The sequence below is a fragment of the Pinus tabuliformis genome, chromosome 9 (genome assembly GCF_031772625.1).
Source record: "Pinus tabuliformis cultivar Carrire ecotype Pingquan chromosome 9, CPIR1, whole genome shotgun sequence".
Lineage (NCBI taxonomy): Eukaryota > Viridiplantae > Streptophyta > Pinopsida > Pinales > Pinaceae > Pinus > Pinus tabuliformis.
In genome coordinates this window covers 1,652,546,905-1,652,618,993 of record NC_142307.1, presented here as the reverse complement: position 1 = coordinate 1,652,618,993, position 72,089 = coordinate 1,652,546,905, and the positions used below count along the sequence as shown (strand labels likewise).

The window sequence follows — 72,089 nt, the reverse complement described above, 5'->3', positions numbered from 1 at the left end:
GCCTATTCTAGAGCCATTACCCCTCCCTGCATCTATCTTAGTTCGAAAGCCAATTCGAGATCGAGCAGCAATTTCACCTGCCAACTGGCACGGATTCATTTATAGATCGAGTGTAAGTTCCAGTCCCTATAGCAGTTTCAGCACCACGGGAAGAAGCAAGGGAAGCCTCTTTAGGTAATAATAAGTCTATGGAAGAAGCAGTGGTTAGACACCCGATTGAAGTTCAAGCAGCAGTTCGAGATGTAATAGTGAAAGCTCCAATCATAGCCTGTAGCATCCTTTATTTCCTGTTCGAGTGTCAATTTTAGATCCTTCTGTGTCTCACTTATATATTGCTCTCCATGCCTTTTGACAAGGGAATGATGATAGTAGCTAAAGATCACTGTACACAGTATCATGAGGAATTGGACGGAAGCGAACGTTGAAAGATATAGTGAATAGTGGGGGCCTCTCTATGAAAGTGCGTCATGATCGAGAATAAGATCCGTTCAGTGCAGATCCCGATGTGGATTCAGTTGACTAAGTAACAGTCCCGGTCCTTTTAGTAAAAGATTGATATTCATAGCCTTTTTCTATTGAATTAGTGCCAAGTCTATATAGTGACCCAACATCTCTGCCATATAGATGGCTATAACATAACCACCAGATGCAAAGGCATCTCAAGCAGGGGTACCATCACCAGTATAAGAGAGCAGCATCGGTAGCAATGGTTTCAATAGTAGAGTAAACAGCGGCAAAGGCACCATAAACCGCCGGAGGAGAGGTGGGGGCAGAGGTGGTTAGATAGCCTATTTCTCCACCAATAGCTCTTATACCTTGGTCAGCATAGGCAAAGGTGGGCACCACAATAGATCGAGATCCAGATTCAATTGCATATCTGTATCCAATTCTCGATCCAATTCCAATTGTAGTTCCAGAAGAAGATGGATATCAAGCTCGTTCCCCATATCCTGTAGGGATCCCCCAGCTTCCCTTCACTCGGGTCCATATCCTAGAGTAGAACCTCCAGTTGCATATCCAATTCTAGACAGAGATTGAGTATAGCCGGCGTCTTGAGGTAATAATAAGTCTATGCCTGCGACACTCCTTTCATTTTGAGAGCCAGCCAGAAAGTGGGTGGAGTTTGCCTAGTTAAAGGAGCAAATTTATAACCATATTGAATAGATCCATTAATGAATTAATAAGGGTAGATTCCTCTGCGACCGCTACCTCCATCTCTTTTGTTGCTATTGGCTAAACAATTGATGTCACAAGCTATGTTCCCACCTTTGCTTCTGATAATGGTGATGAACTTGGATCTGCTCAATATGCATCTAAAGAATTAACTCCAACAGGCTCTGTATCTCCATCCATCTGGGGAACCCCTATGACGACGCCTTCGCTCACTTTGCTGGGCAAATAAGTGGGACCGAATCTACATCCAAGTATTCATAATCGTTGAAGACTGGTTATCCTAATTTTTTCTTTATAACTGAAATAGGCAGCTCTGTTGGTCTCGATATTGACCTAATTAGGTAACCTAGCTAAGAGATGTTGCGGGCTTCACTAGTGAAACCTCTGTTTCCCAGCCAGAGGAAATATAGATCATAGCTATAGAGGCGGGATATGATCCAATTTTAGATCTGGCGGTTTATCTTGTTGACTAATAACCCAGGAACACAGCCCATTCCAGTTCCCTTCGCCCTGCTCCCAATCCATTACCAGAGCAAGAAATAGTTCTAAAGCCAGTTATATATCTATTAGAAGATCTAGTCCTGGAGCCCACTAGAGAGGCAGTTGATCCCATTAACCCAGAGTCAGCTCAATATCCATATGCAATTGTAGTTGCTGATTATTCCTATCAATCGTCAGATCCATCAAGCAACTTTACACATCTCACGCAGAACAGACACAGATCTAAACCACAACACATTCCTCGGTCTCTTCGGTCGCTTTATTGACATACTTTTTTCTGGTTCATAGGTATTTGTTACCGACATAGGTAGATTTTCACCACCCAATCGCATAAAAACGAGCTGAAAAACTGACCATTTGGACTTTACCACCCGGCGAACTGAAGAAAACCTACCAACCCCAAGTAAGCGAACAACCTGAAGCTAGCAAATAGATTGTGAATAACAGATGCAATCCACATTCCGATCTCGATGCTGATTCAACAATTTCCTACCCTAACCTCGTCAGTCAATTGCACCTCTTGCAACAACAATGGAGAAACAAATCCAATCGAAACGAAGAAGCAAATCCTGAATGCTATGCCGATACTGATCAAATCCACAAATCTTGATACTAGTCTCCGAACCTTACCTAGCTTCATAAATATTTGTGCCATCGAGCCAATTAAAAGGGCAAGGGTAGAGGGAGAAAAGGCAAGTTGACCTAGTCGATAAAGCAGTCGACTCAGTAGATCCTATAGACCCACCCATAGACATAAAGCAAGCTAGGCCAAAAATCTTGCCATCTAAGTAACACACCAGCTTAAGCAAGGAGCCAGTAACATTGCTTCTACCAATCCCAACATCATAGGTTAACGATTACCTATCTGTAGGTGGTATCATTTGTAATACCTAAGGTAGGTTACGAGCATTGAGCATTTGAATAAGCAAACCATTAGCACTTGGGTCATTTTATAAAGCCAACCAGACGCATATAAGGGCATTGAACTCGATAACCCAAATGCATATTGGGTCGTTTATAAAGCCAACCAGATGCACCTTGATAAGGCATGGAGCATTTGACTAGATAAGCTAGACGCAGTAATGGGTGTTTGAATTTCATTTTGGATTGGGGAATAAAAGCTTTCACCATTGCTCCATCTGAAACCGTCTCTGCCTCTCCTGTCTCTCCGCCTGCAGGTGGTGTCCCCATCCCTGATGCTACCTTCCCCCCTCCTTCTATTCTCTCTGGCTATCTATGTGACACACGATACAAGATGGATGGTTAGCAAGGTCTTTAGCATGGGAATAAGGTATTTATGATCCCTTGTATCTATTGGTTATAATGTCGAGTAGCTATCCCTTCCCTTGCTATTCGGTACTGAGAAGTAGCTATTACTAGTTGTTCATTTTACGCTTAATTTAGAAACTCTCTGCTAGGTAGCTCTTGCTTTTGTTGCCATTCTACTCGCTAGCTTCTGTTGGTAGCATTGCTAGATGGCTGTCTGTTCTGATCCATGGAACCCTAGGCAATATGGTTGAACGAGTGAATGCAGTGCATAATCTTGTATATAATTGAGAGCCTGTAGCTTCCCTTTGTATGGTTCATGATTGAGAGCTTGCTATTTGAAAGCTAGCACTAGTCACAGGTCATCCAGAGCAAAAGTAGGGGTAGGCAAGCTTTCTCGATAGCTTGAGTGATGGTGGTAGGGTTAATCAGTATCAGTTCATCAGTGGTAGGTTTTATTTCTTGGCAGGTTAGTTAGCTATTGATGGTTCAGGCTTGGTAACAACATCTCATCCCTATTAGATTAGGTTGGGTCACAGCTTATCAACCCAACAGCTAGCGATAGAAGGAGTCATTGGGTCATTTCCTCTTTCCATAATTCCTCTCCCCTTGGGGATTGGGGTGGGTGGGTTGGAGATCTCAGTGGTTGTTTGCCCTACTGTTTCAAAGCCTCCATCTTCTGTCTTCTGTAGCTATTGCCTCCATCCTCCCTATTATGTGGTGCATAGGCTTAAACGCACTAAAGATAGTTAGTCATCTATATGAACAATCCATTATCTAGGAATCACATCTTTGGTTCTATTTAGAAAATAGAGAAATTCACAAGCTCCTAACCTAATAGGCATGCTTACACCCTAGGTAGGATGGGTTGGGGATCAAGGAAGAATATTGCTAAACACCCAATCCAGGCAGGCTTAAAGCATATTGATTAAGGTAGGTCTCTATCCATTCTATCGAATAGGGAATCCAGATTGGAAGGAAAGCTTTCATTCGTTCTCTAGAAGTAGCGTCCTATAGTAGGAGGGAAGTTTCTTCCCGCTAGTTAGGGAGTTAGGGATAAGTAGTATATTAGGTCAATTAGGCCTCAGAGAGAGGCAGACTGACTAACATAGTATAACGTATAATATATATATCTATATATAAACACTACACTAGAGTATAGTATATCTAGATCTAGTGTAAAGGATAGCCCTAACTCACTGAGGAGATCTTAGAAAATGTGCCTTTGCCACATATGCGAATAAGAGATCGGATATGCAGAACAGAGGGCCTTCTTACCCCATACCAACAAGCCTAACCAGCTATCTATCGGAACGATGTCATTATATATCTTGTCTAACCTATTTAGTCTATCTCTTGACCTGGACTTGAAATCTATTGAAGACGCTCTACTTATTACACTAATGGAGACAAGCCCTTTCCATACACTATTGATTAGTATGGTTTAGAATGGTTATAGATTGATTCCATGGGAAATTTGAAATGATTACTAGCCATCGAATGGTGGGAAATGAGAGTATGGTGGTTGTACGAGTATAGCATTAGAGGGAGCTCCGTCCATACCAATGATGGAGTCAAAAGCAGATACTCATGATTGATCTCCACTTGCCAACTGTGGGAACTTATCAATCTAACCTTTTCAAAACATCAAGCGATAAAGCTCCTGGGAATGATACTAGCAAAGAAAGGTAAGCTCCTGGGAACCATAGTGATTACGCCCTCACACTTGAGCACTAGTTCTTTTCTTATCCCCCCTAGCTCACATGGAGTATGTTATGCCTTCCAATAGAGATTAGTTAGTACCCACGAAGATATATGTTTTCCAAATGATTGATAGAGATACTGAATAGAAGGTTTGGCAAGATCTCCCATTGGCAATAGAGCTTTCTTATCCAGGAGTAATGGCTGATTTATAACATATATAAACAAATGGATGACTATTATTCCTATTTCCATTACTGATTAGAAATCACTTATAGAGTTGAGCGTAAGTGAAGCTAGTCCAGTCCCTGAGATTTAGCGAAGAAGTAAGAGGTTGTATCCATTCTTTGAAAGAGCTTACTTAGCAGAGTGTCAGCAATCCCCTGAGCGTAAGCTAAGAGGCTAGAGATAAGTCTCAGTCCATTCTTTCAAAAAGAAATAGAAAAAGAAACTTGACTTAACTGAGCTATAGCGAAGAGGGCTAGGTAAGTTTATTTGTGTCCCCCCTTGCAGGTTCTCCCAGTCCCGTTCCAATTAGTGGAACTTTCTGGGATAGGTTAATAAATGAGATTTATCACTTAACAGTGTCTCGCCTAGTTCTTTTCCATGGCCTCATCTTCCACGCCATCCTACTCAATGTCATCATGTTCGACTGACAGAACATGCTACTCCCGCCTTATCACTTGGATCAGTATCGAACAATCCGTTCGTAGTCCCACCCCTCTCCTCTCTGCCAAGGTGGGAGTGCAAATAGGCGAAGCCATAAAATCTAGGCCTTCCAGCCTGCCAGCTTGTATTCAATGATAATGGTACTCAATGGCCGGTACTCAATATAGGAGACTCAATCCACTCTATGTTGGGTATACATGATTTTAGTCAATGCCCATTTTCGATCCAGATGTCTTCCATGACTTCTCGGTACTCAATGCTGATAATACATGCTGCCAATTGATTACAGGTGGTGATCCACTCAATGCTGCTTCTATTCGATGTTGGCACTCTATACGTTGTTGATGCAAGCGATCCCAAGGGGTGATGATCCCAAGCAGGTGTTGATGCCGGTCATAGCTTGGTGGGAGGGGATACTGGGCTAGACTGGATACTCATTGACCCTAGAAGCTCTAGTCAGGGAAGCTCTAGTTGGTTCATTTATGATACTCTGGTCAGGGAAGAGTCGGTTCATGAAGTTATAGCCTGTGACAATTACTACGTTCCCTTTAGCAAGACAGGAAGGAAGGAGGCGATGCACTTTATGCTGGTAGTTGGGCCACTCGATGAATAGTTTTGATTCACGTGATGCCACTAGCCGAGCCAAGAGATGATCCACAGCATGGAGGTTCGTCCAAGTACCACTAGCCAATACTGGGGGAAAAAGATGATAGATATTACATGGGAACACTAGATCTAGATATAATATACTCCAAAAGCCATTGATTCTAGAGTTGATGCATTCAATGGCTTCTGGTCAATTTGTGAAACGATTGGTGATGTTTACCTTACAATGCCACCTGTTTTGGAGAAGTCAATGAGCCAATTGGTGTATAATAATGTATATAATGCAAAACGAGAAAAGAAACCATCTGCCAACCAATAGTGCAGACCCTTCATTCATAGCTCATGTACCGATCAGCTCTCAATCTAAAGGTTAGATCATACCCTATAGGCCCCCACCATTCAATTCATCTTCAGTCACCCAGTACACCTCACCTAGGAAGAAAGAAAAAGGGTAGGCACTGGAGGGATAGGTATAAGAGATGCCCATTGGGCAGATTGATTGATGGATCAATACTGTTGTGGAGTCCGGAACATAGTGGGTGGATGCCGTTACACTAGCGGCCACAGGACATGTATGAAGAGATGGCCTTTCACTGGATGGATTGATTTGATTTGATCCATGCACAGTTGGAGGAGTCCCCGGTAGTTGGTGGGTGTAGTTACAAGACAGGTATGAAGAGATGCACTTGACTTGTGAGCCAACTTATTTTCTTTTCTAAATTGATTAGTCTTCTTAGATAGGTGCACCACAAAACAACGAATGATGAGGAATAGTAAGGAAACCTCACCAGGAGAACTAGACCAGAAGACCTAGAATAGCACGCCTAGAACAAAGCACCCATACCTCCAACCTAAAACCCTACAAAAAAGATATTAATCCAGGCTATTAATCAAACTATACCTCGAACCTCGATATCACTTAACGAAACTCCCAGTTACTCAATTTTATTGATAATGCATTACTTATGATGCACCTGTCAGGGAGGATCACGTGACTGACACAGAGTTCTAGTCTCTGGTACTGACAATATGCGAGGTGAGCTTGGTGATGTTTCGAAATGTTATTGATTGATAGCCCACATCCTTCGAGAGAGGGCCCCCTTCACTCATACCCGACAGATAATATATGGCCTTGGGAACACCTATATAGATAGATCTCCTTTCTATCACTTGCCCTCGATAACTTGATGGACTTCATGCTGCTAACTCCCCTAGTACCCCTGAGGGAAGGGAAATGAGAGCAGAGCCCCAGGGAACCTAGGAAACGGAGAGGGAGTAGAAGCTGGATACCTTGGACTTCATTACTGAATAGATACATAAGGAAAGGGAAGGGGTCTCTACGGCTGATCAAAGGTTGATAAGTCAAACTAGAAATAATGGAAAGACGATATTACCTACAAACCACAAAGTGATCGAGTTTACTAATGAAAAATCAACGATTACAGCATGCCCTGCTACTTCACCTTCAGCCAGCTCCCAAATGACCCTTCTATCAACTTTTTCTCTATATAAACTACCGGCTCCTCAACAATCGAGCATTGTACCTATGCAAGGAAGGAATTACGGCTAGTCCTTGAGTCCCTCTCCCAGTGGTTCTTCAAGTTCCTCTCCCGGTGGTCGAGAAATGGCGGCCTTTTAGTCGAGCGTTCGTTACCTCACCCTACTGAGGGCATCTTCTCTTTTGGGGCCCCTCCCCCTTCTTTTGTCGAGAGAGTGGGTTTGTAATGCTACCCCATACCCCAAAAGAGAGTTTCTCGTCTCCTCCCATGTTACCTCGCCCTTCCTATTTTATATCTATATTAGGTTTCTTTATAATCTATTAGCGCGCCCATACGCAGGGGAAGCTACGTAACCCCTCTATAAGTCTTTTAGCTTGACTTTAGTCATTTGTTATTAGGTATAGGAAGATGAAACTATTTAGTATTTTGGAGGTAGGTTTTATGTCGTCCTTAGTTAGAGTAGGAATAAGGTATGAAGTTGCTTGTCCACATCAGGCAAGGGTGCGTTAGCACACTCAACTACTAACGAGAGGTACATTGAAATCAATCAAAAAGTGTTTTCACCATGTAAAGCCAAAAGAAGTAGGTGCACTAACATCGAAGGTAACCGTTTTACTCCCATTGGTAGGGATCTTGCTCCCTCCCTATTCTGGCACTAACCCGATCATCAACTAATACATTGGTTCACCTAACCCAGCCCAGGAACAAAGACACTGACTGATTGATCCACACCTTGCTTTATTCCCTCACAGATCAATCCTCACCTAGCACTCATAAATACGTCTATCCGCTAGTAGTACTGACCAATGAACTGGTTTATCCAATCCATGCACTGTATCTATATGCACGGAGGGCTTCAACTACTACTATCTATATAAGCTTTCTATATATCTATATATGTGTATACCAATTACTAATCCACATGCCAGTGGAGATTACAGGTTGGAACGATGACCTGCCTTCACTTGCTTTGCTCCTGGTTCTGGCACTCGAATTGGCTCTGTGACCGCCTATCAATCTAGATCTTAATCTTTCGAAACAGGCACTACATCTGGGTCATCCGAAACTTACTTTCTTACGATCATCCAGAACTGGACGTAGATATAAAGACTCAGAATCTTCATATCGTGAAAACTAATAACCACTACTAGGACATCCAACCACCTTAATGAGCGTGTTAGGTCAACAGCTTCAGAACCTAGAACAGCTTGTGCTACTTACTTGACAGAATCTACTACTTAAACTAATTGCGTAATCAACTGGATCCACTAACTCAACTATTGTTTTCTGACTGCTCCCTCCACCTTAGCATCTATCTCTGATGCTTATTCAACTGCAACTGCCTTTGACTTTAATGTGACCTCTACCCCCCACCTATACCTCTGTTGTGCTTGTCTCTGTCTCTGCTACTTTACCCTAGCTACTTCACTAGCCACCTCAGTTTACCTATAGCTGCAACAACCAGATACAGGGAAATGCATGGATCATTACAACCATACAAGTGATACTCATCGTGGTACAGAAATCAACCTTGTCATGAAGCTATTTATCATTTTGGTGAAGTTATTGGTAATCTTGGCAAACACCTTGTGAATATCTCTTAGTACAGGACCTAGTGATCATTATTGTTAGAATCAACCTCATTGTCCGCACAAGTTAGATTCCATCATACAAGTCAAACCCATCGTTACGAAGAGAATGATACACTGATCAACGTGAGCAATGCTATTACAACCACCTAAGCACTTATCATTCTGGTACGATTCATCAGGTACAACCGGCCACCTATGCTTCTCGATCTTAGCAATCCTTGGCAATAATCCACCTTGTGAATCTCATTGTGAATCTCATTAGTCAAAGTCATCGTTACGAAGAAAGCGATACTCATGCCATATCATTACATTACGGAGCATGAAGAATAAGTTAAGGAAGCTGCAACTTTGAAGATGTGACCTACATGTGATGAATAGGATTTGAACCTTGTTGTGATTTTAGAGTATTAGGACCTATGAGACAAATTCTAGTAGCGTTGTTAGGTATTCGGTATCTTGCTTTTATTCGATTGTGAATTACAGATGGACTAAACCCCTTTGGAGCGTTTCCAAGAATCGAAGTTATAGGCATAGCTCATGTAGCAGATGGAACGAGTGATAACATGACGATGACAGCGCTTCTGTTTCACTAAAGGTACTGGATCTAGCCCCTACGAGGTTTATCTGAGCATGACTTGGGAGTGGGGTGTGGCGAATCAAGCTTCTCTAAAAGCGCACTAGATAACGGAGCTGCTTCCTCAATGGGTAAGTTGTAGTTCGAGCAGATTTAGTTCATGATGCATTTGACCGATCCAGCACCATCAGTAACAGTAGCAAAATCATAGCCTGCAGCTCCAGTTTCATATCCATATGTAGTTCTAGAACCAGTGGATTAAGCAGCGTCCGAACCGAGGACAAGGGACGGAGTCACTCACTATTCGTATGGTGAGGGTTTCATCAACACTAGTTTACCCTATCCCAATATCATATCTCGCGCCTACAAAAGCGAAGGTGGCAGTGTTTGTATAGGCAGGGGTGAATGCAGAAGTTACCGTTTCACCATATCACCCAACATCCTTGCCTTGCCCGACCTTTTGTCGAGCGACTAATCGTTCCTTCCTCAATGGTGGCTCGGAGTGAGAGGATATGATCGATGGTTTTGTACTCCTGCCGCTAGTTTGAATATGTTTCTTATCAAGTGATTTGGATCAAGATGGAGGAATGTGGCATATAGCTTAGAGAAAGGTATGGCCCACCATGATTGTTTGATAATGATTTATATTCATGTTGGCTATTTGTGAATTGGGTGAATAGTGTGACCATGCCTATGGGAAACCAGAGCAAACAACATGGTTTGACAAAGCAATGATAAAATCAATAAGTGTGGGTATACCTTTTTTGAAAATCTCATCACTCCTCATCATCTATTGCTTTGCTGGTGTTCACCTCCTACCTCATGTATGTCCATATAAAAGAATAAGTAGTAAGGCGGATGGGGGCATGATTCAAATAAGAGGTTACCCAGGCACATCATAGAGGGCAGTTGTATGATTTAACATGGAATGGGGGTTGAGATCATTTTAGGGGAATTAGCCTATATTGAAGTCTTATTTGATATAGGAATATACAATGATTGTGATGTAGAAGACCATGATAGGATTGACTAAGGGTGGGGTAGGTAGTGGGATCATGGAGAATATTGGGATAGAGTTGTCTATGATGGGTTTCACAATCATCATCATACCACTGATTCATAGGGTTGGATTCGTGATGCGTGGAGCTGGTACTAGTAACATGAGGGTAAGACTTTAGGACCACATGAAAATGGAAAAATGAGACATGAACATATTTGATTTGGAGGAGAAAGAATTTAGGGGCGATAAACCAGATAGGGGAGGATGCATTTGTCAGAGGCAAGATACAAAGCCATCCAGGTCTGTCTCATTGAACAACATTTGGTGCGAGGGGAGGATAGGGAGGAGAAGGGGAGTAGCCCACAGAAAACGATAAGAGATAGTGCCAATGGGATCAAGGTGATATCTAATATAAGAGAATAGAATTGGATTCATGTCCAAAAAGGACCACCAAATTAGGTCAATGGGATTGCTGAGTACAATGATTACATTACAAAGCAGGAGCACTAAAACCTATCAAAAGCAAAATACAGAAAGTCAAGTATGCATCAATGTTAGATCTTGAAAATCCTCACCATATGAATAGTGAATGACTTTGTCCCTATACTTTGACACATATGCCATTGCATCATCACCATTTTTATTAGCCTCTTGTCTCTTGGAGAAGAGGGTAGATACAAAGCTATTGAAAGGACTTGGTTTCTCCTCAAACAAGTAGCCCCTTAGGGGTATAATCCTGTAACCCAAGTCGTGGGAAAATTTCAACTCTTCGGTATAATACACACCTACGAATTTACCTGTTGGAAAGAGTAAAGTATTATGATGATCCCTATAGGGTAAGAAAGGTCAAGTAATGGTACGAGGACACACTACATAAGCCTCAATAAAGCCATACAAGTTGGACAATTCCTGGCCTTCCAAATCACCATGCCAGATAGGTACTCCACCCAGCATATGAAATGTTTTCATGATATATGGATATAAGGAGTTCACATCATAGTAGTACAAATTCTTCCCATATGGGATATACACACCCACATGGCCACCATAGTACCCATGCTGAGTAAATGTGTCTTCATTCCGACTTGGTATATGGATAGGCCAACTCTTTAGATCGTAATAGCTCATACGAAAAATGATAAGAGCTAGCCTTGACAATGTCAAGCAAGTGGTGATATCTACTTTGTATTGAGTCCAATAAATCTCTTGAGCTTTCCGCATAACCCCACCTAACAGACGAATATCCTGTTCAAGATAAGATACCAATTGGTTTCTAAGATTCTTAAGATTTGACACTTGCACCTTGTCATGTGGGATGGAGCCTTTAGGACCTAATTGAGGACATAAAGTTTTAGCCAATGTATCCAGACTACTTGGGAGCAGAGCTAATGAATCTCTTAAACGTAACACCACTTTATTACCCCGAGACACCACTAACTCGTAAAGCCTAAGGTTCCTCATAAGTGGTTTGATGGTGTACCTATCCCCACGAGAAGCATAATATTTCATTAACAGAATACCATTGAATCGTGAGAAGTTATGGAAGTAAACAGTGCGAATCTTCCTTTTCTCAGCAACCAAAGCTAAATGCTCTAGAAATTGTGACAACATGTGATGACTTCTTTCTTCAAATTCTGGTATGAAAAATGCATAATCCTCACTGAATTTTGTTTCAATTGAATAATTCGGTTCACCTGGCTTAACCACCAAGAAACCCGCCGCGTAAGGGACATGAACATTCTGGATGAGAATAGTCTCCATATCGGCTACAATGAAAGGCTACCTGTCCTTACGCCTAGCCAGGAGTGCCATTACATGATTGGGATAACGACGCTCCCCAACACTCATATATTTCACTGCTTGTGGTTCACCACCACCTATGCCGGAATGAATTAATTCCCTAATTTTGGTATCAATTTCCTCGTTTCTCAGAGGGGACTCTTTTTCAAGCCTACCAACATAATACACTCGAAGGAATAACCCTGATAGAACCTCTTTGTAATAATCCTCTACTTTTTTCTTTGCTAATTTCAAAATCTACTCATATATGCCCATACTAGGAATAGCTTTACCATTAGAATCATTTAATGAAATAGCGTTCCCAATGTTATAGGAAACATCTCCTGTTGGGATTTTCATGACATAACCTATCATAAATTTCCCATAGGATAACCCAGGATGGTAAGTGTACTAATTAATACTTTTCCCCTGGTATATTATACCCTTAATACAGATGGTGAACCTAGGGTGAAAGATGTGACTCCTTAGGAGGTCCTAGCACACTATGGGATAGATCCAAGGACTTTAGGGGTGTCCTTAGCTATTAGAGATATAGAGCTAGCTACTTTTTGGATAGATAGGATGTAGATGTCCACCATGGTATAGGGTATGTCAGGATATCAATCTTAAGGGAGTAGGTCTCGACTCTTTGAGTTAGCTCACCAAGGAGAGGGGTCCAAATTATTACCTTCCATTTTGAGAGCTAGAAGCAGCAAGCCCTCACTTGCCTCTCTAGAGGCAAGGGGCAACACCTAAGTGAGCAAAATCACTGGTTCACATTCTTTTCTTTCAAGTGCCTATGTTTGGTGTTTCATACCCAACAATACTAGTAGCAAAGGGAGCATCCGAGTAAGCATCTAAGCAAACAGCACCCATAGTAGAACTATATCTATACCCAATGGGAGAGGAGCAAGCACCGGGGACAAGGATGGCAGCAATAGCATATGGAGCAAGGACAGTAGTTGGTTCAACAGTCGGTATAGCACCAAAAGCATTAGTAGATTTAGAAGTGAGTTCATATCCACCAGCAGCATCTCCAGTAGCATAAGAATCAATTGGATAGCCACTAGCATCTTTCCTAGCATCCCATCTTGTTAGAGCTTACTTTCCACTAGCATCAGCTTACTTTCTACTAGCATCCCCTCTTCCTATCCCAGTTCCTACTTCCCTTCGTCCAATTAATGGTTGGATCTTAATTATCAATGAAAGGAAGGTGGGAAGGAGGTGGTTTGTACCAAACCTTGTTGACTCGGTTCATAAGCTGGAGGCCAGGGTGGGAATTAGATACGGGCCACCCACTACCCACACCCACCACCCAATAGTATTTTCAATCAATATTGGATTGAATTCCTGACCAACCAAAATCTTAGAGGAAAAGGAATAGCAGGAGGAGCCCACAAGAAACTCCCTGAAATAGATATGAAATGTGCAACAAGCTTTAGTAGTTACCCACAGGGGAAGTGTTATAGACATTTTTGGGCATTGCAACCCCAAGCATGAAATGTCCATAAACCAAGGGCTCCCAAATCCCTAAAAGTGTTGTTCTAACCCCTAAAGGAACAAGGTGAACTGATTACAGCTTCTCCCAGAAGTTCTCCATGAAAAACTACTCAAAACTGGTCAAAACAAGATCATTTCAGTTGCTCCATAGGCAAAGTGCATTGCATCTCACCTCATTACACTATGAGGGTGTGTTGCACTTCGAAAATCCCTTCTATGAGGTGCGATGGGCGAGAAGTGACAAATGGCAGTGTCAATCAGCGAGGTGGAGAGGCATGGAATCTTCCAGAAACTTCTCATGTGACACTTGCCTCTCTGAATTCGACCAAGGATGAGTAAGAGATCATCAATCTCCAAGTGGAAGCAAGAACTATCAGAGGGAAGAAACTAATCAAATCACAAGCTAACTCATCTCCCTTACAGTATCTATATATGGATCCCTCATCCCAGAGATCCAGAGGGCTGGAATTTTGCATATTGTAAGGAATTGTTGTTGGTTTCATGAGACAACATCATAGTGTTGGGTGATCTAAGATTTGTATGAGGTGAAGAAGGGCTTACTTGCTGAGAGGATGATGCTGGATCAGAACAACTGGTTGTAACTCCCTTGGCTCTTTCTTGTTTATCAATAAAAGATATTCAAGTTTCCCTCCATACTCTTGTGTCATTTATGTTTTATGCACTTGTATGGTCAATTTACATTTGACCCTAGATTGTTTATGATTATAGATCCATGTCCTTGTATAGTGTTATGCTACTATGATCCTACAGGTACTTTGTGAAGCTGGGCGTACAAGGGAGCAAGTAGCGAAAGACTATCAAGAGAGAGAGGAATCGAACTAGGAGATCAGCGCAAGACAGAGGTTGGTCTTCTTTGTTCTTCTCTCATCTATACTTCATAAAGGAAAAACGAAAGTAGCTTTACTTTGTTTGTTTCTAAGGTAGCTACCACACCTTAGTGGGATAAGTAGTTCTGTGTAGACACTTTTCCCTGTAACAAAATGGCGACTCTGCTGGGGGCGAGTTAGGTTGTTTGTTTATCTTCCTTGTTGTTTATTTTATAAACTTATAGATGGAGCCTGAAGTCGAACCAGGTAGCTTTCGAACTGCATTTGCTATGCAAATGCAAAGTAGATAAATGCCGCTTCAGTCAATCTCTGGGATTTGTTTATGACTTAAACAACTGATTCACAAACTCTCTAATTTCCCTTGTGGTAGCTCTTAGAACCTCCTTAGAGATACCCCTGATTGTTGCATTACTGATTACCGTTTTCTCAGCCGAAACCCATGAACTAAACTGCAAACTGTAACCCGGAACCCAAACAAAGTATCGTCTCTGGCCCAGTGCAGGTACTGTTCTGTGAATCTGAAATTCAGTGCACTTCCCGAGCGTAGTAGGTGCGCTGCATTTCAAGTTCACTGTGCTACAGGTACGCTGATCAGACTAGGCATGGTTCAGTTTTGGTTTCTGTGATTCATTCTTGTCAGTTCTATTCATGAATTTTGTTGCCCGTAATCAGTATATCTCTGTTTGAAACCCCTTTTCCTTGCTGTTATTCCGCCTCCGTTGTTCAAAATAACTGTAAATGTTTTTGTGTATTTGTTGAGTCATTTTCAATTCTCCTTTGCAAAAAGTAACGTAATTGTACTATCGTCCTTTGATTTGAAAGTGTCGCAAGTGTCATTTTCAGTCGTAGGAAAGAGCTTGGTTGCTATTGATAGTCGATTACCCCGTTACTATTGTATTTGGTCTAAATTTGTAGTTTTTCTAGTGTTGAAAGCAAGTATTCATTTCCAAATTGTAAAATGTTGTGATTGTCTCCATTTTTCGTTTTGAAAAGAAAACTTATTAGTAATTGTCACTTGAAAAGTAATTCAGATTTGTGCATTAGCTTTCTTTTTACCATTCACATACTAAGAAAGCCGAAAACAAATACATGCATGTGCATTTGCATTTAGACTGTTTGATTGGTTTGATTTAAGACAGTGCATTTAGTGTGTTCTCTTTGCTCTTTGTGAAAGAATACTATCTCTCTTTCCTTAGTAGCTAGGATTTTCATTGCACAAAGAAGATAAAAGACTGTTTATCATCTTAGATTGCATTTTAGGAATTGTGTATATACATCACGCGGTGAACCTGAAAGGCAAATTTCTTAAGCAAGATCAACTATAAAATAAATTTAATGAATCTAACAACGCTTTGGAACCTAACGCAAAACATCTAGAAGTCTAGGCTAGAGACGTATTGCGGCGTCGTAAAGCCTGGTAACTTTTGTTCTCACTGATGGTTGGGTGATTCCTCTAGTTTGAGACGATAAGTGCCAGTATGGACTTGTGCTCCCACGTACCGTCAAGTATATTTTGGAAGACCACAATAGGCTTAATCCTTTATCCATAGGAAGCCGTGTCTGTCGCCCTATTGATCGCAATGCACTGAACACAACATTCGGGAAGATTGACTGCCGTACTGTAGAAAGTATTCTGCAGTTTTGCAATTGGTTTGGTAATCCCTCCACCTAGATTTCCAGAGCAGTCCCTTTCATTCCTTTTCAGACTCCTTAACGGAAAAGGTCCATCTGAGCACTTGGCACTTCAAGGTCATTAAAAATCGAAGGCGACTAGAGTCATCTTTTCTTTTTTCTCAACTCTTTAAAATTGAAAAAACAAGTTGTGTCAAAGCATCTAAAATTTATTTTAAACGAAATAATAATCACCCTTTCCTACGTTGATCTTAGGTTGAGAAAATGGAGTCCACCAACGAAGGAATTCCCCTTGGAGGAAATCCTAGTCCCTTCTCCTCTTGGGGAGATGTTGGTGCACCCCATATGGCCACATTGTCGCTTCCAGGATTAACAATCGGCTTTCCTGTATGGCTCTTCTCAACCTCTGTTGTTCAAAACACTGCAATTCCTGAACAATCGAGTCAGCAACTAGATGAATCCAGAGTTACCCACCAACCTTCTACTTCCTCCAATTCTTCCTCTTTGCTTGATGGGGTTGGTAAAGCCAAAATCAAGTACCTGAGAAGAAGAAGGAAAAGAAGAAGAAAGAGAAGAAGAAGAAGGAGCCAAAAGCGAAAGGGGGCAACCAAGCATCATCTAGCGAAAGTCCACACACTGCACCGACCAGGCCTAAATCGCCATGTGTCATTTGTAAAGGATACCACTATCATAGAGATTGTCCCTGCATCCCTCGGATCTTAAGGGACTGGTCTCCTCGTTTGCACAACCCGGTGTCGTCAACCTCTGATGATCATGTTGAAAGCACACCGTCGACTAGTGAGAGTGAAGCCCCAGGACAAAAAGGAAAATATAGATTTCCTTGTAAACTGTGCGAAGGCGATCATGCCATCCATCGTTGTCCCTTCTTAGATGAGGCTAAAAGAGTTTTGGACGATCGTCCGGTTTCACCGTTACGATTTCCTCCTGGATATAAAAAACTCTTGCCGAGTCCGTCACTAGTTGAAAATCTAGCTGACCCGCCCAGGTGGTCGACCGAAGCATCTATCATTGAAGACAAACCATCTGAACCCATACCAGACAAAAGTCAAAAGGTTGAGGCGACAGTTGACCCAGTCTTGCCTTCAGAGGTTCTGTCTTCAGATGATACAGTCATAGAAGAGAATAAGGATGACACCGTCCAAATTCTTTTCGTAAGCACAGACTTCGATGAAAATGGGGGAAATTTACCCATTCCTTTACCACAGGAAGGAAATTCTTCTGAGTCATACTGGCCGTCTATTCAGTCCCACCTCCAAGCAACCTAGTTGTTTTCTTCGACTGGAATCAACTAGGCAGACCCTGTTTACCGGCTAGTGTACCATTCCGAATTATTGCTCAAATATATAGAATGGTTATGGGTGGTACCATCATAGATGAAGGGGCTTCTGTGAGTATCATTTCCTCAACTGCTTGGAAAGCGCTTGGTTCGCCATCGCTTTTGCCTGAGATGAGAAATCTAAAAGGCTTTGACAAAGGAACTAGTCGACCATTAAGGATCCTTCCCAATGTGCCCATAACATTGCTCTCATCACTCTTTAGAGTAATGTGTTTTCCGCACGAAGGAAGAATGGTCAAGCTCATAGACCAGCTTTCATTTCCCGGATCACACAGAGAAAATAATCATATGCCATTCCTGAATGGTATTTTCACACAAGGAATGTCTCATCAATCTCCAATCCGTCCACTTGATGAGTGCGAGTAATTCGGGGGACATGATTGAAACCCAGGGGACATGCACCCTGGTCTACTTCAGTAGGAAAACTTCGGGTATAGGGTAGGTTTCCGCGAGAGATATATGACTGGACTGTACTCCCATCCATGATTGGAAGAGGGGGTTAGAATGGAATAAGATTCTCTCGTCAAAGTTATGTGAGTGGATTTTCTCACCTTTGTCTATTTCGGTAGACATCACCGAAGAAGTGTTTTGTTTGCGTTGTGAATAGAACAATCTTTGGTAACCTGAAAGAGGTAGACCTTTCCTGATAAAACAAATGTTTTGTTGGAGATTTAAAAGGTGACCTTGAAACTCTGTTTTATACCTAGGGGCATGCAAACCTTTTTGTATGCAAGCGAAGAGCGACTATTTATTTTTTAAATTTGTAGGTCCTCTAACCCTTTAAACTCGTAGCATTGGTCGTTTCCTAACTTGCATAAAGAAAGGATGTGGGGCAAAACTCTAAAAAATTCCGTTTTCATATATGAGACATTCTTATTATACGACTGGATTAATGGAGCAGTTTTAGAACATAGTTCAAGCTCGTTAAAAAATAAACATAAGTCATGAGCAAATGTTTCTCCTCGCATTTAAGCTCATTAAAAAATGAGCTATTTTCTGGTAAATAACCATCATGAATGTAGTACTTCGGCCTTTAAAGCCTTGGTCGTGTTCTCATCATCACCTCCACTTTGTATTGGCCGATCATTCACCTCCATTTGATTGTTTACTCCTTTTTGAGGAACAGCTGTGAAGAGTGATCCCACTAGCCATCCTTGTAACACTGTCGTGATTGGAAAATTCCAAACCTTACCTGGAATCAGCTGCTACCCAATTTTATCACTCGTTCCTCAAAAGATGAGTCTCCTTTAAGCTCTTTTCAATTGACTCGTAAAATATGAAACGATTGTTGAGCCATTGGCCTCTCCAGCTCGTTAAATGGACTGGAAGTGCTATCCCTTCTTTAGATTTTAATCCTTTTGGACCTGAGGGATTATTACACAAAACGATCGAGCGCTTGTTTTGTTCAGCTCGTTAAAAGTATCAAAAATTCATCCCTTTTGTATTGTTTTATACTTTTTCGGACTTAAGGGATTAGATGACGAAAAAGGAATTTTGGAGTTTCCTTTATGTTCCTTTTCAGACTCTCTAAAATTGAAAAGGACCGAGTTATCTTTGTCGTTAAACTCGTTAAAACTTAATAGCAACAAACTTGTCCATAGCAGACAAGAATGAGTTTCACTATCACTAGGCTCGTTAAAACATAGCGATGGGTTTGCCCGAAGGGAAAATTATAGAACAAGCATATGTTATCCTCCTCAAGCTTGACAAAAATAAAGAGGTATTGGTCAGCAATGACTGGGGAAAAATTGGGAAGAAAACTTGAAGAGACTTTGTTGGTAGCAAGTCGCTCTTGAACATGACACTTTCGCTCCGCATCCAAGTCGGGTTGGGTTGTTTCATTCACCGGTCACATCACCATGGTCCCATAACACCATCCACATTTGGGGTTAATGCTACCAATCCATCACATCAGTGTCGCCGATATGTTCAAGAGAAGTCATTCAGAGAATTCACCTGTGTCTCACCCGCTACAATACATTTACACTCCATTCTTTCATGACCGCCACCCTAAACCTTATGTCATCAGATCATTTTGACCTCCATTAAAATCATTTTCTCTGTTCCGTGTCATTGATGTGGGATTCATTAAGGCCCTCCTGTGATGGATCGCTTTTGGTCGACATCAGCTCATTATCCAGGAAGCCGATCTAGGAACACCCCGTTCAGTACTTTGAAGCTTGCATGCCTCAATGGAAAGTTTCTCATTTCCGGCGACAGGTTTACATCAATGGCCTCCGATCGAAAGATTTTGCGTGGTGTTCGACACCAAGTCCTTTATTCACACCACGTGAATTGTACTGCAGTAACTTGAGGGTCATTATCAATATCGGTGATTCCTCTCGCGCCTGTTAACAACTTACATCATTGGCTGGTCATCAGGCGATGTCTTTCCATGTTTGACTCCAGAACATCTCTCACATGGATATACTTGTACTTCAAGTGAAGATCGAACGAGATTGAAGACCCCGGATCTAGTTTCATACATCCAGGCTGCGATATATATTCAGGGAAATAAAGACATCAAATGTACATTATTGTTGCACAGATAATCATCCAATCAAAGGGATGATGACTCTACCAGAATCATCAATCTACACTCAGACGATTGTTTGTCCTATGTACATGAAAATGAATTTATAAAGCTGAGCATGGGAATGCTCGCCTCAGCTAGATCATGAAAATATTATGAAGATAATGTATTGTATTGTATCTTACTACAGGTCTCCTCCCAGCTTGAAAAAACTTCGGATCCTCATAATAAATCATTTCACCCGACATCAAAAGATTAACAACCTCATGCTTTAGGGGGAAATTGTTATAGACATTTTTGGGCACTGCAACCCCAAGCATGAAATGTCCATAAACCAAGCGCTCCCAAGTCCCTAAAAGTGTTTTTCTAACCCCGAAAGGAACAAGGTCAACTGATTACAGCTTCTCCCAGAAGTTATCCATGAAAAACTGCTCAAAACTGGTCAAAACAGGATCATTTTAGCTGCTCCATAGGCAAAGTGCATTGCATCTCACCTAAGTACACTCTGTGGGTGTGTTTCATTTCAAAAATCCCTTCTATGGGGTGCGATGGGCGAGAAGTGACAAATGGCAGTGTTAATCCTTGAGGTGGAGAGGCATGGAATCTTCCAGAAACTTCTCCTGTGACACTTGCCTCTCTGAATTCGACCAAGGATGAGTAAGAGATCATCAATCTCCAAGTGGAAGCAAGAACTATCAGAGGGAAGACACTAATCAAATCACAAGCTGACTCATCTCCCTTACAGATATCTATATATGGATCCCTCATCCCAAAGATCCAGAGGGCTAGAATTTTGCATATTGTAAGGAATTGTTGTTGGTTTCATGAGACAACATCATAGTGTTGGGTGATCTAAGCTTTGTATGAGGTGAAGAAGGGCTTACATGCTGAGAGGATGATGGTGGGTCAGAACAACTAGTTGTAACTCCCTTGGCTCTTTCTTGTTTATCATTAAAAGCTATTGAAGTTTTCCTCCATACTCTTGTGTCATTTATGTTTTATGCATTTGTATGGTCAATTTACATCTGATCCTAGATTGCTTATGATTATAGATCCATGTTCTTGTATAGTTTTATGCTACTATGATCCTACAGGTACTCTGTGAAGCTGGGCGTACAAGGGAGCAAGTAGCGAAAGACTATCAAGAGAGAGAGGAATCGAACTAGGAGATTAGCGCAAGACAGAGGTTGGTCTTCTTTGTTCTTCTCTCATCTATACTTCATAAAGGAAAAACAAACGTATCTTTACTTTGTTTGTTTCTAAGGTAGCTACCACACCTTAGTGGGATAAGCAGTTCTGTGTAGACACTTTTCCCTGTAATAGGAAGGCACTTCGATAATGAACTTTTAGCATACGTTTGTCTTTCTTTCTTGTTTGCTAGGAGAAACGTTGCTAGGCTTGCACATCAATAGGGTGGAACGGCCATATCTATCACAAACAAAAGGAACGTCATCCTTACCCACAACAGCTCAGAAGGAATAACAACATGGCTGCGCCAAAACCCTATTGTCTCATTCTACCCATCCATTCTGAGCTATGGGATCGCTACTCCCACTAAAGCGAGTAAGATCCTTCAATCAATCAATATAGAAATATCCAAAGTTTCTTATTTCTTCGTGATTGATTCCAAACCTAATTCCTTTCATGTTCTTCACCGACCATACATCAATACTAAAGGGAATTCGTTATCGAATCTGCAGGATAACCTTAATCCATAACTTCTCATTTTTGATTTTCCACGTGGGTGAGGATCGGTAGATAAGTTGCTCGACTTTACTATAGGGAAGAGAGAGGACAACACGCTCTTTATCTTCGTTTGATGCCACTTAATAACCATCATGGAGCCACTGGGTTCTCTTATAGTATCACGGTGCATTAGGGCGGCTTTCAGAAAAGAGAAGTTCTTTTATGTATTTCACTAAAGAAATGCACATTGTTCCTCTATCACTTAGCTACGACATGAAATAAATATTGCGTGGGCAACACTCCCTTTTATTGGTGGAGAATCAGGTTTTTAACCTAATGGTCATAGGTTCGAGTCCTGTAAGGTGCTTCGCTGGAGACCTTGAAAGAGCGAGCGCTCTCCACCCACTTCCTTCGGCTTAAGCGAGGAGTGAATCTTGGCAGAACATTGAAATCACAGGAATCGCCTGTAGTGAAGCCGAAAGTATGGAGCGAGGGGGAATAGAATACGTATGTTGGTCCAGGTTGTATTGAAGCCGAAAGGTTGGTAAAAGTTGCCAATGAAAGAGATTTCCATTTCCCCGCAAGCGAGCTTATTAGAATTATGTTATGCTAGATCTCAGGAGTCCACGAATTGATGAACGATGTTGCTCCAGCCGAGATATTCACTGACCATTGTCAACCTTATCACTAACCAAGGCACTTATTCTTCTTTCCAGATTCGCAATAGTTTAATACTGCTAAGGGCGGCAATTGTCAGGGACAACTAGACCGAACCTCCCTCCCACTTATGGACACTTCTCGTCCTTCAACATGGCTTCACTATCCACTTTCTAACTATCCATCCAACCATGAAAGATGCGATAGAGGAACTCATTCATGGGTGAGGGAGATGAGTTAAGGGGATCAATGTCGTAACATCTAAACTGGTTGCTTCAGTTATTGACCGTAAATGTGAAAAAGTGGGAATGAAGGAAGGCGGTCCCTTAGAACATTCCTTCTACCCAAAGGATGGAGATGCACTATTGGACTTGAACCAGCAAGCTTTTATAACACTTTGGTCCCTCGTCCAGTTCAGGCTAGCTACAGACTTAGGTTGGATACAGGACTGATCGACAGGCTTAGGCTGGCTACAGGAGGGGGGGTTTGGGGGCGTTTCCACAAGTGTGGATACCAAGTACAATTAGGTCAGAGTTTAAGAAATAAAAGGTTATCCCAAAGAGCTTGCACTATATAAACAAAATTGATTGAACAACATATTCACTTTAATAGAAGCATGTTATTATAAAATATGCATCTCGAATGCACGTATATAAAAAACCGGACCAACATCAATTTTCCTGGCATGTTGGAATTTTAGATTCCTCTTTCTTTCACTTCATAATCTCTCTGATTCCAAAATCAGAGCTTCATTAGCTAGGCACTTGATTTAAAGGACTGCTCTCTTTCACTAATTACTAGTCTTGTAGGGACTCATATTAGTAAGAACAAGGAAAGCATCTTGACAGGAGAGTGAAGAACAAGGAAAGGTACAAGGATTTATTGAACTAATAGGTAATATAAAGGTTTAGGTTTCATAAAATACCCTTCCTGTGTTCAAGTAAAGGCCAAACAAATATCTTCTATGGCTAGAGAGTCTTTTCTTTCCTCTCCTTACCGGTCGAACCTCGAGGCAAGTCATTAGGCAAGAACAAGGCAAGTCATGTTTCAAGCTCTCCTTCCTTGTCATTAGGCCAACTATCCTTCCTTGATGGTTAAGAAGGAAAGTTAGAAGGCCAACTATCCTCAACCCATCATATGGATCTTGGCATTGTTCACTCCCTATGATATTGTTCAAATGAATCAAATACTGCTCGAATAATAACTCGTTCTCCATATTAATTTTCATCGTCAATAGTGTACGTTGTAGTTACAACCGAGATCCTCCCATCTCTTGAGAGCTGAATGAAATTTATTCAACTTATCAGGACAATACCTCACCATTTTTTCATAAAAGCATCTTCATAATTATTATTTTTTCCCTCATTTTCACTTATTGGGGATACTAACCAACTGGATTTGCTTGGATAACATCTCTTAGCTCCAGCAAGCCATCTTATCAAATCATTGCTCTATCTTTTGTAGTTTAGTACTAGCCTGTGGTCTTTTTTATCCTTATCTTGCTAGGCTTTCGAGCTCATAAAAGAAATCTATTTGTGTACTAGCCCAGTTAGGTTATCCACTTCAATTCCTTAAACAACCAAGCCTTCTTCTGACTCTTTGTTACCTGCCTATGCTCATTGTACATTCAATCTCCTTCCCTCGATTCGATCTATTATTTTCTATTTTTATTTACACTTAAACCACTAGCTTCGAATAGATCTCCTTAGAGACTATGCCTTACAATGGGTTATAGCTTTTGATTTTTGACCGGTATCTCATATAGAACTTACTCTTATGTTGATTCCAATGGACCTACCCCCCTTATATTTTTTTGCTTTGGGACTAAACGATCTCCTACTTTTTTAAGTAAGTTAGTGATGCTGGCTATGGAACTAGATATTCCTATGGAACCTTTATAGTGGCTATCGGAGCCTCTTACTATGCCTTCCTCTATCTGTGATCTTTTACCTTCCCGATGGACTTTTTTATTATATACCCTGGTTATCGAGACCCTGTGGATACAATTATTGCCAGGTTTTTGGGGCAACTACCTACCTTAAGATCTTGCCATTGATGGCTACCTAGTTTTTCCAGCAATCCTACCTATTTGAACGAATATGGTCAGAAGTAGACCCATGCCTACCTAGATTTTTTTAACATCAGATCACCTACCCTCAAGAGCCTACTTGATATTTAGCTATCACACTCAGTCGAGAAGCCTCATTCACAAGCCAAGGAACTTTTTATTGACAAGCTTGGTGTTCCCTACTACTTGTTGGAGCTTGACTGGAGCACCTTTCCACCTAAGCCAGGGACACGGGAGACTTTATGGAGGTGGAGAACTAGCTGGAGCTAGAGCACGACCCACCAGGCCTTAGTTGCTCCCACACCATGCGGCGAGGGGGACACCTGCAAGGACACCCTTTATTTCGGTCAGCCTCATGGACTTTATGTCAGTCGAACAACCTTTATGGAAGCCTCAAGGACAGCCTCAGTCAGACAGTACAACCTATGGTCACAACCATCAGAGAGCTATGCTAGGAAAAGAAAGCCAAAAGCGGGAACACGCTTACTGCTTTTGGATTACTTATGTTACTACTACACTGTTACGATTCCTGCTTACAACCTTGGGACTTTTTCCTGGCTTCCATATCAACAAAAAGGTTGTCCGGAGGAGTTTAGTCGTGCTTACAGGGTTTTTCCATCGTTGGTCGATAAGACACATTCCCTTTTATTACTTATGTTATTATCCCATTCTTTCAAATAGCCAAGTCATCCTTCCATGGCCTTTTTTATATTTGTACTTCCAGAGCAGAGCTTTTTTGCTACATATTTGACAGAGCTTGGCACATATTCGTGCTTACAGAGCTTTTGGCTTATACTTACAAAGCTTTCTTCAGATTACTGCTTACGCTTCTAGAGAGATAGAGGGGGTTTTGACTATATCAGACACATTGACTATTACTTATGTTATTACTCCACTCATTCATTTAGATAGCTAATACCGTTTCCTAGGTTCCCTATCATCTGTTATGGTTAAAGAAAAGAAAGGATATAACCACTACTCAGAGAACGACTACTTAGAGAATAACTGCTATTAGAATTAGGTAGTTCGATAGCACTTATCTGGGTCAATAGGTAAGGAGATCCCCCGGATTATTGCTATGGTGATGAGACAGATCAATAGCAGTTCTAGCCCATGAACATACTCACAAGGCGAACACACCGAATCCAGTCCTTTTGGTTCGATTGGCTTTCTCCTTACACTCACTCACATACTGATAGCACTGAATTGACTCTTTTAGCACCTAAGTCTAGATGAGGCTTTTCTCCATTTCCTCCTCGATCTCGATCGCACAGAAGTACTTAGCCAGCTCAGAAGTACTTAGCTTTTATCTCGTAACTAGCATAGCCACAATATTAGTTTGAGTCATATGGGTAATGGGTAATGGGAGTAGTTTGGGTATAAGGATCGATATTTCCAAGCTCCGTAGGAACAAGTCTAAGGAGTATTTATTTCCTTCCCATAATTAGCTTTTACCTCGTAATTAGTAGGCCGGGAACCAATCATACTTAGCTTTTACCCTGTAATTAGCTATGAACCCGTAATTGAATAGTAAGCCACAATATTGACTAGCTCCACAGGAACAAGTCTAAAGAATCTATCCTTGTAGCTCTGAACCCGCCACTTTATTAGTTCTGAACCTGTAATTAGCTCTAAACCTGTAATTAGTTATGAACCAGATCGCTCATAAGGTAGCGAGGATGCAACTCTGCAGGATCAGTATAAAGAATCTCTCCTTCGGCTGATGGGAGATCTTAAAGTGACAGGATAGAAAGTGGTAGAACCAGTTCCCTTATTTTCCCACTGTCATGAGAAGGCAAGTTACTATACCCCTTATGCTTCTAGATTTCCTACCCTTACGTACTTCCTACCCTTATGCACTTATATGTCCCCTTTCGCCCTTATATTTCCTACTATCTATTCAGGAGATAAGTACTTCTTAGGTGAAAGTGTTCATATTCTCTCCTCTCCTATGGTTCCATTATTCAGGAGAGAAGTAGTTCTGAGAGCTAATAGGTTGATGTACACTATGATTCCTCGTATCTCTATTATTTGAAAGAATATTTCCTGAAAAGGAGCAAGGGTTGCTTTCCCTTACACTCTCCTTGGTGGGATGGTGAAAAGGCTATCTGTATACCTAACTTCCTAACTACCTCACTCTTTATCATCTTCCCCACTACGGACAGACCTGCGTGGATAGAATAGTAGTTATTACCAGTCCCATTGAAAGGATATCAAACAAAAAGTCCCAGTCAATAATGGATATCGAGCCTTGATCCTTAACATAAAGACTTCAACGTGTAGAGATTATTTATAGGGTAATTAGTTACACAAACGTGAAGAATTGGTCCTGTACTATTGGTGTGAAGGGAGGTGCATTACAAGTACTAGCTTAGTTTACCACACTATAAGCGAGTTCTTAGTATAGAACCTGGGAGTTAGTGGTGAGGGATCATGGTGTTTCAGCGCTGTTGAATGGGAACCTTTTTCTCTCATTGGGCCTTGTGGCTACCTTGTTCTAGTTGTGCTTGTTAGGCCGAGAATACAACCTTCTTTTTGGTTCAATTTCCTTTGGTCCATAGAGTGAGAACCTGTGGTAGCTGAGCTAATTAGGTAGCGAGGCATATGGTAGTGGAGCAGGGACCTATCTTATTGCCTTATGACCCTTGCCCTTGGAGCGATAGGGGGTACAATACAATTAGGCTTTTGGAATCTCTTTCTATGTCCTATTCCTAGAGGCCTGTACCAGTTGGATTCTTAGGCATATAGCTGGGTCTTATTAATGTGAAAACAACTTTTTCACTTTCACACCCCTTCTTCTTACTCTCTTTCTTAGCTGATATGGCTTAAATAGCGCTATCTGAAGGCTATGACAGGGGCATCTAAGAACACATATAGAGTCTTATAAATAATACAGGAGCTAAAAAGCAAAGACCCTTGACCCCTTGTTGAGGAATTATCGAACACACCTTACCCCTTGAGCTATGAGCGCTTACGCGGGTTGCCGAATCATTAACAAAACCACGAAATATGAGCTTGGTGGTTGGATCATACAGGAAATAGAGGGGTCGATTCACTTGTTTAGGAACCATACAATTTCAATTTGACCGGACTAAGCTTGGATCTTAAGGCTTTGGATTTCGAGTCAAATATTCTAAGTTCATATTTTGCCTCTGCTTTTAGTCGAGCATGCTTGCGCATCCTCAATCAAATCTTCTTTTCTTGACCGGACATGAAATCTTTCATCGAACGGGTCAAAATAATGGATTTTCTTAGTCAAATTGGCTTTTCAGAGCATTTCTCTATAGAATAACCTAGGTCAGCCCTTTCACTTTTAGGTTCTGTTACTCCTTCATGCATTAGAACCTCAATACACTTAACCCTATTAGTGTCATTAGCGTTAGCTATTACATGGAACTTCTACTCTAGATATCTTTTTACCAAGATAGAGTTTCTGTTGCCATTATGATGCATGTGTTGTACCTGATGGCAACCCACTCGTAGAAGAACAATTCACTTATATATAACTAGATGAATGTACAGAAGAGATATTAGATGTGATAGAATACATGGGATGCAAGACAGCTCAAAGGAATCAGTTCAGATGTAATGAAAAATGACAACTCATTAAGACGATAGTTCTTAGTAGGACAAGTTAGCTTTTCCATCAAGTCCAAAGGGGGAGATTGTTGGCATTATGATATAGGTGTTGTCCTTGATGGCAACTTACTAAGATGAAAGATCACAGTTCAGGCTCACAGAATGAAGAAAAAGAGATATACGTAGCTTCCCCTTGATAATGTTGCGTATACACGTGGGATAAACAACCAAAAGGTGTGTATACATATACACGCACTTTCATGTAAGGGAAGGCGCATACATCAGGTTTTGGTCCATAGTATTTAGTCCTTGGTATTTGGACCTATGCTTTTGGACCATGGTATCTCGTCCAATGTGTTGAACCCAGGTATTGGGTACATGGTATTGATTATTTATGGTTTTGGACCATGGTAATGAGTAAGGCCTATGACTATAAAAGGAGGAGAAGATCATTAGGCAAATGCACTAAGAAAGACTTGAATATCTGATGAAGTATGAGATCCAGTATGTAGGTTATGGTTTCATGATGTGTTGCTTGATCTGAGCTAAGGAGGAATCTCACTGGTTGATGGAGAACAAGATCTAAGGATAGATCGGGATCAAATGGTTTGGAATGAATCATCTCTATATGGTTTGATTATGCTTATTCTAGATCTGTATACGGACGCATGTAATGTTGTGATCTGGGAATAACTTAAGTTTGAAATAGCTACAACTGTTGAATCAATATTTACAGATGTATACACTGTTTAACTTTAATAAGAGTGCATACATACACAAGTTATATATATCTAAGTAGCGTATACCATATACACTATGATATTTGAAGTTATAGGTGGTTTTGGTAGTTGATGCAAAGTCTGAGTTTTGGTGACTGTTTACTGGTGTCATGATCCAGATTTAAATAGGAACGCAACAAATTATAGAGATAACCATATACACAAAGATGCAGCGGAAATAATACTTCATTTCATTAATGGAAAATACTTAAATATGCTTACAACCAGAGATGGAAATAAACCAGCTAGGGCGATGGTAGCTTATCTTTGAGAAGAGATATGGCGGCTACATGCCTCTGAACTGTGTTACAATGAGGCTCGAAGGCCTATTTATTGTTAAGACACAATGGAAAACCTTTCACATCCCGAAACCTAACCCTAGAAGATGAAACACCAAATTGTGGGCCCCGTTTGGGTAAATTGGTACATCAATTTCCCGGGGTCGTAACTTTGGCATACGATCTCCATTTGACGCGTACAATAGCTCGTTAGAAAGATCTATCCCCAGATTCCCTAAAAAACATCGTTTAGGGCCTCAAAACGACTTCGGAAGTTCAAGACCCGAAAAACTGCTAAAAATAGTAAACTGTGCTACAATTTAGGAAACTGAAAAAGCTGAAAGAGACAGTTATGGGGGTCCAAATGGGATAGGTGGGTGACCACCAACATCCACTTGGATCATGTCAGTATTCTACATATTTAGATTGGTTGATTATGTTTAGCTTCAGTGTTGATGGATGAGATCTATAATGGATCAGGATCATAATTACTTATCTTTATGTAATCTGATGGACTAGATTTGGTCGCTAACATGCGTATTATCCTTGTATATGTAATGATCTGGTTATGTCTGAAGTCAGGAAGTGCAGGAAAGACATGAGTAAGTAATTAATGACATATACGCTGGTTCGCTTTGGTGAAGTTGTGTATACATGCTGGTTGGGCTCTTCCAAGTAGCGTATTCACTCTGATGTGTGATTTTTGATGATACAGTTAGATCTGAACATTGTTGCAGAATTCTATGTTCTTCTCTGTGTTTTGGTGATTGCCTTTTGTTGACAGGGTTTCAGTGATTCATTATTGGGTGATTCAGAGATTGATGATGCTAGTGTTGATTGATTGTGTGCTTTAATGATATTGATGGGTCCAACATGAAAATTCGATGAAACGTGGCCTTTAGATTATGGTGTTGTGCTTCAGGAGTATCCAGTCTGAAAATTTATGAAACATGGTACCTGGAGGAAGAAAGAGAAGGTTGTAGCCTTCTATAGGTCGGCACCTACGTACTAGTACATCAGCTAGTACAAGAGCTAAGGGGGTGGTAGCTCCCTTCTAGTAGCAACTGAAAAACGAGTGATGGTTGGACCATTCAGTAGGCTAGCACCTGCGTACTAGTAAAAGGATCGGCTAGTACAAGAGCTAAGGGGGTTGTAGCTCCCTTCCCGGAGAATCTGGAAAATGAGAGAATGTTGTAGCCTTCTATGGGTAGAATCCTGTGTATTGGTTTAAGACTGAACCAGTAAAGAAATATTGTAAAAAGAAGTTTCTTATTAAAGAAATATAGAGACGACTTGCAGCAGGTGGTTTTCACCCACATAGGGTTTCCACATTACATCATGGTATTCACGTGTGCTTCTTGTGTGTGATGATCTGTTCTGTTTACTGCTCCTATTTACTGCTCATATGGTTAATAATGTTTTGATGCACTCATTAAGGATCAACTAATAGATTCATAATTTTACTGGATATATGCTTGTTGCATTAAACACAGTTGCGTATAAATGTAGTTTTCCTTAACAGAAGTAGCATATATGAATCTTAATATGGAAATGAAAACGTTATATTGATTCGATAATACTGATTCACCCCCCTCTCAGTATTATTTCCAACAATTGGTATCAGAGCAGGTCCTTTGGTAGAAGCTTGATTGCTTGAAGAAGATCCGTAGATCAATGGGAAAGAAGCTTAAGAAGAAAGTGCCTAAGAAGAAGAAGAAGACATCTCAGAAGAGATATGACAGTGGGAGAATCGATTGGGGAATATGTGGAAGAAGCACTTCAGATTTAGAATCACTTTAGAATGAAGATGAACAAGCAAAAGAACTATCAGGTATGAATTTGTTATCCTCTAGTGACACATTTATCCATCCATTTGAAGATGATGAAAGTGATAGCAAAACAACTGAATTTTCTCTTATGGGTGAGCAAGAAAGATATCAAATAGAGGCAGAATTTAAAAGGCTTACAGACAAATTAAGACAAGCAACTCTAATGCACAATCTGAAATACTCAACAAGGATATGAGAGGTCAATCCCATCAACAACCAAGGAAAGAAATTCTTCAAAGAAAATCTTGTACTCCTCCGATGAATAATGTTGAATGTTATGTATGTCATAATCTTGGAAATGTTGCAATCAGATGCAAAAGTAGAATGGTTCAATACCATCACACAGAAAGATCATCACGTTCTAGGTACTTTAAGGGATATTCTTTTTCTTGCAATATATTTGGTCAAAACGTTGTTGATTGCTACAGATGGAATATGAAGCATATGAGATGTTATGCATGTAATAAGCTTGGACATATAGCTAAGGAATGCAGGAACAAAGTACGGGCACAATATCGAAAGGAGAAAACATCATCACACATGAAGATATGGAAGAAGAAGGAAGTACAGTCAGGCAAATATGGCACAACGCAATTTACAGACATAGCAGACTCAAAGGGAACTGAAAGTGTGAAACTTCAATGTTCTAAATCTCATACGCAAGTTTCATGAAGAAAAGTCACATATATACGTGACTTAGACAGAGCACGGTTGCGTATATGTCTATTTGAGAAAAGTAGTGGGACAGGCTCAGGAAGAGGGTCTGACATGATTCAGTCCATTTTTTGCTCTGTTTGATAATGGTTACAATATGCTAACGATTTTGAAATTTCTTGATACTTGTAAGATGTTTAGAAGTGTTTTGATCCTAACTTGAGCATGATGATGCCTTGATACTTCTTGCTGATATATGCATGATCAGATCTGATAGTAAACAAGATGGCATAGGTTCAAGGGGAGCATATACTTTTAATAATGCATTGTTGGCATTATGGTTAGTAGTCCTTGGTGATGATGCTTATATGGCTAAATGATAAATCTTACTATGATATGGTTATGACTTGTCCATGATAAAATCTCATATGATTCTTGGGGTTACATAGTTTGTGTTTTGTGGTTGATTCTGTGATGATGTATATATGGTGCTTACATGGTGATCTTCATAAGGATAAGAAGAAGTACAAAGCTTGAATACACAATTTCATTACTTACTCGTATGTTGTTGTCGACATATAATACAGTTATGATGTAGGATTCCTATAGTTCTTGGCACTCACATGGATGAGGATTGTTGTTGTTAATGATATCAAGAAGTCTTCAGCTCAAGATACATAGTGCTACATAGAGTATGTTGGATACATGGATGAATACTCAAAGTCTCATTGTTGGAGACATGATGATGATGAGTTATTCTCTATACGATGATAGGTTGATACTTACATGTGTTGATTGATGCAAATGAGGGATGTTCCCGAGTGATGATACATGGATAGTATATAAGATCATGCAGATCCTGATGATGATGAGATGACTATGGTGTTTTCCACATAGGATATAATGTGAATGATTTTGTGCAAAATTCATCCATGGAAGGCTATGATAATGTTCAAAAGGATGAGTTGATATCTATATGCAGACATACTCTATCACAGGTTGATGTTATCTACACTAATCGACATATACAGGTTGCTGGTCTGGATGCTTTTGATAGATGTTTATGGAGAAGATCATACACTGTGTATGATAGTTGCTGATGACTATCATGGTCTTATTTAGAAGTTTGGTCTCTATTATAAATGTCATGTAAAGGTCATATCAAGACTCATGATGTAATAGTTTGTCTATACCTATTGTAGTCATTTGATGAATCCCTTTTGGTCATATGATGTAATTTCTACCCCCACTATGCATGGGAAGGATGATGTAATATTTCAGTCATGTACAAACATTTCGTATCTGGCGTATCCCCACTTGGTTGGACAGATGAGTCAATATTGGTATATCCCCACTGGGTTGGGAGATGGATGTATGTATGAGTCTTTGGTGATAGGAAGGTAATTTATGATAGAGACATGTTCTTCCTGTAGAACATATTTTTGCAGAACTTGCTTACAGTCAAGGGGAGCATGAAAAATAGCACTTCAGCAGAGCAGAGATTTCACCATGTACTTATAGGGAGCATGGACAGATTGGTACACCTTGGCATATACAAAGGGGGAGCTCATTCAAATATTTCAGCAGGTACTCAGGGGAGTATGGATAACGGAATGTTTATCAAGGAAAGAGAATATTTTGGTCCACCCTTTGCCCTTGATGTCAAAGGGGGAGAGGGATATGGTGTTGTTGCCATCAAGTCCAAAGGGGGAGATTGTTGGCATTATGACGCATGTGTTGTACTTGATGGCAACCCACTCGTAGAACAAAAACTCACTTATATATAACTAAATGAATCTATGGAAGAGATATCAGATGTGATAGAATACATGGGATGCAGGATAGCTCAAAGGAATCAGTTTAGATGTAATGAATAATGACAACTCATTAAGATGATATTTCTCAGTAGGACAAGTTAGCTTTGCCATCAAGTCCAAAGGGGGTGATTGTTGGCATTATGATACAAGTGTTGTCGTTGATGGCAAATTACTAAGATGACAAATCACAGTGTAGGCTCACAGAATGAAGAAAAAGAGATATACGGAGGTTCCCCTTGATAAAGCTGCGTATAAATGCAGGATAAATGACCAAAAGGTGCGTATACATATACACGAACTTTCATGCAAGGGAAGGTGCGTACATTGGGTTTTGGTCCATGGTATCTAGTCCTTGGTATTTGGACCTATGGTTTTGGACCATGGTATCTCATCCGATGTGTTGAACCTAGGTATTGGGTCCATGGTATTGATTATTTATGGTTTTGGACCATGGTATTGAGTAAGGCCTAAGACTATAAAAGGAGGAGAAGATCATTAGGTAAATGCACTAAGAAAGACTTGAATATCTGATGAAGTATGAGATCTAGTATGTAGGTTACAGGTTCATGATGCATTGCTTGATCTGAGCTAAGGAGGAATCTCACCAGTTGATGGAGAACAAGATCTAAGGATAGATCGGGATCAAATGGTTTGAAATGAATCATCTCTATATGGTTTGATTATGCTTATTCTAGATCTGTATACGGACGCATGTAATGTTTTGATCTTGGTATAACTTAAGTTTGAAATAGCTACAACTCATGAATGAATATTTACAGTTGTATACGTTGTTTAACTTTGATAAAAGGGTGTACATACGTAGGTTATATACATCTAAGTAGCGTATACCATATACACTATGATATTTGAAGTTACAGGTGGTTCTAGTAGTTGATGCGAAGTCTGAGTTCTGGTGACTGTTTATTGGTGTCAATATTCTGCATATTCAGGTTGGTTGATTATGTTTAGCTTCAGTGTTGATGGATGAGATCTATAATGGATCAGGATCATAATGACTTATCTTTATGTAATTTGATGGACTAGATCTGGTTGCTAACATCTGTGTTATCCTTGTATATGTAATGATATAGTTATGTCTGAAGTCAGGAAGTGCAACAAAGACATAAGTAAGTAATTAATGACATATACACTGGTTCGCTTTGGTGAAGTTTTGTATACACGCTAGTTGGGCTCTTCCAAGTAGCGTGTTCACTCTGATGCATGATTATTGATGATGCTAGTGTTGATTGATTGTGTGCTTCAATGATATTGATGGGTCCAGTATGAAAATTGGATGAAACGTGGCCTTCAAATTATGGTGTTGTGCTTCAGAAGTATCCAGTCTGAAAATTTATGAAACGTGGTACCTGGAGGTAGAAAGAGAAGGTTGTAGCCTTCTGTAGTTCATCACCTATGTACTAGTACATCATCTAGTACAAGAGCTAAGGGGGTAGTAGCTCCCTTCTAGTAGAAGCTTGAAAATGAGTGATGGTTGGAGCATTCGGTAGGCTAGCACCTACGTACTAGTAAAAGGATCAACTAGTACAAGAGCTAAGGGGGTTGCAGTGCCCTTCCAGGAGAAGCTGGAAAACGAGAGAAGGTTGTAGCCATCTACAGGTAGAAGCCTGTGTACTGGTATAAGACTGCACCAATACAGATATATTGTAAAAATAAGTTTCCTATTAAAGAAAGGTAGAGACACCTTGCAGCAGGTGGTTTTCACCCACATTGGGTTTCCACCTTACATCATGGTGTTCATGTGTTCTTCTTGTGTATGATGATCTGTTCTATTTACTGCTCCTATCTACTGTTCATATGGTTAATAATGTTATGATGCACTCATTAAGGATCAACTAATTGATTCATAAGTTTACTGGATATACGCTTGTTGCATTACACACAGTTTCATATACATGTGGTTTGCTTAATTGAAGTAGCATATATGAATATTAATATGGAAATGAAAAATTTATATTGATTTGATAATACTGATTCACCCCTCTTGCCTCTCAGTATTATTTCCAATAGTTTCACCTTAAGTCTGTGGGAAGGGGAAGGGATCGTGGGGACCAATAGATCGTTTCACCCAGAGGAAATGCCAAGGTCTTACTTTAGACACTTCTCATTCATGGTTTTTGACCAATGAAATCTCCATTTTGATGGATACGAGGGAGAATCTATCATCGGTGGCTAGATAAGATATTTTATATTCATAGATTTCGCCTTTTATGCTACTTATCCTATAAAAGACAGGATTGATTCAATTGGAGGTTGAGTGAACCAATTTAGGATTGTCGTTGATAAGGCTTTATGTCTGCAGAGATACCAGGGTTTTCTTCATTCTCAATACTGACAGGCTGCATGTCGATAGTCCATCAGAAAATAGAGGAGGGTTCCATGAACTTGCTTGAGGAACAGTATGATTGCACCCATATGCTTCATGTACCCATTCTTTACACTCAACCAAAAAGGCCTAGTCCGCATCCTTCAATCCGCCCACATTCACTTCAATCCCTAGGTACACCTATCTTAAGTCCATGTCCATTGTGTATATTGATAGAGGATTATGCTTTAGGTCCATGCCGATAGATGCCTGCAATCCACATTAGGAAGTCCCTCACCTTTCTTTCAACCATTAGCGTTAGCTATTCAATGGGGAGCTAGACTACTAATAAATACATCAAGAGATTACAATTCGATTAACAACCAATATCGAGAGCTAACCACTATCGAGCTAACCCCATTCAATTACTAACAACTGGGTTTAGCTAACAACAAAGAGGGTGATCTCATGACCTCTTGAACTGCTGATATTTACTACCTTATGACTTTTGCCTTATGACCTATGCCCCATTACATTATGCCTCAGACCTATGAAATCTTCACTTGCCAACCTACCGTATATGTATGGTGAATTTTGTGAGGAAGCCCTACGGGGCCATGACACATAGGTTAGTTACCATCATTGGTTACTCTTAGGAAGGGACAACAATGGGTACATCCTCGCCCCCACCCTAGCCCCTCGGATACAGATTCTTAGATTAGGTTTTCTCTCTTGGTTCAGAAGCAATGAATTCTCTTATTGCATTAGGCAGATGCCGACCGTGAATCTCTAGGTCTTATTCCTTTTAGTCATAAGGAAGAATGTAAGGGAGAGACAATAGAAATAAGTAGAGTTTAGATTGGAAGTATTTCAATGTGTTTTTTATTAATAACTGAAGGTATGATTATTCAACATTGGTTTCAGATGCAAAAAAATGTGACTATATAATGCTAAAAAGAAAACACATGTTATGGGCATTTCCAAATTCTCATTTTGCACCAAATGAAAGATGTAACCAAGAAATGAGTTGTAGTTTGAGAGTTACATGATCCCTATCTTGACATTATCAATGCTTATTTTCATATCCCCTATGGGCCCCATCATCTATATTGAAACCTTTCAAGAATCCATCATTTTCTTTTTCCCCTTTCCCAATTAGGAGAGCACCAGCGCCACTCCACTCCATTCACTGAGATTGAAGAGAACCCCTCCACTTAATAAAAATAGCTGAGAGGGCCAAACAGTTAACCCGCATAACCGAAAGGGTAGATAGCCGGCTCAGAACAACATAAACTCCCCCAAGGAAAAGAAAATATGTTTGCTCAATGCAATGTGGGAGAGCTAGAATAGGAATCATGGCAGAGAAAGAGTCTGAAAATCTAGACACTAGAAATAGGTCTCAGATTGGCGAGGGCCTCTCGGGCACTCCTAATATTAGTGAAACAGAGAGCTAATGTGACTACAAAGAGTACTAACTCCATGTTCCTAGATTTCCATACCATGCATGAACCTTCTGATAGTGTGTGGCTATTAGATAGTAGTTGCAGTAACCACATGATAGGCAACAAGAATTTGATAGAAAATTTCAATCAATATATGAAAAAAAAGGTAAAGTTGGGGACTGAGAAGACTATGGATGTAGATGGAAAAGGAGTGGTCAACATTCTGACCAAGCATGGGGAGACGAAGACAATCTAAGAGGTATATTATGTTCCTAGTCTCAAGCATAATTTGATAAGTCTTGGTTAATTGACATAAAAAGGATACAGAGTTACCTTTCAAGGGCAAGAATGTGTTATATATGGCAAGCCCCCAAGCAAGCAACTGATAGCAAAGGTGTGGATGACGAGGAATAAAATCTTCCCTCTAGTTATGAATTACATTGATCATTTCAATTCTTTTACAATTGCATGTTCTAATGATTATTGGTTATGGCACTTTCAATTTGGACACTTTCACTTTTCAGGTTTAAGATTGTTGTAGCAGAAATAGATTGTCATAGGATTACCTCCCATCAAAGAACCTGCTAGTACTTGTGAATGCTTCATCTTGTGAAAGCAACACTGTGAAATTTTTACAAAGGGTGTTGCATATAGAGCAAAGCAAGCTCTTGAGCTAGTGCATACAGACTTGTGCAGACCTACGAGGATACAGTCGATTGGTGGAAGTTGTTACTTCCTCACTTTCATTGATTATTATAGTAGAAAGACTTGAGTTTATTTGTTGAATCAGAAGTCCAAAACTTTTGCAAAGTTCAAGGAATTCGAAGCCTTAACAAAGAACCAAAGTGATCAACAGATCAAGGTATTAAGGTTAGATCATGGTCGAGAATATGACTCAAAGGCATTTCATGATTACCACAAACAACATGGAATCAAAATATAGTTTAATTTTAGGTACACACCATAACATAATGGTGTAGTAGAGAGAAAGAATAGGAAAATTATTAACATGGTAAGAATCATGTTGAAAGGCAGAAACTTATCTAGTGAGTATTGGGTAGAACCAGTTGCATGTGTTATTTATGTGATTACAGATCTCCTATAAAGACTGTGATGAACAAAGTACCATAATAAGAATGTTCAGGTATGTCTTGTAGCGTATCTCATCTCACAATATTTGGATGTGTAGCTTATGCAGAGGTAAATATAATGATAAAGGTGAAAAATGCATATTTACTGGTTATATTGGGCACTCAAAAGCTTACAAATTGTATAACCCTGACACCAAGAAGGCCATAATTAGTAGAGATGTTATGTTCAAAGAATAGGAGTCGTAGAATGATAGTATAAACAAAACAGTTGATCCATAAGTGCCACTGATGGAAGAAGATGATGAAGCAAAAAAGTAGTTGTAAAAATCATAGGTGAAGACACCAAATAGAGATACACCAACCAAGACTCCAAGATTTTATGAGCATCATGGATCTTTAAGAAGATCAACAGATCGAGGTTCTCCTAACAGTCAATTAAGTGATGAATAAAGCAATCGTAAGAGAAAGATGAGAAGTCTAAAAGATATTTTTGATGACTTGGATGTTATTTCAAATTTTGCATTGTTGTCATTCCAACCTTCTTCGTTTGAAGAAGCAATCAATGATGAAAATTGGGTGCAAGCCATGGGTGAAGAAATTGAAGCTATTGAAAAAAATGATACATGGGATTTGATTGATTTACCGAAGGACAAAAATCTCATTGTTGTGAAGTGGGTACACAAGACAAAGTTGAACGAGAAAGGTGGAATTGACAGATTTAAAGCACGACTGGTAGCAAAAGGATTCTTGCATCAACCAGGAATAGACTTCAGAGAAATGTTTCCTCTAGTAGCCAAATTGGATACTGTAAGAGCCATTCTAGCCACAACAACTCAAAAGAAGTGGAAATTATATTAGATGGATGTGAATCAGCCTTCTTAAATGGAATTCTAGAAGAAGAAATTTATGTGCAATAGCCTCCATGTTATGAAGTTGAAGGTAATGAAGATAAAATTTACAAGTTGAAGAAAGTGCTCTATGTACTGAAGTAAGTGCCTAGAGCTTGGTATAGTAGAATAGACAACTACATGATTAATAATGGATTTTACAAAAGAAACATTAAGCCTACCTTGTACACAAAGGTAAATGAGCATGGACAGATTTTGATTGTTTTTTTATATGTTGATGACAATATTTCTACAAGTGATTTTGAGTTAGATGAATTTAAAGTAGGCATGTTGAAAAAATTCGAGATGACAGATCTTGGTCTCATGAAATATTTTCTTAGCATAAAAGTTGAACAATCCGAAAAAGGAATTTTTATTTGTCAAAATAAATATGTCAAAGATTTGTTGAAAAGATTCACGATGCAAAATTGCAAGCCTGTCCCTACACCAGTTGCAACAGGTACAAAGTTAAGAAAGGATTATGAAGGATCAGATGTCAATCCAACTCTATTCAAAAGATTGGTTGGCAACCTCATGTATCTCACAGCTACAAGACTGGATATCATGCAAGGAGTGAGTTTGGTTTCCAAATTTATGGAGACTCCGAAACACACAAATTGGAGAGTAGGAAAAACAATTCTAAGATAGATAGCAGGAACTAGAGATTGTGGCATAATGAATGCAAGCACATAAAAGAAGGATTCGATTGGGTACATAGATAGTGATTTTTCAAAAAGTTTGGATGATAGGAAGAGCACTTCTGGTTTTGTGTTCCATCTTGGTTCAGGTGTGATTTCTTGGGCATCTAAGAAGCATCCCATTGTGACACTTTCGTCAGCAGAAGCAAAATATGTAGCAGCAACATCAGCAGCATGTCAAGTAGTATGGTTAAGAAGAGTATTTGATGGACTCAAGCAGAAACAACAAGGATCAATAACAATATATTGTGACAACACCTCATTGACTACACTATCCAAGAATAATGTTTTTCATCAAAAGAGCAAGCATATTGATACTAGATATCACTTTATTAGAGAATTTGTGAGCAATGGAGAAATTCACTTGAAGCCTTGTAAATCTAGTGATCAATTGGATGACATATTTACTAAGTCATTAGCAAAAGATGTGTTTGAGTTTCATAGAAGAGACTTGGGTGTTGTAAGCCTAGCTGAGACATAGACCAACGTGTGTGTTTGAGTTATCACAAGTCATGTTTTAGTTTAGTAGCGTAATTAATGGGGAGAGTTAAGATAATCTAATTACTCCTGCATGACGAGTTGGCTAAAGTTAGAGAGTTAATTAACTGAGCATTGAGTCAAATCGATTTAATTCATAGTTGAACTGATAGTGTGTGGTTGCATGTCAAGATATTTTAGGCAAGTCGCTAGTTGGAAAAGGTTAAATACCCTTCATTGGGTTCACTGTAATTATCAAATTTTGTGTGATCAATAAAAAAGTCACAGATCATGTGTTTTGATTGAATTTTTTGTTTTAGCTTCTCTACCTTTCCAATCCTTTTCGATCCTCCTGAATTAATTCCAATTTTTAAAAACTTGAGAAGCACATAAATAATCAAATTCACGTTTTCTTCTGTTCCTGATTTCGACATTAATAATTAGAGAAAAAACATCTTGATTAAAATGGTTGAAAAACTTTAAAACTACAAAATTAATCAAACCCACGAAATTTTGTTTCACCAAATTCAGACATACATTACAAAGCATTTTGATTAGCCGATATCATACTCCTTGAACAACGCTATTTTAACACCATGAAACTTGGATTCGTTTTTAATCATCATATGTTGTTACATAGTGGATTGCAACGCTATTTTAACACCCAGAAACTTGGATTCGTTTTTAATCATCATATGTTGTTACATAGTGGATTGAAATCGAGAATGCCTCTATTTCCAGCAAAGTTAAAGATAGACTTCCTCCGAATAATTACATCATAAAAAATAACTTTAAACAATATAGGAATCACATTAATATATCTGATTCGGGTAGTGGAAAAGTTAATAGAACTTTATAATATGAGTAGCAAAGTTAATACAACTTTACAAGTGTCAAAGAAAGATATACTTAAAAACACCATATATTTTAAAATTATATATAAAATATATAATTTATATTTAAATTATATATTTTATATCAAATATAAACAAATTAATATCTCTTTAAATATGAATTTAAAATATAGATAATTAATATAATTTGAATATTAATATAAATTCTCAATAAATATAGATAGGATAAAAAATGGTTAATCATCATCAAATGATATAAATAATAAATATGTCTATCATAATAATATAAAAAATGATATTAAGAAATATAAGATATTAAGTACTAACTAATTATGTAATATACTTAATATAATCATTTAAGTTATACTTAATAATTTTGTGCCAAATTTATTTTAATTTCAAGAAAATCTCTCACCCAAATTGAGAAAAACAAAACAAAAACCCTGCAATTCTTTGTCAAAATGGTTCGCTCAGCGTTTATCTTGACTCGCACAGGATTGTCTATTTAATGGCAAACATAAAGCACAGGGGATTCTGCTTTTAACCGCGCTTAGTTGGAATATACTTGTGGTGGGAAAGAGAGTTCCTCTAACTGCAGGGTGTTAACACGCCTAAGGAATAGTGTCATTATCTTTCTTTAAAGAAATACTTAATATTAACTCACCCAACTATATATATAAACTAAATTATTTACAATTTAACATTTAATTTTGTTCATTTCACTTCGACTTAAGCAATATTATTTATTTCTATTTTTCCTAAAAGAAATTAAATGCATTCGATATCTTGAATCTCACCTCTCATGTCAAAGTACTTAAGGAATTCCAATCTCGACTAACCTCAATTGTTTGTATTATTTTAGATTGTAACTTTAATTTTATTAGGGTTAAAAAATTTAAATGATATGTTTTTATTTTAATGCGAGAGAATACACCAACTTGCAAGTCAGTTTTTTTATTTACAATTTAGAAGGAATATAGATGAATTCCCCAATTATATTGAATTATTCTTGTCAAAATTTCTGGATAGTAAAAGATATCAAATTAATAATTTTGTGACATATAAAAATAATACGTTAAAACTTATCATAAATATTATTGAAGTTGAAATATATTTCTTATAACTTTAAATAATATTGAAGTTGAAATATATTTCTTAGAAACTTAATGAATGTGAGATTAAAATGAATGTAAATTAATTTATTTGTTTTTTAAATAAATTCATGATTGTAATATTATTATTGATAATTTCATAATTAATTAAAGATGACATTTTTTAATTATATAAATTAAAATCCTTCCATCTATAATGAATCAATAAGTAAAAATATATTTTAAAATGAAATAGTTAACAATTTCATTGGGCTACCTTAATTTTCTATTCATCCATTTTTATAGTTATTCATTGATCCAACTAAGTAATTAGCTCATGGTTTTTATTTATATGAGGAAATTAAGCTATATTCTCAATTTGATAGTGTTATTTTCATATTAACAGTGCAAAATTAATCAATTAATAAATTAAGATTGCACTTTTCATTTTTCATTAAATAATGGTGTATTCTTCATTGAAAAGTTAAAATAATAAAAAATATTAAATTCAAAATATACTTGTCTCTTTGGAATTATCACAATTTAACCATCCTATCCATATCTTTGCATCTTTTTAGAACAATGGCTAATTATAATTATAATTATAATTATTGTTACACAAAAGGTATAAGAAATAGGTTTAATACTAAATATTCGAAGGTAGTTTCGTGAACCGAACGAATATGGTGAAACATTTGGTGGCCATTTAAACGCAGTTTATAAAAGGAGTGGAGTTTTAAAAAATTGTAATATATTATAATTTTAATTGATTAATATAATTATCAGTGGTGGTGGATTTCACTGACTTTACAAGTGCCATGAACATGTAACATACCTTGCATTAAATTAAGTTGATGGCTTATACATATGTCGGGAACAAGGAATGAGAAAAATATATATTTGCGACCCTACAGAAATCGCCTAACCGTGTCCATATGGCCGAGCTCTGAGAAATATTGTGGTAATCACATGTTACGTCGTCATATGTTTTTCCATGATCGCGATTCGATATTCTGGATACAAAATCAGAAACTAATACTTCACGACCGATGGATATTTACCCAAATCTGCGATCGAGATAAGCAGCACGACCGTTGGATACCCGAATATGCAGTGGAGATAAGCAGCTCAGGTGTTCGGACGTCACTCTTGCTCTGGATACAAGTTTGCACCTTGTCCGTTTTTCCGAAGTGCTTATTCATCACATGTTTCTTGTTTTAACATATAGGGTTGACCAGGAGCCTTGTCACATCAAAGTGACCTTTTTCATCAATGTGCAATGATATTGGTTGGCGTTTATTCATTACATTAATAATCATATATCATGTGTTTGTGACAGAAAATTTCTAATTATATTTATAATATTGTAGATTTGTTTTGTACGAGATATATTAATTAAAAAAAATTATAATTGAGCATAAAGTTTAGTATTATGATAATAAAATTTTATATTATAAATTTAAAATTAAAATAATAGATTATAATCTAGTATATAAAATATTAAAATATTAATTTTAGAAATTGTTTTTGTAATTTTTAAAATTTAGAAATAAAATTTTAATATTTTAAAAAAAATGAAATCCATAATTTATAAAAATGTTTAGATGTTTCCTTAACTTGTTTGTTAAGATGTTAATAATCTTAATATACTCTCTATACTATTTTTCTTATTTAAAGTGTAGGAAGATTTCCAACATTGCAAGTCCTTTCTCAATTGACACCTTTCACGCCAATTATCTTTTCCTCTATATATTTTTCTTATGGAATATATCATTAAAATTTTAATTTGAAACATGTTCCTACGATGACACTTTGTCTCTCTTTTGATTGGCTCTAATTCACAAATAACAGAACAAATGTCAATATAATACAATGCGTAAATACATTTCACATACTTTATACTTTAAATAGAGGTGGACTAAAATAGCAAAAGACTTTAGCAGCAAGGCTTGTAGTTTCTACATGCCACAACAGTACCGGTGAATCGCCTTTCCCCAAAATTGGTGCTGTAAGGTGAATCATGAGCTACACTAGAACACACTCTTGAGAATGTCCTCCAGATTAGTAGCTGACCTTTCCACTAAGATTTTTTGTTTATGTTACATCGACTTTACCCTACAATAAACATAATCAAGAACCATACTTAAAGGGAAAACCTACATGAAGAAGAGAATGGTCCCTCAATTATATTTATAAGTTTGAGTGTTGAGAACCATATGTAAAGGGAAAACCTACTTGAAGAAGAGAATGGTCCCTCCATTATATTTATAAGTTTGATCGTTGAGAACCATATGTAAAGGGAAAACCTACATAAAGAAGAGAATGGTCCCTCCATTATATTTATAAGTTTGATCGTTGATGTGAAGTTATGGTGTAGTTACTACGATAAGATGAAATTTTAATGTTCGTATAGCTTTAATATTCTCTTAATATTTTTTCTAAGAAAGTTAGATAGCAAAATAATACAACACAAAACATTATACATAAATATTGAATATGAAATATATATATATTATTTTATTAAATGGAAAAATTATATTAAAATATCTTTACATTTATATATAATAATATATTTATTTTTAGCTCTTTCAAAAGCTATTTGAAAAGTATATGAAAATGTAAAATAAATGTGAATACAAATGTGGCATGTTTAAATTCTTAGTTATTGTAACCAACTTTTGATCCCCTTGTTCTCTCTCAGGTAGTGGAAGGCGTTACTTGTTCTCTTTAACCCTACCACCAATGTTTGTCATGAGTTTGGGGTTATAAAATATCTCCTATCTTAAGGTCTAAAAAAATGAATTCTAACACCATTATTGAGTTCAATTCATCAAGGGATTTCCAACAATCTAAATTTTATCTTAATCTAATTCGCAAAATGAAAGTTATACTCATTATAAAGTTGGTATAGTAAAATTACCAAGGCATCCTTGATGTAGATGTGCCTTCCACGTGGCTCCCATCCTACTCACATGACATTTCCATGCCATCACCTAATTGGCCTACAAGGTGACCACTCTATGGCATATCGATCAAACAACGAGTATATTTTTTACACAAGATAAATAATGGTTAACAATCGTCAGTCAAGGTGGGGCCCATTGGTCTACGTCATTTCGAAATCTACCCTCATGTCCTCTCCTCTGCTGAAACCTCAATTGAAAGTGCCTAAGGCCCAAGTGGGGTCCTCTAGTCAACATCATCCAAACATCAAGCTTTCTCGGCCTCTCATAGGCTCTAACATTTTTTTAAAACACCTGAGGCCCATAGACCTGAGACCTATTACCATTGACGGAGCACATGGGTCAGCATCAGAATGGTATTTCAACATCACGTCTATCAACCTGCACGTTATTTGACTCTCTCAAATTCTTCGAGAGCCTAATAAGGGTCACCCACTTACAACACTACAACGAGCCTCTTCTTAGATGAAAATATTGTGGTTGGTGGATGAAGATCGATATCGACCTACTAGCATTAGGTGTCTCCATAGTTTACTTCTTATGATTTTCCCTTACATTTAACAACTCGATGGAAAAATTCTAGTACTCATTCTTGTCGGACCTCGTCCTACTCTCTTCACTTTTTTCATTTCACTTTTGATCTATCAGTGTTAGAATTAACCATATGAGTACTGACTTACTCATTCCAAGGCCTGGTGATGAGTTTCCATTCCCACTAAGCTACACCATCTAGTTGGCCCTCCTCCTTCATACACTCATATGTTAGATAACATCCGAGATTGGTTGGCTGATGACCAAAGTCCAATGAGTGGACAACATGACACAATTTTGTTAGTGTAGAGTGTGATCCCTTGGTGTTTTCTCTTTTTGTTAGGGTAGTATTATATAACCTCATCTTTCCAATCCTGACAATTGATCTTATGCCACACCAATAATTCCAATTCTACTAATTTCTCACAGTGTTTAGACATGCTTTGAGGCATGTGGTTTATTAATTCTATTGGAATCAATCATAGAATTATAAACAACATTAGAAGGGGAAACATATACCCTCTTGTAAATAGCATAAATGCTTTAAGAAAATGAGCTATTACATTCTCAACCTTGAGAGTCTAATTATCAAATATAGTCACATAGTTTATCACATAAAGCATGGATGAGCTATTGGACAATATAGTCCAAAAGTCATTAGATTAATAACATATACGAGGTCATGAAAATCATGATAATAACAATGAATTTCGCCATTAAATAATTACATAAGATTAAGAAATATACAAAAATTCATTCTAGACATATGTCATTCATGAAATAACATATTTCATAACTCAAATATTTAATTGAAATAGACTTATGTGAGTATATTAAGAAATACAGAAACTGAAGGAGGTACTTCCACTCTCTACCCAACCATCGACCAACTACACTGTAATTTTCTTACAACTAACCACCCTCGAATGAGATCCAACATCTAACAGGATGATTTCTCATGGATAATTCATACTAATGCTTGGTAAATGTAACATACCTAACTTTGACCCTTCTATGTGTAATATGAAAATATGATTGTATTGTCGACATGGAGAGCCACAATTGATGGATACAGTGACTAAGCTTTTAAAATAAATTAATTACCGAAAAAAGGAAGGACTGCCTTGCAGATCAATTTTCCAATGGAACCTTGCCTGCTTGTGTGCCTTGAAGGCCATGAACCCAGTCTAAATTTAATAACTAGAGTCACTTTTAAAATGGGAAATCCAATGTCTAACAATTTTTTTATCAGATGTGATTGGAGGGAAATCATTTTCATGTAGTGAATAGCTGTAAGCCTGCCCACATTAATGTCCTAGATCCACTATTTACCGATTCGCAAATTGATTTAACAAAAATTGGAGAGATGGGATTGGGTTGTATGGGTAGAGGATCACACCCATCCTATCTCTCCCTCATGGATTAGGCTACTGATGGATGTGATGGGAATAACAATTTGAAGGGGAGTCAAGCAAAAACATTTTTCATAGGGAGAGAGGGATGTTTTTCATCATTTGATCATTTTGGTCCTAGGTTGGTCTCTAGTTGTGTGCATAAATTTTATCCTTTAATCCCTCTTACTGGAAATTAGAGGATATTCAAAGTTGAGTGTGGAGCTATGGATAAATTATCATAGAAGACATCGCAGTTATGGACATGATTGTTGAGCCCTGCGATTGATTTGAACTACTGTAAAATTTGGGTGAAGCTGTGGGTGAGTCTAAAAAAGAGTGGGTCATTATGGTGTTACTACTAGAGACCAATTGATAAAGCACAAGGGTAGTAGAGTTCACCTCCTAAGTGTTTAGCTAAGCCTTTGGAGTGAAATACCTGAGCAAGAAACACCTAAAACTGTGGATTTTGATCGGGGGTGGTCAGTTGCAAGAAAGTTGCAATGTAGTTGACCTATGTTTGGGTAGAGAGTAGTATTCACTCCTTCAGTTTGCAACCACCTTGATATGCACATATAGGTATAATTGTTTATACATGTTGGATTACAGATTGTGACGATCCTCTTTGTCCTTATGATTAATTCGTAATCTTATATGTTCATGACTGGATGCCTTAAACTTACAGTTAAACTAAGAACTTACCAGTTGCCTTATGTGTTTATGAATATATATTTCTTGCTTGAACTACGTAGTTCACTATCATATGCAGGATTGCGGGATACCTTAAAAGTTTATAATTTATTGGCTAAATTTCATTGTTAAACTCAAGATTGATCGGTTACCTTACAGGTCTATAGTTGTGTTAAATACTTCAATCATGATGGTTTATTCCATACTTTTGAACTACAACTATCTCATCAATTTCTAGTGCAATTAAACTTTTAGGTTTTGCTAGTTAATGTTGCAATTATGATGTAAGTCATAAACTTTGTGTTCATGCTCTCTTTTTCTTTACTTGACAGTCTTGATTTATAACTAATAGCATGTTCTATTTAAGAGCTTCATAGTTAGGATATAACATTTTTTTCAATAGTCATGTCATTAGACCCTAAGGCTGCAAGCCTCAATGCATGGAGGATATGGCTCGATCAAACCACCCTTTTTTATTTTGGCGAACACTCTAGGTTGGTTATTCTTTTGATCCCAAGGACCAGTAAGGTGGAATAACCACTAGTATATACATATTAGCTTATGGGACAAGTTGCACATTCAGGGGATCAAGTGGAATCACAAGTGGAATGATGCCATCGAGCCATCAAACCTCGAACCTTGGCATTTTCCATTGAGATTGGAATGGACATGAGGTGAGGAATCCCTGATACCAAGACATTAAGATGGTGTGGAACAATGGGCTCCACTTCAGTCACTGAGCGCATGATATTGACAGTGTGGGTTTTGGACCTGTAACATTATTGTTTTCCATTGGTATTGGGATGGAGGCAAGGTGAGGAAACCTTGAGACTAAGATGTTAAGATGACATGCCTTGAGAGGACATAATCAAGATAATGGAGTATGAAATGACATGGCTATCATGATGTGAACTGATATGACATATTCTAAGATGATGTGGTATAAGGTGACATGGCTTGGGGATGGACCCTAGTCTAATATCTCGCACCTTGAACCTCTGAATTTGGAATTTTCCAAATTGAGGTTAAAGAAGAGGGAAGGTCTCAAGTTGATGTAACTTGGGTTGACATTCACAAGATGGCATGGCCTAAGGGAGGTCCCTACTTATAGGTCTCGAAGTTCATACCTCAGTGTTTGAAATTGAAAATGAAATGAAAACAAGGTAAGGAGAACTTGATGATGAGGAGTCAACCTAATGGAAGTTCCAACTCAAGGAACCATGAGGGTGTTCCACTGCGAACACCATTATTGAAATATCATGAACTCCTAACAGGTGATGTAGATGACGAAAGGGCTAATCTGGTCGAGGTTCTAGTTTGAGAACCCTACCCACTAGGAGACCACCACCACCCATGTATTTTTACTTGTTGTGTTGTGGGTGAGAAAATAGAAGAGTATTCATGTCGACATAATGTGGATCAAGTATTTTGGGCCTTCCATGGAGGACACTTCGTGGTCATGTTAGCTAAATGGTGTCCATGTGGGTGATGTAATGACATGGCCTCTTTTAACATCCTAAAATTTGAATGGGCATAACTTTTGATCGGGAACTTAGATTGAGGAAATCTTATATCATTCAAAAATATCTTAATGAGTTCATAATCATGGTGGCATTAGAATTAAATTCTATAGAATTGAAAAAAATATTTTTTTCTATCCCCATATTCATAAAAAACCTTTGAGGTTGGGTCAAAATAAACAGGTAACACCTCCCAAAACCAAGATAATCCATGGGAGTGTGAAGGAGTGCTATCAAACCCTATGTTCAACACTTAAACATGACGAACCTTAAAAGAGAAAATTTGATAGTTTAATTGATATATATGATCGTTTTACTTGATATATATGATGGCATGCCAAGGTCATGAATTAATATGTTAATTCTAGTTTTAGCTCACAATTGTGTGTGTGTATGAAAGCACATAAGAATACACAATTTGCAACGAAAATAGAGGAATGAGAAACATAATGGTTTAGTACAATATGGACCAAACCCATCATGAGAAACAAGAAGACTTAGTTGGAAAAGGGTTAGAGGTGTAATATCCCTCCGTTGTTGTAATGTTGTTTTTATTTAGATGGAATTATGTTAGTAGGATGGAGAAAAATCCATGAAGTACATTGAAATGTTTATGTAAATAAATAAATATGTTTATTGATAAATAATGAAATGGAGGTGAAGTACTTGGGAATGACACACTTGAATATGAGATTCTTGCCAAAGAAAGAAAAACAAAAATCTCATAGGTAAATGAGCTTGAGATAATTCTTGGATGATAAAGATTCTAGATAACATTTTAGATAAGTTTTAAATGGATAGAAGAGAAAATCCATCAAATCACCTAGCTAGGAAAATATGCTAAGCTTGTATAAGCATAAAGTGTTGCGGGAGAGAAAAGCAGGCTTTTAAGAAAAAGCCTAAGTAAGTGGATGTTGAGGACCAAAAAAGCGGGACACCGCTAAAGGAAAATATTATTATGGAAGAAAGTTATAGAATACCTATTGAAGGGATAAATAGAGGTTGTTGATACATTGGAAAGGACATCTCAACATGAGGGTCAACTGGAGGATTACAGTTCAAGGTTGGGTGGTAAAAAGTGTGAGATTCCCAAGTGAACTTCTATCGGTGATTCTGGTTGGATTATTTATATTATGTTATTTGATTTGATATATTTTATTCTACTTTGTATTATCTTCTTATTATGGATAGTCATGAGTAGATGTTATCCTTTACAAGATGTTAAAGAAATAAGAATTTCAATATTTATTTGTTGAATCAGAATTTACTAAAGAGATGCATGTATTCTGAGATTGGAAATGTAATTCTACCTGAGGACTGACTTTATGATTATGCAAACATGCATATTTTTTTTGGTTAAGAATGTATTATGTGAACTTTGAATATTTTACTACAGTGCATGTAAGTTTTTGGTTAGCAATCCCAGTTATTATTTATAGAAAATGATAGATTTGAGCATTTGATTGACTCTGTATGAGTAACTCAAGGGATGGGAGGATTTAAATCTAAATAGTTCGTTAGGACTGATATTGAGTGTGAGGAGGGTGGTATGCAGCCCCTATAGGGATTCAAATTCTTATGATTTGCCGTAGATATGCCTACAAGATTTGTGTATGTTTAATGAGTAATTATAAAAAATGAAACAAAAAGGAAAGGAGATATGAATAAAAACAGTTAAGGGATCAGATAGGTGCAGTTGAAAATGATTATTGGAATTGAGGGATCAAGTTCCTAGAGTGATTTCATTAGCACAGGAGTAATTCTAACATCAAAAAGGTATAATTGTGAATACCTTTAGTGTGGATAGTCAGGCGTGATATGATATCAAGAAAACAAGTCTATAAGAAATTAGTGAGACATTTAACTAATTAGTAATTACAAGTATAGCTTTTAGAATTAATCCCCTCAGTATTTCTCATCCGAGATAAAAGAACATGTGCAATTTTCAACAAGAGTCTAGTAAATCTACAACATAAAATAACACCAAGAAGGAATAGTGAATGCATCTCCTCTGACAAAATCAAAATGGAATAAGAATCAAGATGTACTAGAAAAGAGGGAAAGAGAAATAGGAAAGTTATAGAACAACACTAATAGTGAAATAATCATTTATTAGTTCATTAATAGAACAAAATCAGATATAATTTACCATAAAACTAATATTGAAGCATTAGTTCACCAAATAAATTTGTTGTAACACAGGTACTAAAAGACACAAATATGAAAGTGGTGGCTTCTCTAATATGACGCAGAGGCTGGGAATTAAGCATATATAAATAAATAATTATAAATATTCAATTATGGTGTACATCATTGTTAAGTCACATAGAGAACAAAAAGAAAGAAAATTGCCTGGAACATACCTTCATAATAAGCAGTCTTTAAGTAGAAATTCACCAAAAAGAACTAATTGTCTCCAATCTAGATTTACATAAATGTCTCTTCCTAGGTGACAATCAAACTATATAGTATAATAACATAGGGGCTACACCCACATGGATGAAGGGACACCATAAGCATGATCCTAAAAAGAAATGAGAACAGAGTGTAAGTGAAACGAACAAGAAATTACAGAGTTACGAAATGATTTAGCCACAAAATATCCATAACCCATTTTAATGTAGCTCCTACACTGTCATGAAATGTGTGCACTGGGGATTATTGCACGCTAACGCTCATGAGTTTCATCGGGATGCCGAAAGGAATCGAACCTAGAGAAGGAAATTGAAAAGATGTAGAGTTCATAGTGTCGATATACCCATGTTGACAGTGTCGCTTTGACTGAACTAGGAAGAGACTATTGTGAGGGGGAGTGCATAACTATAGAATAAGGGAAATTAATATATGAACAATGTATATGTAGAGCTTTATTTCTATAGGGAAAAGTTATTGTAGAAAATATAAAAAGGAATATAAACAAAAATTGAATCCTTACTTACTGATGGAGGGCCTACTCAGGCAAGATGGTGCGTACCCCTATATGTGTGCCATCCCATAGCAGTACCCTTCTGGAAATAGCAAAAAAATTATGGGCAGAAATGTAAGATGAAAGGAAACAAAGAAAAGGAAAATAAAGAACAAAAACTATTACATATTCCTAGTTTCCACACTATAACCCAGATACCAGTATGGCATAATGCTCTACCATATCCTAAGGAAAAATAAAAGAAAGAAAACCTTAAATTACATGAACCATACCTTAAATTTTCTTCCATAGTTTGAGAGCCATGAAGTGGAGGTGTTATTTATCTAGTGCTCTCTGTATAAGGAAGCAAATAACTTGAATATGGTAAAAATCTAATTGATTGGAGCAAGAATACTTTCAAGCTAGGGAAAATTCCAAACATAACAAAACCAAGGAAAGACTACCTCAAAACTAATGAAAAAGAACAGTGACTGAAAAATCTCCCAAGGATGGGCTTCACATAGGAAGAAGGGACCAAGTGCACTGTCATCGACCCTTGAGAAACAACAAATTGTGAGCTAAGAGGTGGGAACCATCCATAGAATTAAGTAAAAGAAAAATAAAGGAACTCATCAGAAGGAACAAAAAATCACCTGTAATAATGATAAGAATAACAATTGGTGGAGGCATGTGGATTATTCTTATTGTTCATGGCCTTTGCACATCCACAAAAGGCTAGATGCCATGTATGGATAGAGAGTAGTGCAATGATTCCATCGGACGGGGAGAATGACACGGAAAATGGTGCATTGGCTGAACAATTATGGTTCAAAAAGGGTTTAGGGTTACAAGAGTAAATAGTGACCTTTGATTTTCACCTCTTCATCCCGACCATCCAGATGTTACCATGGTGGTCACATGCCCTCCATGTGACAGAGGCAGATGTGGAAAATTTTTATTGCATGGTTAATCTCCCAAGATGGGGCAGTACAAGAAGCATCGAAATTGGCAAAGAGGGTTATGCAATATCATATAATTATGGTACATAAGAATTAATACAAATTTTATTACATAGTTAAGAGTGTAAGGGAGCATATCATAAGGTATTATATACCACTCAGGAGGTGTGTTCGATATAGCCACATAAAATGAAATAACATTACCATTGTAATCTCACGACATATAGCCTTTGATTCACTAACTTATTCATTGTGTATTCTAAACCTAGAATTATAACAAACCTCCTAAATGTTAAGAAAGTAAAGGTAACTTTTCTAGGAACAAATATAAATATGCATATGTTATGACATGCTCATGGAATAGAAGATCTAAAAACATCTACCCTTAACTCCCTTAAGGAGTTAGGACTAATATACTGCTCATTATAGAATAAAAAGGGGATAAAAGGTAGAAACAGTTCCAATGTTGTATACCAATATAGGAAAAGAAAAAAAATGGCCTTGTACTTTGCGAGAAGAGTTGTGATAGAGGAATGTTCCCCAAATGGAATGGATATCCTTAGGAGCTATACAGTTGAATTGAAGAGCTGTAAAGAAGAGAACAAAAGAATTATTACAAAACAAGGAGAACAAACAAAGCTAAACATCACTACCTTCTTGAGTTTCTAATCTAGGCCTTACTTTTTATGGTCAAAACTAGACTAGAACTACCACAAATAAAACAATTTGTATAAATAAACCAAGAGAATGAACTAAGCCCAAATCACAAAGAACCACCATAGTTGAGCCTGGATTATATATAATATCCAAGATTATAGAAAAACCACCACAATCGAGTTATGCTAAGCTCCCAAAAGCATACAGCTTACCATTATCCAAATTGTGACTTAAATCTTTTATAATAGTCACAAGCATCCCAAATCTCCCAATGCTTTTAAACTTCCATCTAATACGACCGATTTTCATGACCCATACTCGTGCCTTGTTTTGTTGTTTGTGCAAGTCATCCCACTCTTACATCACCTCGATCGCTCCAACTTTGTGCATAAAGGGAAACTTCTCGGAGATAGACTCCAAGATTTCTCCATCAATTGTTGGCCTTGGGCTCTATTAATTGTCAATCCCTCTTATTCTTAAAAAGGTTCTCACACCTTCGCCTCTAGGATTAGTCATTGTGGGCGCACCTTACCACCAAACGATCCTGGATTCCTCTTATTGGTTTGGCTCACACGTTAGCCCAATTCGATCCAACCTAACTTATTGAAAAAGCACACTCCTCTTGTCTTTATGGGATAAAGCCTCCGACCTGATGTTGTGAATTAACAACTTCCCCTTAACAAAACTTATAATTCCCATCTCATGATGTTGTTAGGTGTTGAACTCCCATCGAATCTTTAAAAAGAATAAATGTTTCCCCTTCTATTTATGTATTTGAATCTGGCCTTGTCAATGCTTCAGGCCCCTATGTCACCCCACCAAACTCCAACTCGAACTCCTTAAATCCTCTCTCTCTTACATTGATGATTGCGCTCCAATGCAATAATATATAACAATAACAAATGATTACATAAGGACTGGTTTTGAATTTAAACAAGGTTGCAGAAGGATTGGTTTATTGAGAAAATCACTCTTGCACACTCCACTCCACTTCACTCTCTTATTTTATAGATTCAATAAATAATACATAATACATCATAAAATCCATCCAGATCCATAAACATAGGATCAAATGGGCCAATTCTAGGAAAATAAAACAAATTTCAATAGTTTGCTAAGTTTAATGAATTACATGGCAAGCAAAACCAAGTTTATCCTAACAAATAAACTCATTGAGGAACCAAATCCTCAAGTAAAGAAATTTCACCTCTCAATTAATCAACTTTTATGGATGCCCCTGCATTAGTTTCACAAGTTTGTAGACTAGGGATTCCATAATAGAGGAAACAATTTTTTCTAAACATTTTTTCCAAATACTCTTCACCAACTTTCTAAAAGACTCAAATTCCATCCATGTATGATTGAATTTGAAGGGGTATTTGTGAATATGTTTCTCAAAATCCAATTCTAGGAGGATTGGAAGGTGGTATGATAGTCTATCTCACGAGATCCAAGATCTTAATATCACCACATTATTTTCCAGTTGCTTAGCTAATGACACCTTGTCAAGATGCTTTGAAATTCCTTCCTCTCCAATCCTACCCTTTCTCCAACTAGGAGCTAAAGGAAAAGGGGAAAGATTACGAAGATTGTAATATTGCAAAATCTCTGAAAAATAGCTGGCCAAGGGATTAGGTGGTCTCAAGACCCTAAAAATCCCCTACAGAGGCAGTGAAGTTCAAGTTTACTTCTAATATGAGAGGGGGGTTCAAGAGCAATCTACTATATTGGATCTTCCCACAAAAGTCTCACCTTTCACAATAGGGGTTGTAACAATTTACTAACGTGATCGGATGAGGGAAGCCTCTTGTAAAACCTTCCCGTATAATACCAGCAAAAGAGGAGAATGCCTGAAAAGTTGCAAAATTTGGGTTCCATATGGATATTAGTCATTGAGATAGGCTAACAGAGTCCAAGGAATGGGAAAACCAATCCGAACACAAGTATTGAATGGCTTCTCTATCCTTCTCCCCTAGAACCATTATATCTTGAAGTAGAATAATATATGATCTATATTTATCCACTAACCTTTTGAGGGAAATTATTTTGGAGGACCCCCCTAATATTTAAAGACAATATAATCATTTTGAAAGATACCTAGAGGGATTATTCTCTCTAAGGGCTTAGGAAACAATCTTGTTCTTTGTAGCAAGACGTAAGTTAAGTTCTTCCTAGATAGTCTCTGAAGTCATTCCATCCCTAGCCTAATTTTTTTTTGTTTTCCTAATTGTTACATTTTGGAAATAACTATTATCATTTGTTGAATGGGTAATAGGAGATACCCGAGAGAACCATGGGATGGGAGTCAAGTTGAGAATTTCGTTATAAGATGAAGCAAAGGGCTAATATATTTATAAATGAGTAATCATAGTTCAATCTCTCTTAGTGACGGGGAATGTCCGAGGTGTGAGAATAGGAATAGATCTAAGTTTAAAGTCTATAGAAAGGTTTGACGATATCAATAGAAATCATGTGACTAGTTTTGAAAATCACAGTTATAGGCTTACCTTCAATTCTCAAAATAGGGTTATGGAAAGGCTTGAATGAATTATTTAAGATTCTTGTAATAATGTCAATGTTGATAGATTCTGATTCCAAAACATTGTTAAGAATAAGTGAAGAAAATGAACATCCATCTAAGTTGAGGTTACGGTTATTTAGAGATTTCTTTTCAAAATGATCTAATATAAAAGGGTCCTCATATGAAAATTATTGAACTAGTGAATAGGTAGAGAAAGAAGACTTATTGGCCTCCATATCACTTCCAGAAGAGGTATCAGTTGAATGTACAATGATAAATCCACTTGTGGCTGAGGGCTTCAGGGTACTTTGACTTTCCTCCACAATTTTATTGTCAACCTTTTCTATAGTAACCCATGAGAAGGTCACATCTTTTAGAAATGAGTAAAGGTATTAATCCAATGTTTTCTGACTATCGGTTGGTTCATTCATCTCATCTGAGAGTGAGGGTTGTATTACTGGCACCTTCTTCTCTACCGGCTTCACAACCTCTAGCTGGAGAGAGACTAACCACCAAACCCCTGAGGTCTCATTTAGATGTGTGGAAGGGTTATGTGACATCGACTACGTAGTGGATCTAATCGAACCCTATCATGTGTCCTCTTAGTTTAATTATTCTACAAAATTAATTAACTTCAATTATCTTATTTTATTATTCACTCCATAAAATTTGTGATATCCAATAAACAACAATAAACGGTATGCACACACAAGTTTATGAAGGGAGGGAGAAACTCCCAAAGCAAGTTTTCCCGAAATAATTCAAAATATAGTACAAATGTATTTTACAAGTTTACAAAGGTGTTGCAGTTTCCTGGTTGCACCAGCAACTCATCCACCCAATTTGGTCCAAATTGTGAAACTTCTTCCCACACTATCGACCAATTCGTGTAGCGTCTCCCCACACTATTAAGGAACCCCAACTGTCGTAGCTGCAACTACAAAATTCAACCCTTAAATAGAAACACACCTATCCTTCCCACCCTAGGTGGGCACATGCCCCAGGTCACTGCTTGATGCATGTAGACTGCACTATTTTACCTGTGGGATTTCATGTCTACACACATTGACCTTGAAGTGTTCATTCACCCTTCACATTTCACACTTTTGGTTCTTCAAAGATGCTTAGATACTCCTTTGGTCAAACTTCCCATCACTACTATCTACATGTTTTTCCACTTCAATTAACCAAGTGACATGTCCCTTGGTATGCTTGAGCCGAAATATATTTCTTCATGGGCTAACTCGTTCATAAGATGAATCTGTTGGTCGTCACTCTCCTTGGTTTGACCTACAAAGAGTCAAGCAGGTGTCCCTTGCATATGGGCATGCCTCACCTTAGCCAAGACATTATTGACCAGTCATTCCATCCTTCCACAAATCACTAGCCATGCCCTACTACCACTTGTTACTCACCTTGCTCGAATGATACATCGCACATGCTCTCCACAAGTTGGGTGGGTTCTCACCGCTATGGAATTCCTATTCCTCACTCCTGAATCCATTCACCCTCATGTAACACGAGTGCGCTCTACCATTGGCTTGCTCTCTGCTATATCTCAAAGTCATTTTGGTGGGTGCTCTCCAACTCGGTTTGGTTAAATGCGCTTGCTATACCCATCTTTAGTTTTTCGCATTTCCATATGCTCGTGGGAAGTCACAGATTCTCGTTGGACATAGTGCCAACTTGAGGCCCTGACATCCTCCCCCAATTGAAAAATTTTGTCACTCTCGACAACACCATCCCCACAAACTCCATTTCCAAGACCAAATGTCAGAAAATGTCACCAACTCCAATGTCAATTATCATTGCTGCATAACTCCTTGCCTTCATTGCACGAACCTCTATTAAGGTTCATGAATCTATGTGTGCGGGTAAGATTCCTCAATCCATGGTCATCAGCCACACCTTGTTGTAATCCTCCACACTGCCTCATCTTGTAGAAGGATGCCCCTCCAACTCGGCTACATGTTACGATCGCAACTCATATCGTGTCAATCCACCTTGTATCGTCATCATGTGAACTGCTGCTATAATACTCCAACTAAACTCAAACATATCTCAGCACATTGACATCCCCCATTACTTGAAATAGTCAGGTGATCAGTCAAAACATCATGTTCAACCCATGAGAATGCGCCTCCTCAAGCTATCATCAGTTGTTTCTCCAACACTTCATCACATTTTTCAACTTCGATCAAGAACTCCTCCCATCTCAACAAATCAGTCCTCTATCCAATGCTCACCATGCCATACCTAAGTCCATGAATAAATCTTCATCTCATCTATGATATATTATCCATCATGTAGGTTTTAACCTCGTACAGAACTTACGTGCATAGGAATTCTAAAACACAAAAAATAAACAATGCAAGAGCATAACACATAAAACACATATACACAGAGATTTTCCCTTGGATCCAAAAACCAGGACTACAAGCTTGATTTTTCATTATATTCCTTTCAATCTTACAATACATATATATACGTGCCAAAGCATTCAATACCATGGACCAAAAACCATCGCGCCCAAAACCATGTGCGAAAAGTATGCACAAAACCATAGGTAGGTCTGTGCACCTAATATACAGTCCAAAAAAAATTCCCTGGGGCACTACCCTAGACCCCGTAAAGGGGGGCTAACCACCCCACTCAAACTCCTTGTAACCCCCTCGCTACACAATTGCCACAACGAAGGGGGGCCTCTGCCCCCCAATTAACTACTTTGGCTAGTCATGGAAAGAATATAACACAACCCAACATTCTCCCACTTGTTGTTTTCTTTCCACAAGGGGCCATAGGAGAGCTTAGTCATTTATCCAGCCCTACAATGCCCATTGTTTCTCTACACCAAGAGAACTTCTTAGAGCTCATAGATTTTGTCAATGTATCTGCATTATTCTTCAAAGTGTCCACCTTTACCAACAACACCTCTTTGTCTTCTATCATATCCCTCACAAAGTAATATTGAGCATCAATGTGCTTTGTATTTGAATGATAACCAGGGTTCTTTTCCAAGAAAATTTCACTTTGGTTGTCACAGTCTATCCTTATACTTCCTTGTACTAACCCCATACTTGAGGACAATCTTTGCAACCAAACTGCTTCCTTTCTTGCATGAGTGGCTGCCATGTATTCTGCATCTATAGTTGATAGTGCCACTATAGATTGTTTCTTAGTCATCCAGCTAACTACACCTCCAAATAGGTTAAACACATACCCAGTTATAGATATTCTTTGTTCTAGATCTCCAGCCCAGTCTGCATCAACAAAGCCATGAATATCCAAAACTCTGTCTAATCCTGGTCTTCCTTGGTAGCACAAACCATAATCACTAGTGCCACGCAAATACCTGAATACCGGCTTCGCTGTTGTCCAATGCTCCTTCCCTAGTTTTGACATAAACTTGCTCAATACTCCCACTACATGTGAAATGTATGGTCTAGTATAGACCATCGCATACATAAGGCTACTGACTACACTTGCATATGGAACATGGGACATGTCCTCTTCCTCCTCTTGTGTCTTGGGACATTGTTCAGCAGATAACTTCACACCTACAGGAATAGGAACATTTACCAGTTTATTATCCTGCATATTAAACCTCTACAGTATTGTCTTGACATACTTACTCTAGTTTAACGAGAGCTTCCTCTTTGCTCGATCTATTTTAATTTCCATGCCCAAAATATAGTTTGCAGCACCAAGATCTTTCATGTCGAATTTTGAGGACAATTGGGTCTTCAAATCCTAGATAATTTCTTTGTCATTTCCAACCATAAACATATCATCCACATACAAGACCTGATAAATAACATGGTCACCAATTAATTTAAAATACACACAGTGCTCTACTTTGCTTCTGGTAAAGCCAAGTCCCTGTATAAATGTATCAAATTTCTGATACCACATCCTTGTCGACTGTTTTAACCCATATATAGAATTATTTAACTTGCATACCAGTTCTTTCTTACCCTTCACAGCAAAGCCTTAAATTTGCTTAATGTAGATCTCTTCTTCCATATCCCCGGGAAGAAATGATGTCTTCACATCCATCTATTCTACGTCAAAATCAAAAGCAACAACAACAGGTAAAAGTAATCTAACGGAAGCTACCTTGGCAACAGGAGAAAAGATATCACCAAAATCAATTCTCGGCACCTAGGAATAACCTTTTGCTACCGACCGAGCTTCGTATTTCTCCACCTTTCCTTTTGAATTTGTCTTCTTCTTGAACAATCATTTGCTGCCAATGGGTTTCCTTCTAGCTAGAAACTCCACCAGATCCAAAGCCTCATTCTTGTGCAAAGATGCCATTTCATCAACCATGGCCTCTTTCCATAGTTTTCCATCCTCTGAATCTACTTCTTCATTCATAGTTTTGGGATCATCATCAGTAATAAATAAAGCAAAATTTGAACAGAAAGTAGATGGACTATACATTTCTGTCCTCCTTATTTCTCAAATTGATCTTCTCATAACCAGAGTTTGTGGCTCTTCATTTTTTGATTCGTCTTCTGCAGTAGAGTTTGATTCTTTCTCCTTAAGCTCAAATTCTATTTTCTCGAGTTCCTTTGGTTGGACTTCATGTTTAATAACATCTCTGACCTATCTAAACACCACATCTTGGATGTACACAACCTTCCTTGTTACTGGGTTCCAAATCTTATAACCCTTTAAACCATCCTTATATCCAATAAAGATGCACTTTTCAGATTTATTATCCAATTTTGTTCTTTTCTCCTTTGGAACATGTAAATATGCATCACATCCAAATACCCTCAGATGTGAAAGAGAGGATTTCTTACTAGTGCATACCTCTTGGGGAGTCTTATCCTATAACGTTTATGAAGATGATCTGTTGACCAAGTAACATGCAGTCTCCACCGCCTCTACCTAGAATTAATGTCCTAACCTAGCACCACTGAGCATGCTTCTTGCTCTTTCCATCAACATCTTGTTCATTCTTTCCGCCACTCCATTTTTCTCAGGTGTGTATGGAGTAGTCTTTTTCCGTGCTATACCACACTTCTTACATAATTCTTCAAGTTTCGTCTTGAAAAACTCTCCACCATTATCTATCCTCAACACCTTTATTTTCTTCTCTGTTTCGTTTTCCACCAGAGCCTTAAATTATTTAAACCTGTCAAAGACTTCAAATTTCTTGTTACGGAAGTATATCCATGTATGCCTTGAGAAGTCATCTATAAATGATACATAGTACATAGACTTACCCAGTGATGGAACCTTCACAGGTCCAAACATATCACTGTGCACAAGAGTGGAAACCCACCCGATTCTGCATTCCATATACACAATTTTCACAGAAATCAAAATCCAGAGAGCTATTAGTCATACCTTCTACCATACCTTTACCATGAATTATTCGAAGGCCCTTCTCTCCAATATTTCCAAGCCATTGATTCCATAGAATGCTTTTCTCCAGAGACCACTAAATTTTCTGCTCCACTTTCAGGAACCACAAAACTCTTGCACCCATCAACAACAATGTTACTTTGCAGCTTGTAAAGAGTTCCAATCCAAACTCCTCCCATCAATACCAGTGCTCCCCGAACAATCTTGCAGGTATCCTTCGCGAACACTGTTTTTACAGCTGCATCATCCAGCTTGCTTACATAAATTAGATTTCTAGCTAATGTAGGACTATGTAAAACACGCGGAAGTGTTATAATCCTTCCACCTTGCAAATTTAACTTGACTTTTCCACGATCAACATTTCTAGCCTTACTGTCACGCCCCACGAAGACATCACCACCATCATATTTCTCATACTCGCAGAACCACTCTCTTTGGGGATTGAAGTGAAATGATGCACTTGAGTCAATCAACCTTTCCTCATGTTCTACATGTTTACTTGAATAAGCCAAGTACACATCCCCACCTTCATCTGAGGTGGTTTTCACCTCTGCATAAGGAGCATCATCAGATCCCTTTCCTTTGTTAGGAGCTTTAGATTTACAGTCCCTTTTGTAGTGCCCTTCCTTTCCGCATTTCCAGCACACCTTTACAAGTTTTCCTAGAGATTTAGATCTCCCTCTATTTAGATCTCCCACTCGATGACTTATTTTGGTTTCTGTTATAGGACCTTCCTCATACAGAAAAGGAATAACCATTCTCACTCTCCATATTGTTCCGTCTCATCTCCTCTGTGAGTAAGGATGAGACTATTTCATCAAACTCTAAGGCAGTTGCATTGCTACCTATTGCAATAACCAGACTATCCCAGGAATCTGGTAGAGAACCCAACAAACTGATGCACTTATCTTCATCTGAAATTTTAATATCAACAAATAATAACTGACTTACCACAGTATTAAATGTGTTCAGATGCTCTGTCACCGAGTGTCCATATTTCATCCTTAGGTTATATAGCTTTTTGTGTAGGAACAATTTATTCACCAGAGACTTAGATTGGTACAAAGTCCCTAACTTATCCCATAAAGCCTTGGCCATAGCTTCCCCTGATATATTCAACAATATTTAATATGAGACACACAATTGTATTGTTCTCTTTTCCTTCCTATCCAACTTCTACCATTCTTCATCGGACACTCTCGTTGGTTTAGTACCTCGATCTACCGCGATCCACTGGTCTTTATCTACCAACAGATCCTCCATCTTGAGTTTCCATAACTCAAAACTCCGACCATTAAATTTCTCGATCTCTATCTTTCCTCTGTTCTTCATCTTCTTTCACCACCAAAATCAATCACACAGATCTCCCACTGCACATGGTCTACCATAAGCCCGAGCAAAACCCCTCAGCAGAAAAGGTGTCCCTTTGAAGCCAAAACAACTCTGATACGAAATGTAGGTTTTAACCCGTACAGAAATTACCTGCATACGAATTCTCGAGCATAGAAAATAAACAATGTGTGTGCATAATAGATAAAACACATATACATAGAGATTTTCCCCTGGATCCCAAAACTGGGACTACAAGCTTGATTTTTCATTATGTTCCCTTCAATGTTATAATACATATATATACATGATGAAGCATCCAATACCATGGACCGAAAACCATCGCACGCAAAACCACGTGCGAAAACCATGCACAAAACCATAGGTAGGTCCGCCCACCTAATATAGGATCCAAAAAAAGATTTCTCGAGGCGCTGCCCTGGACCCTAAGATGGGGCCTAATTGCCCCGCGTTGCATAATCGACACAACAAAGGGGGGCCTCCGCCCCCCTTCTAACCCCTCGGTTAACTATGTTGGCTAGTCGTGGAAAGAATATAACACAACCCAACACATCAATGCTATCATTCATGTGTTTCTTTTCTTGATAGACCAACAGCCACATCACTCCCTTATATTGCAAGGCCTCTTCTAAAAAGGCCCCTTTTTTATGGTGGTTCTACGCCTCCTCCTCATCAAGGCATTGCACTCACCCATCTCCAAAGTTCTAGTGGATGAAAAATGCCAAGAATTTGCCTCCCTGACTCTTGGCCACCCATGTGTTTGATTGATGCTGCGTCCTCAAGTAGTTATGCACAACAACAATCTATTCCTTCATACATCCAATCTTTTCATTGCCTTCTTTAGTCAACTAAAAATCATAGATGCCCATAGCGTATCTTCTATAATCTACTATGACTATTGGATCCCTACCTACATACTCACCTCCTTCACTTTCCTTAGAAGAAGCACTCGTGCTTCCTCTCTCTTCAACACTTCCTTTGTGAAGACATATGGAAGAAGTCACATCTCTATTCTTTGGGATTGGAGGAGCCATTCCTCCACTTCCATACTTCTTCTCCTTCATGCCTTGTGCAACAAAGTTGATCATTCTGTTCTCCTTTTTTACTTGAGTCAAACATACAACCCCCTATTGTTTCACATGTTCATGATTCACATTTGGGTCTTTCTCATATAGAGTAATTGAAGCAATCCATGGATGATACGCCAAGGAACTCTTATTTGTCATCAACATGATCATGGATTTTACAGTAGCTATAATCAAGAGTATGTCATGGTCCATGATCGATATGTCTTGTTCTACTACTAAGAAGTTCTACCCCAAGACCATAGCGTGATCATCCATCTAGATCACACTTAGATCCAACTTTCCAAACCATTAACCAAACTTCACCTACATATCCCTTAGAATACCTATTAGAGACTTCATGCTTGAACTAATAGCTTTTAAAGAGCTTAACTCTTTTTCCATTCTAGCCTTCAACTTCAAATATTTCAGTGCCTTCTTGCTAAGGAAATTTTTCGTCACTCTCGTATCAATCAACGAAACAAACTTCCTTCCACATATGGTTACCTACACGAAAATCAATGCCAACGCATCTTCATTCTGCATGGGTTTTTTCTTGCATCTTACTTCTGCAACCTTCTTCATTATTTCCTCATCAGAATTATCTTTCACCCCATGTCTTGACCTAATCATCCTCTTGTGGTATGTTACTTCCCCTTCTGGCACACTTGAGCAATTCGAACCTGATCCACCTTGAGTGGTTTTCATTCCATCAAGCTCTTCCTCCTTTATAGGTTTCCAATTGCACCTACTCAATGCACATCATCCCGTTCAACTTGGAGTGCTCCCGTCATTCGCAAGTCATTCTTCATTCATTGAAACCAAGCTCCAAGTTGGTCAATGTATTATAGCTCATTTTCTTCTATAACTTCTTTGCAACCAACAAAGTACCTCTTGATCGCTTCTTCAAGTTCCTTGACTTCACCTTGCAACTTGCCTTGTTGTTCCCTTATGCGAACTCGTTCAACCATGAATTCTTGGATTTTATGGTTGCCTTGTCACAACTCTTCATCAAGTTCTTCAAGTTCGATAGACTTCCCATGGAAAGCATCCAAGGTCCTTCACACATCCACTATTCCATCCTTGATGTAGTTCAAGTGCTCCCACTCCTTCACAAGTTCTTCATAGCATTGCTTCCCTTTAACTTTCCAAAAATATGCCATCTCAGTGAGTTTTTGAACAACCATTATTTCTACCATGAGTTTTTTCAGCTTAACTCGGCCGTCTTGATGTGCCTCTCCTCAAACCAAACTTCAATGCCTTTCCACGTTTAGCATGGCCCTGACTTTGCTACCTTACCCCTGCCAAACTATGTTGCATGACGACCAACTACTTTGTCCACTTCCTTTGAAACGGGCTCTGATACCATATGTCATGGCCCCATGCTAGTGGCGACTATAAGTCCACTTGTGGGCACAGTGCAACACTGCCTAACTCTTTCGTTTCAACACTACTAAAGCTTTCAAACTATGCCTACAATCCAACACTTAGCCAATTTTTTTTCGAGTGTCCTCTTACTTCAATTACGTCATCGAATTATTTAACTTCAATTATCTTCTTTTATCATTGACTTCATAAAATGTGTGATATACAATCAACAAAGATAAATGACACACACACGCAAGTTTATGAATGGAGGGGGTAACTCCCCAAATAAGATCGCCCCAAATAATTGAAAATATAATACAAGTGTATTTTACAAGTTTACAAAGGTGTTGCAGTTGCCTGGTTGCACCACCAATTCATCCACCCAATTTTATCCAAATTGTGTAGCTTCTACCCACACTGCCTACCAATTTGCATAGCCTTTGCCTGCACTGTTAAGGGGCACCAAGTTCTGCAGCTGCAACTATAAAAGTCACCCCTTAAACAGAAAAGTGCCTATCATGCCCACCTTGGGTGGGCACATGGCTCAAGCTGCTTCCTCACCACACTGTTCTATCCGTGGGTCGACCTATCTCCATGCACTACCCCTAAACTGTTTATTCACCCTTAACACTTCACACTTTTGTTTCATGCAAGTTGATTGCATACTCCTTTGGTCAAGCTACCCATCACCAATATATATAAATCCATCCACTTCAATTAACCAACCAAGGTGTCCTTTGGTATGATCCAGCCAACATACGCTTTGTCATGGGCCAACTCATTCACGGGCCAACTTTGTCGGTGGTTGGGCCCCTCAGGCCGATCAACTAAGAGTTGGGCAGGTATTCCTCGCCTTAGGCCACATACTATCAGATAGTCGTTCCATCCTTCCACACGTCGTTGCCCATGCCCTGCTACCACTTGTCGCTCACCTTTCCTTGCCACTACATCACATGTGCTCTTCACGAGTCGAGCAGGCGTCCGCCGCTATGGTGTGCCCATGCATCACGACCGTCATCGTCGTGCAACATGGGCACTCTCTACCGCCGACTCGCCCTCCACTATTTCTGAAAGTCATGTGGGCAGGTGTTCTCCAACTCAATTCGATTAAACTGCCCACTATGGTCAACTTCGATTTTTCGCCTTTCCACATGCTCGTGGGAAATCATGGGTGCCTATTGGCCATAGTGCCAACTTGAGGCCCTAACCAGAAAGTAAACTACAGAAACTGGCTAAATGACCCACAATGTGACAATTTAGGCATCTAAAAAGAGCTTTCCAAAAATCCAAAGTTTCAAGGATAGCCTTCTCACCCCACTGAATTTTTAAGGTCCCAAGAAATCCCTTTAAGATGACCAACTCCAGCAAGATCCCTTCCACTCTCTTATCAACTGAAATTATGAAGATTCCTCCAACAAAATGAATCTACCAAAGGAGTTATCGATAATATCTATTAGAACCTCCTTTGACCATAGTTATTAGAACCTCCTTTGACCATAGTTATGGAGGAAAGCTTGGCAACATCACCGAAAAGTTCTTGCAATTTTGTTAGTGAGATCCCGGGAAGAAGGTTAGATGCCGACATTGTAGCCACAAGATACCCATGACTTATTTAGAATTACGTCCATGTCATATTTCGTTATAAAATGGAAATCTATCGATTTTTTCACCATAATACTAACCACGTGAGTATATTTCACTAGGGTTTCTAAATCTCCTTTACCCAAAAGAGAATTTGGAATTCGATCGGAGATATAACTGAATTTACCTACAAGAGCCAGCCTAGACAGACATTCCACTCTGTCCATAGTCACGTCTATGGCAGGATTTTTCATTTATTTATTGTATATAGGGTAATCTTCTTTGTTATGGGCTTAGTCCTCGTAAAGTATAAAAATGAACAGAAAGGATTGAAAGAAAAAATGGCGACGGAATACATTAATGTGTAAACATTCTCCCGATACCAAAATAATTATTTCTATACAACTTTCTGTCAAAGAGAATAAATCGTGTTTAACAGTAAGAATTTCCAGGTAGTTTCATGAAGCAAACGGATATGGTGGAACATTGGTCCTAAACAGGAAATCGGAATAACATCAATTAGAACCATTTCGACATGGCAAATAGCAATGTATAAAAAGGATAAGGGTAAATTGAAATAATATATATTTTGGCGGTGGGAGAAAATGTGCACTAACCTTTTTGACAACGAGATTGGAGACCGAAAACCAGAAACAACATAAAACAGTCATAGCGTGCCGACAAGGATCGATTAAAGAATAGCGGAACATGCGTGACGCCACTTGTATCTGTCTATTTGTTGAAAAATGGATGGGTTAGTACGCGAATATCGATCGATTCTTTAAGAAAAATATTATCATTCCCAATATTGTGCGATTGAATGAGTAGTAGGAGACATCGTAGTCGCAAGACGATTTTTCTATCACTGTGCAGAGTTTACACAAAATCTCAGTTTCCAATGTCACTTTATATTATTTTTCACGCGGACATAGAGGTTACAACCATAGCTACCAAATACGGCCGTATCGGAGAAATAAATACCGAAATTCGGCCATTGGATTCGAAAATCGAATAATTCAATGAAAATTCGATTCTCTTGCATGACAAAAAAAAAATCACCGTTTATAGTTTATTGTAGGGATTTGTTAATTTGAGTTTTTGGGAATAGTGAGCGCAGTGATACCGAAGCAGCGTTTATAGTTTATTCTAGGGTTTTGTTAATTTGTGTTTTTAAGAATAGTAAGTGCAGTAATTCTTAAGCACAAAATAGATATCTGCGGGATGGCAGGTTTGAAATAGAAAGATGATGGGATTGCAAGTATGAAACGGAAAGGTGGCGGGATTGCAGGTAGGCAGGAAAGCACAAAATAGATATCTGCGGGATGGCAGGTTTGAAATAGAAAGATGATGGGATTGCAAGTATGAAACGGAAAGGTGGCGGGATTGCAGGTAGGCAGGAAATGGAAACAAATTGTGAGTCACGAAAATTTTATATTTTTTAATTTTAGTGTTGTTTCACAGAGTTTAAAAAATTGAGATAATAAGAAAACAAAAAATTTGAGAAAAAATGGAAGAGTAAATTTCATAATAATTAAATTGTATTTTTCAATATAATATATTTATATAAGGAAAAATTTTATAAAAGTAAGTTTTCAATATTTATTTTTTAAATATGTATTAATTATAACATATTTAAGATAAAATGTGAAATTAAAAAAAAGTTTTTGAGTTTTGAATATTTAATTTTTAAATAAAATATTAATTATAAAACATTTTTAAATAAGATTCGAAAGTAGAAAAGAAATTTTGTAATTTTTGTAAGTGAACTATAATTTTAAAATTATTTATATTAACTAAAATTATAAAAAATTATTTAAATTTTAAAACAAATGAGAAGAAAATGACGAGACATATTGTTCTTACAAGGAAAATATATATATATTTAAATATTTGAAATATAATCCGAATTCAAATTAGAATGTGATAACGATGGTTACAACATTACCATGCCACTACTATACGAAATTCCGAGGAAGGCTTCTTCACTTGCCTTCGAGTATTTTTCTCATTTACTCCACAAGTTTTACATTCTCCAGCTAATCTATTTCGCCGGAGAGCAGAAGAAAGATGGAGGCCGGGTCAAATAATATTTTATGCTTCTCAAAAGCACTACATATGCGGCTAATTAACGAAGGGGCAGAATCTAAGTTTCCCTCATGATGTAATTTGTTGTTATGTTTATGCTGTTGGACATGATCATGGTGGTGATTGCAGCACGTCAAAACCTGCAAATACGTCGCCAGGTCGTGAATGCAGGATGGGTTATGAATTTCTCCTTTGAAGAATTGCATGTGAAACCTATGATCGAGAGCTAGCTCGACACCAACGTGAGAATATGTCCAGGGATTTCTGTTCAACACTTTTTCCCATAACCGAAAATTCTCATTGAATATTACACCGGGTATCTTTGTAACCACGTCGTGAACGTTCACGACTCGCAGAATTCTGAGGCCCAGTTCATCACACCGATCTTTGAAGGCAAGATTTCCCACGCGGGGTCCAGCAAACGAATATACCGTGATTGGTATTCTGGAGCAAGATTCATAACCGGCACGGTTTAGTTCGAGCTCTGCGATATCATAAGCACATAGCGTTGCCAACGCACTGCCCATGCTATGTCCAGTTATGGTTATGCTAAGCTCCTCTCCCTTGTATTTCTTTACAACTCTCGCAATCTCAGAGAGAAGTTGCTCTCGCGCGCTTCCATGGTTAAACCTTTCCGAGCAATCCTGGGAAGTGTAGAGGCTCAAAAATCCCATCTCCACCTTCACATCCTCTCGAGGATCCAATGGATTTAAACGAGCAGGAGTTAGTGAATGCATAAAATTCGCAAGCCATTCCATGTATGTGGCAGTGCCTCTCAATGCCACGACAATGTCCCTACGTCCAAGCCGTTTAATCTCCGTCTCATCTTCTGACACTGCAACATAACCTATCCAGTTACATCTATCTCCAGCTTCCAGTTTTTTCTTCAAGAACTGGGGCACGTCAATGTCAGGCGTGGCCGCGTAAATGTATTTTGTAATTTGATAACCGCACCTTTCCATCCCCAACTGAGCTAGCAGAGTCTTCCGGCCATATTTGCATCTCCCGTTATACTTAGATTCAGGCTTCCAATGAAATGCTTCGTAAGTAGCTCTCACGAATACACCGTATCTGATAATCTCTGACAGGAGAAGAGTATGCATTGGAGCCAACAAACCCTTCCAATGGTGCGATCCTTGTATTTCCTTCCACATATCTGCTAACTGTACACTACCATCATTAGTTTTCTCCGATTCTGCGGTATGATCTGAGTATAAAACGGCTCGATCCAACCTTGATTTAGAGCTTTGGAAACTCGATTCCTTTTTTATTCTCTGCAAGGGAGTTTCTGCAACTTTAACTACAATTGGGGACAGTAATTTCTTTCCAGAAACTGAATTGCGGTTTAGCATTTTCTGGAAAACGGTAAGTGTGGGTGGTGATGTCGAGGGCGGTTGGCACTGGAACAGGTGGAATATGCTATTGCAGGATTTGAGAATCATCCTATGAAATGTTGAAGAAGCACCTAATTTGTAATGAAAGACACACGTAAAGGTCCAGAACTGTTTGTAAGCAGAGCAAATGAAGTGAAACGTATATAGAGAGACAGACAATTCGATTGACATTCAATTCGTGGTCTGTTCATTGCGGCCCTTCAAAAAATAAAAAGCCACCACGAGGCTGGCAAGGCCGGCGTGGTATTTGACGAGCATTCAGTTATAGTTTTTAAATTTTAATATCAATAGCTGCTTTTGACCTCAAGAGTTTTTCCCGTAGAACATGGTCTCCAGTACGCTTCGATTCATGGCTGCGCTTTAAACGTTCCACATTTGTTTTTACGTTCACTCGGTTGCACCGACCAAATAAAGGACTCCAGAATTTGACAGAGTAAATGTCTCTGCAGAAATGGCCTAAGCGTGTGTACATGTACAAATAGGCAATCGAGGTTGGCAGGGTTCTGAGAAATCCTTTTTAAAATCGCAATGACATGTTGGTCATCACGCTCTCTATTGCATATTTCCGTTAAGTAATGTAATGGATACGGAAGAGAAATTAACAATTCAAAATCGTTGGATATGGATTGCAGTGGAGATAATCTGCAATACTGAGACGTGTCGTTCGGGATAAAGTTTCTACGATGTCCGTTTGTCCGAACTGTATAATCATCACATGTTTCATATTTCAAGATATAGGGTGGATCACGAGTCTCGTCACTTCTTTTCATACTTTTCATCAATGTATTATAATATTCATAGGAGTTTATTAATCGTATTAGTTAGTGATGTCTTACTTTAATGGTTTTATATTTTATAATTTTTTCATGGTTGAGTTTATAAGTAGGAGTTTATTAATCAGATTAGTTGGTGATATCTTACTTTAATTGTTTTATATTTTATAATTTTTTTTTCAGGGTTGGGTTTATAAGTTTGATGTTTAAATAGTATAATATTAGTGTTTTAGAATGGTTGAATTTATTTATATATTTAAAAATATATTTTAAATAATAAATAACAAAAATTGTTATTTTAAATTATCTAAATAAAAATTGTTTCATTGCATTTTAGTTTAAAAACAAAAAATTTTAAAAGAGAAAATAATTTATACAACACTTATTAATAATACATCACGGGTTAGTGAGATTAAATTTATCGAGTTTATATATAATATTGTATCTGTTTTTCTAAGAGATATATTTTAAGTAGAAATGATTATAATTAACAGATTCATTTTAACTATGAATATATAAAG

The 72,089-nt window shown here is 38.3% G+C and overlaps 1 protein-coding gene across 1 annotated transcript; it reads right to left on the bottom strand.

Moving 5' to 3' along the window:
- Nucleotides 1–12,360: 12,360 nt before the first annotated feature.
- LOC149155188 (galactolipase DONGLE, chloroplastic-like) lies at nt 12,361–70,753 on the bottom strand. The gene is made up of 3 exons (XM_089444346.1): nt 69,534–70,753; nt 13,178–13,438; nt 12,361–12,532 (listed from the first exon to the last, which is right to left on the bottom strand). The coding sequence occupies exons 1-3, from the start codon at nt 70,751–70,753 to the stop codon at nt 12,361–12,363; spliced, it is 1,653 nt and encodes a 550-aa protein (XP_089300472.1).
- Between the last annotated feature and the right edge of the window lie 1,336 nt (nt 70,754–72,089).

Bases quoted from the DNA above. Each gene is read 5' to 3' on its own strand.
- LOC149155188 (XM_089444346.1), bottom strand. From the start codon at position 70,753: ATGCTAAACCGCAATTCAGTTTCTGGAAAGAAATTACTGTCCCCAATT. The intron at 13,439-69,533 runs GTGCTGCAATCA...ATGGGATGCTAG, and splicing joins ACGTATTTGCAGGTTTTGAC to GAAAGATGCTAGTGGCTATC. The intron at 12,533-13,177 runs GTATGAAACACC...TTATGTTGGTAG, and splicing joins TTTGCTACTAGTATTGTTGG to GCTTGAAAAAGAGTCCCCTC.